The sequence below is a fragment of the Cyprinodon tularosa genome, unplaced genomic scaffold, assembly GCF_016077235.1.
Source record: "Cyprinodon tularosa strain WSP-4 unplaced genomic scaffold, ASM1607723v1 ctg1405, whole genome shotgun sequence".
NCBI lineage: Eukaryota > Metazoa > Chordata > Actinopteri > Cyprinodontiformes > Cyprinodontidae > Cyprinodon > Cyprinodon tularosa.
Genome location: NW_024038227.1, coordinates 1 through 64,836, shown reverse-complemented (window position 1 = coordinate 64,836; position 64,836 = coordinate 1). Strand labels below are relative to the sequence as shown.

Sequence of the window (64,836 nt, the reverse complement as noted above, 5' to 3'; positions counted from 1 at the left end):
GGAGGATAAGAAACAGTGGCAGCAGCAGAACGAGAAGGAGGGGGAGGATGAGAGAAGCAGCAGCAGGCATAGGCTGAAGAGCAGGAGCATAGGCTGGGAAGCAGCGTGGAGGTGGAGGTCGCTTGGTTCCCGCGATCGCAACATACCAGGTGGTGCAAGCTGCGAGGGCCGCTCAATGCCACTTGTTTAATAATGTTTTTCATCTGCATCTTTTGTGCCTTCGCCCTAATCACACATTATTGGTCTCACCTGTGATCCTGGCTTTATATACTGCCCTTTGGCTGACAAGCTTTGCCAGATTATTGAAAGCCCTTAGTGAATAAATGTCCAGCGTTGATCTCCTGCCTTTCTGAACTCAAACTTCTTTCTACCTCCTTAACTACCTTGTTCTGCCTTTCCCACGTTAGATATTAACCTATCCTCAGATCTCATGGACACTTTGCTTGTTTTTGCATCTTGATTTCCAACCCCTGCCTTTCCCCTGAATTTGTCAGCCGGAATCCTCCTCCCTGTGCTTTATATTGTTTGTGGGCGCAGACTATCAATTCAAGCCTGTTGCTGTCACTTGTTTCTGATTCCAATGCTTGAACCAAGTTTCTGTTGACCACAGAGTTCTGCCCTTTCTGCTGGGCAGAACTCTTTTTCAGGAGTTAACTGAAAATTGATTCCTGTAGGAGATGCTTCTGAAGCTTCTGAATAAAACTGCCTCTTTGAATCAAGGGGTTCCTTAAAACCTGTCTCAGTGACACAATTCTTAGAGGGTTAGTACCTTTTTTTTATCACACTTATCCTTCCTGCCTGGCCACAAACCTGACTCTCTCGCCAGAGGTTCCTAACTCTGGTGCTCCAAATTAAATCCTAAATACTACCTGCCTCTCAGTATTGACCCTGAACTAAACCCAATATAACAGCAGCTTCTGTCTTCTGGTTCTGGTTTAGAACTGAATGTATTTGGTGCTGCTTCCAGCCTGACATCACTACACATATATGTCTGCTTCTGATCGCCTCCATTAGCAGCACACTGGCAGCAGCAATCAACGTTAAAACTTCTAGTCCCTATGGAAACAAACACATTTACATTATTATTATTATCTCACTGTGATTAAAACTTCATCACCACTCTCTAAAACAAGAATTGAAAATTCATTTAACTGTCCCAGTCTTAATGTCCCTGAAGTAATTACTTCAGGGCTCACTTTATCGTTCCAGAGGCAGAAAAATTCAATTTTCTTAGTCATTCTGTTTCTTTAGAGATGAAGCTATTGTAGGGATAACAATTTCCATCCTGGTCTCCAGTATGACTGGGATAAAGAGCCCAATTAACAACTTCCTAGGTGTAAAGAAAATTTGATGAAACACTTCAGTGAATCAAACACGACTGACACTACAGATATATATTTTTAGTACTGTTGGTGACAGGCTATATTTACTGCTGAGAAGAGGCTGTCATTTTGCAAATGAGAAGATGTTTCTACACATAAAAGGCAGAGAGAATATATGAACCTGTTCATTAAGCTTGAAGGACATTTTATTACATTAAGAAGGGAATTTTAAAGGAAAAGTCCGGTCAGCAAGGAATAAGTCAGAAAAAAACTAAAATAAAAACAAGAGTTTTCGTCACGATCACCTAATCCGGGAGCGGCCATTTTTGCCCAAATATAGTAACGCGAGAACGCTGGGACCCTTTTTCCACCTGGATCCCCGCTCTAAAAAAACACGTCATTAATCCATTACTCTCTGCCTCACATAGTGCACTGGTCGTCACCATCATGGATAATAGCATATTGTGACAAACACCAGATACAGCATTGAGACTTGCTCAAAAGTCGATACCGCACCGTGACGTCACAAACCGGTAGGTGGCAGTAGTGTTCTTTGACAAATATGGATGTCTCCAGTAAAGCACATTCAAATGAAATTACTCTTAATTAAAAACACTGATCATTTATTGAAAATTATGTAATAATTTTATACGTAAAGTACTTTCAGAAGTTTCTATTCTGAAAGTACCTGGACTTTTCCCTTAAAAAAGAAAATCTTTGGCAGCAATGATTTTGTATTTTATGGGTTTGAACCACATCATCCTAAGTCTAAGAACAAACCTCCAATGTGTCTGGTTACATTGCAGGTACATCGCAGTGGTGGTGCCCCTGAGATATAACCGAAACCAGTTCAGTGTTCGACAACTGGCCCTGATCACTGCAACCTGGGTGCTGTCCCTGGGTGTGGCGAGTCCTGTCATCTTTGGTCTGAACCAGGTGCCAAACCGGGACCCAACGGTGTGCAAACTGGAGGATGATCGCTTTGTGGTGTACTCATCCATCTGCTCGTTCTTCGTGCCTTGTCCTGTCATGCTCTTCCTCTATTACTGGATGTTCCGCGGTCTGCGGCGTTGGAGCAGTCGTAGCCGGCTGCGGTCTCACCGGGTTGGTCGAAGAGGTCTCTCTTTGCATCTAGGCTCAGCTCTGCGTAGAGCAAAAGATGCAAGTACTGACAGCGGAGGGAAGGTTGTATTCACAGTGTCACCTTTAAGCCCCACCTCTCCGTCCACATTCCCCACGACAGCACCTGGTGCAGCCCCCCTTACAGAGCGAAACCAGGACGGGACAGCAATGGCAGCTGATAGCGACCCAATGACCACTCAGATGGACAGCGCCTCGAATGGCGAGAACACAGGGGCCAGGGAGGGAAGCAGCCGTAGAGAGAACGGCCGGAAAAGGAGCACCATTAAGAGGGGACGAAGGACTAGCAAGACCAGCAGGGTCAGTGGGAGGGAACGCAAGGCCATGAGGGTCCTACCAGTCGTTGTTGGTGAGTATCAGAACAAGAACAGGGCTACCTCTGACACTCGATGAGACATAATTAACCCTAACCCCGATCACCGTTCGTCTATTTCCTTTTATTGGTTATAATTAACTTCTCTTTAGCTAGAAAAGTCACCACTGACGTGAACAGTCTCTTTTTAATTTGCGGAGAGGAAGGCCTTTGACGTTTTCAACAGAATAGATTTCTTTGCATCTGCATCAATCTAAAATAATCTTGGTTTCAAGCAAATCAGTCAAGTTAAAGTTTGATCAGATAAGTTGAGGTTTAATCAGATAAATTAAGGTTTTATCAGTCGCTCTCTGCAGGAAGTTTCTTCTCTTCACAAAATGTCCTTCAGGTTTTCCTCTAGCTCAGTCACGCTGTGGCTTCATTAAAAATAGAAACTGCTTCTCCATGGAAGCTGCTTCAATTCCTCAGTAACAGTTTCACACCAAGGAGAATAAAAAAAATCACACCTAATCCTCCTAAAACAGACTGGTGGTCTACAAAGAATCGTGATTACAGGCATTTTTCTTCCTTTCTGTTGCTTGTTTGTCCTTCTAAAACTGACACCAGTCTGCCTTTCAGGTGTCTTCCTGGCCTGCTGGACGCCCTTCTTCACAGTCCACGTCACCAAGGTGTTGTGCCGCTCCTGTGACATTGGTCCCACCCTCATTTCTGTGGTCACATGGCTGGGTTATGTAAACAGCGCCGTTAACCCCATCATCTACACAGTCTTCAACACGGAGTTCAGGAACGTCTTTCACAAGCTGCTCTGCTGCCGGACATGACCCTGGAAAGCTCCGGAAGTCTTCTTCATCAAGTCTTACTCCTCTATACTCAGACTGTCTCTCATTTTAGCGCATTAGTATGTTTCTTAGAGCAGAGGCATCAAATACCTGACAGATGTTTAATGATATCTGATTAGATTAGAGGTAAAGTGCTTACATGTCAGTGTAGATGTGTTTGGTTCTTCTCACTTTGGTTAATGTTCTTGAGACACAAATGAGGAAAACAGATCAGACAGAAATTGGAATGTTTAACAAAGCTGCTGAGATTTGTAGCTTTCAAATCTGTGAATCATGAAATCTAGCTGGATGCAGACAAATAAAACAATAGGAGAGAAGGATGAAACTGGCTTATGGCTCCTTGTCCGCTGGGTCTCAGGAGGCGGCCCTGTTGGTAACGAGAAAACTAACGCACAAGCTCCAATACCAGAGTCTCACATGGAGATATACATTGGTCCTCATGAGGTTAGAGAGAAGATGAGCAAAAACTCCAATACTTTCAACTGTCTTGTGCTGGTGAAGATTCTCAGTCATCCAGGTCATAGTCATTCCAAAAAAGCTAAAAAAATAATCTACTGGACTTTGTTTCCAAGTTTGAAGGCATGTCGCTTCCCATTCAGGCAGCTTTTTCAATTTAAAATGTCAGAAATAGCGTTGAGTTCAAGGCTTTATAGAGTGGACCAAAGTAAAGCGTTTATTTTGGCTTAGAAATATGCAAACTGAACCTGACGAATGGGTCCGTTCCTTTGGAATGGGTTTTTTTTTTGTCTCTTTCTTAGCCTGTAATACCCAAAACCTGTCTATGTCTCTGAAAGGGGGGTAGTTAAAGGGAATTGTTGACCTGGCCTGTTCCTTTTCAGAGATATAGAAATGTTTCGGGTATCACCGGCTAACAAATAAAAAAAACAACCCCCATTCCAAAGGGGTGGACCCATTCGTCAGGTTCAATTTGCATGTTTCTAAGCCAAAACAATGCGTTGCTTTGGTCCACTCAAAAAAGACTTGAACTCAAAGCTATTTTTGACATTTCGAATTGAAAAAGCGAAACATCTTTAAACTTGGAAACAAAGACCCGTGGATTGATGTTTTTTACTTTTTTTGGAATGACTTTAAATTGTCTTAACCGAGGAGCCGTATTTTGTACCAAAATACTTGGTCTCAGTCCAGGTGGTGAAAGGAGATGTAAATGTTGTTCACCCACTCCACCATCTGTATGCAGACAAGAGCATGTTAAGTCCTCCAGGTGTCCACTCTTACCTACGTCAGGATGAGCTTGCTATTGGAGCCCCACGGTGTCAGAAAGATATGAGACTAAGCTTCACCACCATGCTTGTTTTGTGTGAAGATGAAAGGACTGAAAACACAGCCCTGTGGTGTCCCAGTCCTGACAACATAGGGGCAGACGGCATGTTTTTTCTTCCACGTACGAATTAACGGACCAGGATTACTCAGGGATGAATAGATTAAACCAGGAACGAAGGAAGAAAGTCAGAAATATAGAGGAATAAAGGCCCAGAGTAAAGAATGAGCAAGAACCGACTGAACTTCTGGACCTACAGAAGCAAGGGGGGCTGAAAATATGTTTGCTTTTCTTCTCTTTCAAAGTTTCTGCAGAACGTTCTCAGACTGTGTTCCTCGGTGAAATAACAGATCATGAGGAAGATCTTGGTCCCGATCCGTAAGCAGCAGAACAAAGCGACTGAAACAGACGTCTGCAGAATCTGAGGCTCCGTCCTCAGAGGAGGACTAAAGGTCAGAGCGCTGAACAAAGACTGAGCTCATACAGCGAAATGTCATCTGGACAAATTAACCTTTAAGTATCAGTAGACGAGACGACCGACGGGAGGAGGGTGGAGGAGTCGGCTCTGTTGGACATTACAGGCCAAGGTGAGACAGAGGAGACGGGTTCATCACAGGATTCACACCTGAGAGGGTCCAGCAGGTAGTTTCCGCTCCAATGATGACTCCGCTTTACAAGACAGGTTTTACTCAACGTTTGCATCTACGGCTGAAATGCAGAAAATAACATCTGAATTTAACCCTTTATAGGGCACTTAGTGAAGTTCTTTGTAATCAAGATTTCAAGCCAGTAATGTTACTGGAATATAGGACCTTTGTAACATTCAAAAAATATGAATAAAGAAAATCATCAAACAGTAGAGGTCCGGAGACATTTTTAATTATAATCTGTTACTTAAAAGAGAATTTATCACTGAAAGAAAATCAGGTTTTTATGTATCCATGTTATACATAGAATTAAAAAATATATATAACATTTTTCCCATTTTAAAATCTAAAGTGTTTTTTGAAGTAGAGAACAACAATTGTTCAGTTTTGCATATCGACAATTTCATGATCACATATTTTATAACACCTGAACTGACCATTTGTTATTTTCTTTCTTTTTTCTGTCTTAATGTTGGCAGTGGGCTTTATGCTGCCCTGCAAGGCTTTAAACCTGGGTTTGAATGGAGACTAAGCCATTCTAAAGCACATACACTATATTGCCAAAAGTATTTGCTCACCCATCCAAATTATTGGAATCAGGTGTTCCAATCACTTCCATGGCCACAGGTGTATAAATTCAAGCACCTAGGCATGCAGACTGTTTTTACAAACATTTGTGAAAGAATGGGTCGCTCTCAGGAGCTCAGTGAATTCCAGCGTGGAACTGTGATAGGATGCCACCTGTGCAACAAATCCAGTCGTGAAATTTCCTCGCTCCTAAATATTCCACAGTCAACTGTCAGCTGTATTATAAGAAAATGGAAGTGTTTGGGAACGACAGCAACTCAGCCACGAAGTGGTAGGCCACGTAAACTGACGGAGCGGGGTCAGCGGATGCTGACGCGCATAGTGCGAAGAGGTCGCCAACTTTCTGCAGAGTCAATCACTACAGACCTCCAAACTTCATGTGGCCTTCAGATTAGCTCAAGAACAGTGCGCAGAGAGCTTCATGGAATGGGTTTCCATGGTCGAGCAGCTGCATCCAAGCCATACATCACCAAGTGCAATGCAAAGCGTCGGATGCGGTGGTGTAAAGCACGCCGCCACTGGACTCTAGAGCAGTGGAGACGCGTTCTCTGGAGTGACGAATCGCGCTTCTCCATCTGGCAATCTGATGGACGGGTCTGGGTTTGGCGGTTGCCAGGAGAACGGTACTTGTCTGACTGCATTGTGCCAAGTGTAAAGTTTGGTGGAGGGGGGATTATGGTGTGGGGTTGTTTTTCAGGAGCTGGGCTTGGCCCCTTAGTTCCAGTGAAAGGAACTCTGAATGCTTCAGCATACCAAGACATTTTGGACAATTCCATGCTCCCAACTTTGTGGGAACAGTTTGGAGCTGGCCCCTTCCTCTTCCAACATGACTGTGCACCAGTGCACAAAGCAAGGTCCATAAAGACATGGATGACAGAGTCTGGTGTGGATGAACTTGACTGGCCTGCACAGAGTCCTGACCTCAACCCGATAGAACACCTTTGGGATGAATTAGAGCGGAGACTGAGAGCCAGGCCTTCTCGTCCAACATCAGTGTGCGACCTCACAAATGCGCTTCTGGAAGAATGGTCAAAAATTCCCATAAACACACTCCTAAACCTTGTGGACAGCCTTCCCAGAAGAGTTGAAGCTGTTCTAGCTGCAAAGGGTGGACCGACGTCATATTGAACCCTATGGATTAGGAACGGGATGTCACTTAAGCTCATATGTGAGTCAAGGCAGGTGAGCAAATACTTTTGGCAATATAGTGTATCAAGGAGCTCATTTTGAGCCTGGATCCATATTTATTTTTGATTCTGTTCATGGTGGAGAACCCTGCTTCACAGCAGCAGGTTGAGCCAAACATCCTCTAAATGTTCAGGGTCATCTTTTAGCACCATTTCACTTTTCTTTCACCAATTCACCACAGTTCTTCCAGCAGTCCACACTTTCTCTGCTCTCTTTTTCTCATCATCTTCTCCTTCTTTTCCATCGTCCGGCTTAAAGTAGCAGCAGCAGCAACCCAGACTGACAGCAGCTCATTGGATCATTTGGATCATGTGCAGCCATGGTGCCGGACGCTCCAGAGGGCTTTACCATATTAACAGGAGAAGCAGCGCAAGTGATATTTAGACACTGTCGTCGGACAACAGGCGGTAATTTATAAATGTTTTAAATCAGGTAGGGCCCGGATTAGCCAGCAGGTGGCTCCGGATCTGGTCCCCGATCCACTAATCCGTGACCTCTGCCTTAGAGGCACTTATATTTTTTATTTTATAAATCTAAATATAATTGTTAAATACGCTAATTAACGTTTTAACTTTACTTTTTACCTTTTCTTTCTTGAGTTAACGTATTTTTTCGACTTAATTTACATTAGGTAATATAGAATTCAAAGGTTAATCTAATTGGTCAAATGCCAAAATAAGATGTACAGCCATGTAGCAGTGGGGAATGCATTTCTAAGGGGTATGCAAGTGATCAAAAACGGTAACTTGCCCTGTAAAGGTTTAAGCAAGCTGCTCCAAACAGAACCGTCTCAGACTGAGGCTCAGTCTGAAGTTCTCTAGTTATTATTTGGGAGGTTGTTTTTCCTGCGTTTTTTCAAACCACGTCAATGCTTTTTCCATGAAATCCAACCAGCTATGTAGGTCCAGATGTTTTTAGCACCAGTGCTTTGGTTCCAAAGATAGACAAGGATCTAAAATGTCCTACAGGACTCCGCAGCATGCAGAAAATCATGCTGCTCTAAACCTGTCTGAAGCTACGTGATCAGAACCAGACAAACCCACTACTCAGTCACAGGGTCAGAGTTTGGTTCTGAAAGAAGTCAGATGTGCTTCTTTCAATGCAGCAGTTTGTAAAAAGGTATACAGACATGAAGCTGCGGCACTTTTTGAGAAGAGCCACAGATCAGTGCCATTTAGAACACCTGAGCAAATTGGCTCCTCTGAGTTACGTAGATGTCATGATGATGCATTTTGAAATCAAACATTCAGATGGAATCGTGTTCCAGCTGATTGTGGACCTGCTGTTTTAAAGTCGTCACGAAGTTATATTAAAATGTCAAATCATTCTGGCTTAAACATGTATATAAATGTACTCTTTATCAGACGATATTGTCACAAAATAAAAAAAAAATAAAAAATCTATCTTAATCTATCTTATACGTCAGTCTGAACACCTAAATTCGGCCAATCATATATCAGTGGTCATCTGTCAATCTAATTTTTTGGGTCATAGCATCTTGATTCATATGTCGCAGCAAAGGTTGAAATAAGAAATAAGGAATAATTTCCTTTCCCATTGAGTTCCGTCCCAGTGTTCATGGGGATGGACGTCTGTGTCTTCAGCAGGCGTAGAGCTAACAGAACTGGCAGCGTTGAGAGGCAAGGGCTCAAACATGTACGGCTGGAAGCCTTCTACACCAAACCAAGCTTCTGCCGCCCTGGCGTCCTCTTCCACAACATCTTCGTCCCGTTTTCCTCCTCTAAATAAGAAATTGATGACGGAGGAGACTCATCCATGACCTCCGACACTAAACTCTCCTCCTCTTGCATGTTTCCTCTGTCCATAGCGTTCCTTGACAGTGTCGTTTCTAAGTCACCAATTTAGTGCTACTTGGTCCCAATGGAATTTCCCATTGGGAACTTGCTAGCACTAAGTTGCTAACTGGTTGGCAAGATGCTTCCAACAAACCGGCCACAACCAAAATTTTTGCAAACCTTCGACCACAACAACCCCGCCCCTTGATAAACAACCAATCATATTCACTTTATTCTCTCATGTAAAGTCGGGCACCACTCGGGGGAATTCGTAAAAACGGTTGGAACAGCAGCTTCCCTACAACTTCAAATGTTTTCTTTTTCATTCTTCTGTAGTGGAGGAAAATTCAGAAGCAGTTTCAGAACGAGATAAAAACAAACAACAAAAAGAGTCTGTTACCATGGTGATATGCTCAGAGTTAGAGCCAATACTCCCTATGGAGCAGGAATGTTTTCCTAGATTCAACAAATGTAGAGTGTCCACAAACCCCCCATCCTGGAGGACCGCAGCACCAGTCTCCACAATCCTCCCCTAATACTTCACTTCCAGGACGTGTTTAATGACAGCATGAAGGAGTCGGCGCTGAGCTGGTAATCAGCTGCTAGTTGCAGCAGCAGGTGGAGCCAAGGCTCCTGCTGGCCTACTTATCTGGCTCATTAATGCTACCTAAGCTCTCTAAAGCTGCCTCACTCACTCTGTGGACGCGGGTGGTTTCTTCTGCATTGGAAACACGGAGACACAAACCTGTGGATGAAGCCAGCGAGGCTCAGAGACACCTGCCACCTGTAGCCCAGCAGGAGACAGAGGGAGAGGTGAGCAGTGTCCTCTGTGTTCTTCAGCAGGATGGAATATTGCAGTAATTATTAACGTGTTTAATATTTTGTTAACTGGTTATTTTAACCTGATAAAGACAAGCCTTTTAACGCCTCATTCATTCAACGTTAAAATTAATAGTTGATGTTTAGATTAAATGTATCTGAAGCAGTTTTCTTATCAATGCATCATCTGTAAGTTTAATGAAGACTTTCCCTAGTCCAGGATCTCCTCTCTGATTGGCTAAAACTTGGTCTGTGTTTTGTTGGAATAAAATGTAACTTTGATTATACCTGGTGAGAGGATAAATAAGGGTGAGGTTTTTGACATCACCATGACAACACCATCTACATCCGGTTCCCTGTAAAAGGCTGTAAAAGGTCTTCCCTGCCCAACTCTCATTAATGTAAACAGCTGGAAGATTTTGACGTATTAGAGGCTTTTGGTGACAGAATCACCAAGTGGATCTACTGTGAAACCAAGGTATGGTGGAGGAAGGGTGATGCTGTGGGCTGATCCCTATAAGACCATGTTTCATCATGAAATATTTAAAATGCCATAACCTTCAGAATAAAGGTTCTTTAGCCAAAAAATGGAACATATGTCCTCAGATGTTTAGCCATACTTCCCCCACAGTGAGGTCATTCCTCACCACTAAACCCAGGAGAAAACCTGTGGCTGGGTTAAAAAGAACAGGAACAGGTAAAGTGGTTCCTAACAGGGGTGGTACCACCCTGTCTGGGGGCCATTTAGTGGATCATAGGGGTGCCGGCAGCAAAATTTACACAACACTGAAAAGATGCACAGTAAACAGTTTAAAGCAGCACTGTGTCACTTTTAGCCAAACCTGTATCTTCCAGGTTTAGCTCCCCTGAAGGCCGCTGGCAGGACTGCAGCATCTCCCCCAGTGATCTGGTTCTGCTAGCAGACTAGTTTGGATCAACAGAATGAGGAGTCATTGGGTTCGAGGTGGAGACAAAGAAACATTCAATACAGTTATAGTCGTAGGGAAGTCATATTTAAATGTCAAATCATACATGTATATGAATGTTATCCTATCAGATGATATTGTGCCAAAATTTAGAACATTTCTATAAAAAAAAAAATCCTGTCTTAAAATCTGTGGGGGTTTTTTGGGCCAGTTAGTTATACGTCTGCCTGAACACCTAAATACGGCCAATCATATATCAACAGTCATCTGTCAATCAAATGTTTTCGGTCATAGAATCTTGATTCATATGTCGCAGCTAATATACACGACATAAGAATCATTTCCTTTCCCATTGAGTTCCATCTCAGTGTTCACAGGGATGGACGCCTGTGTCTTCAGCAGGCGTAGAGCTAACAGAACTGGCAGCGTTGAGAGGCAAGGGCTCAAACATGTACGTCTTTCCTCCTCTAAATAAAACAATGAATGATAAAGGAGACTCATCCATGACCTCCGACACTAAACTCTCCTCCTCTTGCATGTTTCCTCTGTCCATAGCGTTCCTTCACAGTGTCGTTTCTAAGTCACCAATTTAGTGCTACTTGGTCCCAATGGAATTTCCCATTGGAACCTATTAGCACTAAGTTGCTAACTGGTTAGCAAGATGCTTCCGACAAACCGGCCACAACCAAACTTACTTTTGAACTAAATTCCAAAATTTTGAATTTCGAATTTTTAAAAGTGTTTTGTTTATTTTTATTTTTTATGTAAATTTGTTTTCTGAAATGTCCATTTATTTTGGAACTTGTAAAAATGTCTTAGATTTTGTACTGTTGGTTTGCACCTCCCGGCCACCATAGACAATGGATGAAAGATCAGCAACATGTTGCTGCTTGAAGCTCCTCCAACAGTCAGACCTTCATGTCTGACTGTTGGAGGAGTCAGACATGAAGATGTTTGGGTCTGAATTCATCAGATTAGTTCCAACGTTAACATTTTTAGCTCTATGATAGAGATAGAGAGTGGATGAAGGGATGGCAGACGTGGTCTGGAGGTGAATAGTAGAGGTTTGTGTGTGAATTAAAAGGTTTAGCAGAAATTTGTTGGTTGATTGATGGTGAACTGATATTAATCATTTACATCAGATGTTGCATCATGTACCCAACCAATAGTTTCCATTGACTGGGTTCAGATCAAGATTTTTTTTTATTATCATTTCATTTTTACTTCTGTACCAGTCCAACCACATCATCAGTTCTTTGATTGATTTCCTTGCTTTGCTTTTCTTGGTCCTTTATTTCTGCTCTTCAGCTCTCAGTCAGCAGAACCTCCGTCCCCAAACTTTTTCTTCTTTGTCTTCAAAGCCATTTCTGTGAATGAACAAGCTGGGGAAGTCGTGGCCTTATAGGGAATCATCAGGGGGCAATAATGCAGATTGGAAATTCTCATTAATAAAGGTGGACTGCATTAGGATAATTTATGATCATTTACTGAAGCTAATATTTAGCTTATATTTAGAGGAATTTATGACAATAATGTGAAAATGATGCATGATACCCAATTGGAGCAGCTACTCTAAGGTAAAAACATTTGAAACTGAAACTGGATCATAAACATCATCAGAAGAAATCAGATTTTTTCTGTTTCCTGCAGGAGAACAGAAATAAGTTCTTTCCTAATCGCAGAGTGGAATCAGAGAATCGGATTCTGTACGGACCTTTTGGGCTTTTGGTTTCTGGAATGTGACGCAGCTTCTGCAGGAAGGATTTATTGGAGTAAAATCCCTTCAAACAAAGGCTTTATGTGAAAGCTACAGAATGTTAAGGGGAGTTTCCATGCAGCGTTGTTCAGCTGCAGCAGCTGGACCCGAGCGGCAAAGGTTCTGACCTACGGCCATAAGCCTCCTCTGGAGTCAACACTAAACCCGGAGAGCGGACAGTCAGAACTGTTAGGGGTCTAACTGGGTTTGGACCAAACCTGAAGGGGTCAAACAGAACCGAGCTCAACCTCCTGATCAGACGGTGACGTAGGAAATTATGCTTTAGTCTAACCCTTAAGGCCGCCTTGTTTCCAGTTCACTCACGTTCTCATGAACATTCATGACTCAGATTTGACCTCCAACTGCACCCCCCCAAGGGTAAAGTTGTTACCTGTCAGATAGTTTCATGTTTCATCTCTCCAACCTGCACAGAACTAGGCCCTATAAGAGAGGAGAGCAGAACCAGGGTCCAGGTGAGGCTGGGCCTTTGACTAGGCCATTGCTTCTGTCCAGGAGAGATTGGCCCAGACATCTTGTCCTTCATCCAGAAGCAGATTTGTTTTTTTTTTATTATTATTATTTTTTCTTGTTTCTAAAGAGGAGAGATTTTCCTTTACCCTGTTACCAGATGCAGTTCTGTAGAGTCCCACAGTCTGAGGTTTCTGTTCATTTCTCTGAGCCTCCCGCTCTGACCTTGGACTGGACTGAGACGTTCCCCTCAATCACAGGACGATGAATCTTCTGCTGGTTTGATGATTGCTCTCTCGTAGGAGGGCAATGTGGTGATTATATGATTATCTTTTTTTTTTAACTCTAGATAAAACAGAAGAGAGTTAATTCCTGTTTGCCCCAGAGCTCCAAGCTGACATCCATCCTTCTCTGGAGGTTCTGACTTGTTCTTCCCTGTTTAATGAGGTGCAGCTTTATGTGCTCGGATCCAGATGTTCTTTCCATCTTTCCATTCCCAGGTGGGGGGGGAGATGTCACGGCCCTTCTGTCTGCTGTTGTGGCAGGTGGTTCTCAGAGTATCCTGCCATGCTGGAACAGGTGAGAACATTTTCTGAATAATCAGCCAGTTGTTGTTTCTGGTACGCTCCACGGGGTGCTGGTTCTGTTTTTTCCTCAGTCAGTCTGTGTGTGGGCGGCTCCAACATCTTTGCGTCGGTAAGAGAGAACAGCCCTGCTGGTCACTTCATCTCCAACATCAGCATCAGAGCCGAACCAGGAGCCAGCGCCGTCCGTCTGTGCCTGACCGGACCAAACGCCATCTGGTTCTACCTGGAGGGGCGGACCATCAGACTCAACTCGTCTGCTTCCAGAGTTCTGGACCGAGAGGTAGAGCTCAGACAAAGCTAGAACACAGTCCAACCTGTTTGATTAACTCCAGACGTGCATGATCCTCAGGTTCTGGGGCCGTTTCTGATCGCTGAGCTCACCTGTTATGAGGGCAACATCAAACAAGTAAGTCCACAGAACACGGTCCTCAGCAGAGAACAGGGTCACCGGTCAGTCCAGTAAAGCAACGTCACCTTGTTCCAGAGCCAATACAGAATTCTGGTGGAGATTCTGAATGAAAACGACAACAAACCAAAGTTCTTGGAGGCAACCATCCAACCGTTTACCGTCAGCGAGGTGAATCATCACATGGAGCAGATTCTAGAGGAATCTGCTTTGTCCAGCTGATGGTTCTGTACTGAGAATACCTTTTATTTTATTTTTTTCTGCAGGTTGCAGCAGTGAACTCTGTGGTTTTCACCGTGAAGGCTGAGGACTCTGATGGAGACATGATCACCTACATCATTGACCAGTCCTCAGTAGGTTCTCTGCCATCTTTTGGCCCATTTCAAGATCCATTTGCAAAACAAAAAAGCTGTTTCACCAGATTTCTGGTACCTGCAGGAAGATGCACGGTTTTTCAGGATCGACCTGCCTAACAGTGGGAAAGTGGTGCTGAACAAACCTCTAGACTATGAGAGTAGAACACGCCTGCAGATCCTTTTGTGGGCCCAGGTAAAGGTGAGATGTAAGCCGGTCAAAACAGGTCCAAAGCTGGAGGTATTACCCCATCGGTCATTCTGTCCACAGGAGTCCAACACTGTGGAGAAGTTCAAAGTCTCCACAGTACTCACCGTCAACGTCGAGGATGTGGATGACCACTATCCTCACTTCCTGCCCTGCACACCTGTGTCTCCAGGGGTTCCAGTTTGCATGAACCCAACCTACACCGCTAACATTACGTGGAAGAACCAGGTAAACAGGAGCAACCAGAGCAGCCACAACACTGACCTCTGGGAAAATAAAGACTCTAAGAGCTTTCATCTCAGGTCACTTTACAGACAATCCAATCAGATCATTCAGTCAGATTAGTTCAAAGGAAACCAGCTGATTGCATCCAGTTATTGACTTTGCGGAATTCAGACTGCAGATATTCCCTTGCATTGTGCTGTTGACTGTACGGCAGTCCCTCACAGAGCATGCATGCAGTGACAGTGGAGAGGAAAACTCACTTTGAACAGGAAGAAACCTCCAGCAGAACCAGTCTCAGCCCCTTCTGCTGGGGCTGATTGGGGTTCAAGGAGACAGAAACAGACATACAAAGGGAATATAGAAGCATTAATCTATGAATACTTTCTATGTTGGAAAAGCTAAGGGCAAACTAGCTCCAAAGGTGGCGGAAAGAATTAAACAGACAAGATCTTAGACAGTTTTCATGTCAAAGGAAGAACGAGAGAGCTCCAGTTAGTCACAGTAAATGCTGAGCCCATAGCTATGAATAAGAGAAAAACAGAACTGAACACTGAAAAACAACTCTTTCAACTTTAATCTAAGCCTTGATGGCAGCACCCCAGCACATATTTCTCTCAGGATGGAGTCACAACAGGAACAGACCATATGAAGCTACTATGGTGACAATGAGCAGAAAGAGCATCAAGTTAAAGGTTGAACAAACAAATACTGCAGAATGGCTGAAGAGATAGAATGAAACAGAATGATGAAAAGGGGTCCCTATGTCCTCCAGCAGTCTAAACTTATAGCAGCATAACTATGAAGATAACTCAGGATAACCTTAGCCACTCTAACGATAATCCAAAAGGAAAGTTTTTAATTTATTGTGCTTCTATGTAAACAAAATCACAGAAAAAAATAAGACATGGACTGATAGACGGCTGGACGGACATGGATAGATTGATAGACATTAGCTCATCTTTGAGCTCACTCTGAGTCTGAAGAGGAGAACTTGGATAAAGGGTCCATACCAACATCCTTATTGTTGTTAAGCTGTTAACTGAACCTCAGCCTCCAGGTGTGTTTGTTTTCCCTTTCAGGATACGGTTCTGGAGTTTTCTCCTGGTCCAATCAGAGCGAGGGATGGAGATTTGGGGATCAACGCTCCTCTCCTATATACAATCCTGTCAGGTCAGCAGTGGTCTAAGAAGATCAATTCAACATAACAGTGAGTAGGTGTGACCAGATGTGCATTCGACCCCCAGGTGACGATCACGGCAGGTTTATTATAGACAACAGGACAGGTGAGATCAGGTTAACCAGAGCTGTAGATGACCGGCGACCAGCAGTGAACTTCACCCTCACCATCATGGTAGCAACATGGCTTCCTTCGTCCTGTTCCATTGTCCTCAACGTTTTTCTGATGAGTGTGCTCTTGCTTCTGTCCAGGTGTCCCAGGTAGAGGATGAGTTAAAGTACAGCGTGGCCACGGCTTTTGTCAGAGTCCTCAGTCCGAACTCCTTCCCGCCTCTCTTTAACACAACCACCTTCAAAGGGTTCATCATTCAGAGCTCAAGCCCTGCCTCAATCGTCTCGACTTATGGGAACCAGGTGTTACAGGTCCAGGTTATGGACTGGGACTTCCCTGACGTAAGAACATAAACTCCCTGCCCCGCCCCAACCATACAGAGTCCCACCTGTTGACTTAACACTACTCTCAAAAAGCAGGGACGGAATCCAAACATCCGCTTCTACCTTCATCCCCCGTCTCAACTGTACCAAGTCACCCAGGAGGGGGTTCTAATCGCCAGAACGGACCAGCTGCGACACTTTGACAGACACCTCCTGCAGGTGAGTTGGTTTAAACAGACTAATACAGAGTTGTGATGTTTGGACGCCTCAGATGTGTTGGCAGGCTGTTTCCTGGAGATCAGGTGGAAGCTGAGTGTCAGACAGCAGAACCAGCAGGAGCCAAAAATAAAGACTAAAAGCTTCACAGTGTGAATCCACTTCAGCTCCACCCTTCAGTAAACTCAGCAAGCTTTTATCTCTAAAGACAAGACAGAACAAAATGGCAAACGTGTTGGTTGTAGGTTGGATTCACTCTCAGAACTCTGCAAGGTCTCCTCTCCATCACCCAGGCCATCCGCAGCTTCTTCGTGACCTTACAGATAATTTTAATCACAATTTTAATGGCATTAAGGTGCAAAGTTCTGTCTGCAGGGATAATGAACCCCTGTGGAGAAAAAAAACAAAGCTTTGGAACATTTCCAGCGAAAGTCTCCATGTCTATAATCTGGAGTCAGTCAGAACAAAGCAATTATATAATCTGATATTATTAATTCAACACAAATTAAAGCCACAAATGGCATCGGACGGCCCTCACAGCTCTATTGTTGACAGCATCTAAGATTAATTATGGATCTTTGCCAGAAACAGCTCACAACCAAGGAACTAGAAGTTGATTTGTGTGAAAAGCAGTCTCCATCTCCGAAGCTCCTGAAATGTTTTGGTTCTGAACTGAACAGGTCCAGATCTAGTTTGATAAACAGGGATTACTTTGTGTTATTTGGTTATATTACATCTAGACAAATTAAAATGAAACATAGAGTTCCTCAGTTCTTAGGTCAGTCTTGTTTCATATGTTTTTGATCCCTATATGCTGATGATATTCTACTTTATATCTCTTTATCACTGCATTTTTCTCATCCTCTATACTTATGGCTCAATTTCTCCTTCCTATTAATGGACAAATAGATCAGAACCTTCTCCTTCTAAGGCAAGCAATCCAAAATTGTGGACCTAATGTGAGAAGAGATCAGCTCCCTACCTTTCTAAAACTTCAAAATTCTGTTTGGGTCCATAAAGCACACGTAGACCTCTCAGCTTTTCAGAGACCCATTTAGTTTCCCAGAACCAGAACTTGATGCTATGATTCTCAGATCTGGAACAAACTGCCTGAAAACCTGGGATGTTTACAAACTATTGGTTCCAATAAACAAAGAAGCCGACTAATGAACTGTTTCTAATATTTGTTTCTGCAATATTGTATTATTCTATTTTGTTTGATGCCCTTCAAAAAACCTTTTGAATGAGTGGCGGTGTATAAAATAAGAGAGAAACTCTCTTTGCCTTGCCCTGCCGAGGGCTTACAATTTCTGCTAATCAGAGATCAAACATGTTGAATCAATGTCAGGACAATTCTTAGATTGTTGTCTCTGCAGGTTATTGCCAGGGATGAAGAATCAGGAGAGGAAGCTTCAGCCTCAGTGGACATTGAAGTCCTGCAGCGAGGACAGGCAGGTGAGGACGAAGCGTGGGTGTCCCAAAGTGTACGTGTCCACAAGCACACACAGATACGGTGGTGCATTCATTGACTTTAGCTCGTTCTGTTAGTGCCTTGGTGTAATAAGGTCAGAACATTTTAGAGAGAAAAAATGTGTTCTTTGATAGGGTAAAGGAGGAAAGATTAGGTAAATTCAGGCACTGAAATATTGGACAGAACTGGACATAATGATGGAGTGGCAAGGAGCAGATCCGTGGAGAAACCAGGGAGAAACCAACGTCCGTAAGGCCAAATCCCAAACCACCCCTAAACATTTACCCTTAACTATCAAGTGTTACTGCATTTAATTCACATTCAGCTCTAGAAGGCCCCTGCATTGTATGTAGGGGGTATAAACGAGAATGGGAGAGTCTCTTCTCTCCAACGGAAAGGGAAGCAGTTGTTCGTATGACAACACAGTGAAATTCCATGTGCTTGCTTTCTGGTGCCGGTTAACATAACATTAAACATTTTCCATTTTCTAAAAAATAAATCTATTTAGTCAAATAAAACCATTTTAAACAGGACCTTCCATTTAGGGATTAATAACATATTTTTCTTTTTCCTAACTTGCGATTTTCTATCAGTGCGATGAAAAGGCAGCAAACCAGCGAAACTGAAATTTGAAATCATGTGTTTTCCTCCGCCAGTAGTTTGCTGTTACATCCGCTGCCAAATTCCAGCGAGCCTGCATTGATGCAAACTCGCTAGTTAAGGGCTGAAGGTCCACTGGCTCTACCCACTACATGGTTTGGGACAGCCCTTAATGTGGAGGACCCTCTACAGGAACATGCAAATGTGCTCAGGTTTAGTGTTCAGGGGCCGGTTAGGGATTCACCTTTAGTCACAATGGCTGCTTCTGAATAGTGCAAATCAGTAACGACTCTTTGGCCAAAGCATCAAGTTAGTGTTTTTCTATTGCGTAATGACGTCTGTAAGGCTAACACTGTTCCTGTGTTAAAGGAAAAGTCTTGTCAGCAAGGACTAATAAATAGATCATTATCAATGCCTAAAACTAATACGTTCCCCGGTGATTTAATGTATTTGGTGTTAATCAGTAAAAAAAATAAAAAAAATATTACTTGTCTGGGAGCGGCCATTTTTGCCCAAATATAGTAACAACTCACTCCTGATATCTTCTGGCAGTGACGTCACGGTGCGGTAAGCCTAGCACCATTCTCCCCGCTTTACAAGCTAAATCAATGGGAACTACTAGACACATCTGCAATCAACAACAATTATTGAAGATTTCCAGAGGACTTCACCATTGAAATTCACCAGAGCTATAGTGAAACTGACAATGCCCACGTGCATGGCAGCTGGATGTTGGAATACATCGGGGAAAAGTGAAAAAAAAAAAGAAAGAGTTTTCGATTCCTGATCCTCCACTGACGGGTTCGTCGTTGGATTGCCAACTTCAAAAGGGAGGATTTGCCATCGACATTCTGGACAGAGAAAAAAACACAACATTAATCTGTTACTCTGCTTCACGTGGTGCACTTGTCGTCGGCATCATGGATAAAAGCACGTTGTGACAAACACCAGATACAGCAGTGGGACTTGATCAACAGCTGATACAGCACAGTTATGTCACAAACCAGCAGAGATGGCAAAAGTACTCACTTTCCGTACTTGAGTAAAAGTACAGATACTTGTGTTAAAAAATACTCTGGTAAAAGTGAAAGTACTGATTCAACTTCTTTACTCAAGTAAAAGTAACAAAGTACATGCTTGTAAATTTACTTAAAGTATAAAAGTAAAAGTAGAAACCACTTTTTTCATGCCGTTGCCTACATTTTAAATGGATGTCTGCCAATAGGACTAGATCTCCGTTGTGTTCATTTTCAATAATCTCATCATCCATACTACTATGCTAACGCCATCGCCACCAAGCTGCAATGATTTGCCGCGAATGAATACCGCCGAATCTGTCGATTCATCTTGTAGTGGTGCGTCAAATGCAACGTAGATTCCCATCCAATTAGATTGAATTTGGTATTGATGACGTGAAAAATAATAACGGTAACTCCATTGAAATGATTCAAAACTAAAGTAACGAGCCAATTTTTAAAAATGTAAGGAGTAGAAAGTACAGATATTTGTGTAAAAATGTAAGGAGTAGAATTAAAAAGTCGCCATAAAAATAAGTAGTAAAGTAAACTAAAAATATCAGAGAAATCTACTTGAGTACAGTAACGAAGTATTTGTACTTCGTTACTTCCCATCTCTGCAAACCAGTAGGTGGCAGTAGGGGTGTAAATCACATCCATCATGGCGATTCGATTCAGTATCGATTTCCTGTCGATTATTTTTGATACTCAAAAATACACCACGATACGTTTCGATTCGATTAATTGGTTCTTTCTTTTTTTTCACCTCACAGGCTAGACAATGTTTCAAATTTGAAATAAATCAATGAAAGCTGTAATATCGTCATGCATTTTTTCAAAGTTGCACTCAACCTATTCCTATTAAAACAACAATGAAAAATACTGCACAAAATCAGTGCCATGAGTGCAATGCAATACCTCGGCTCCAGATGTCCCCGCCCCCTCCACAGATGCTCCGCTGCACCTCTCCCAAACTGTAGCTGACCGCAAACAGTGCCGCAGACAGGAGGCCAGCTTGTTTTGTTTCTATCACCAAAATTGCAGAAAACGACTCGTGAAGTTTGACCTGCTAAAAGAGCGAGGTGCGCGAGAACGCTGGGACCCTTTTCCCACCTGGATCTCCGCTCTTTTTGGCCCTCATGTCCCTCAGTTGTCAGACTAAACTCGCCCCCACTTCCTCTCCACCTCGGCTGTATCTAGACCCACAGTGTGTAGCGCAGACCACGCTTCAATATTGAGCATAAATCGAAAATTACTGTGTCAAGCTCACTGCAAGGCACTGCTATAAGAGTAAAACCAGGAAGCACGATAGGAGGGCAAAAAAGGTTTAGCGCCACCGCAGCACGGGAGGGAGAATTACGCCCAGGAGCAAATGGATAGAAATAGACCAGAGGAAAAAAAAACATGAATCAATACTCTTGCCGACGTATCGATGCATTGGATCATCGCCTGTTGGATCCATGCATCGATACAAAACGATTATTATTTACACCCCTAGGTGGCAGTAGTATTTTTTGACAAACATGGATGCCTCCGGTAAAGTACATTCAAATGAAAATTACCCTAATTAAAAACACTGATCATTTATTGAACATTATGTAATAATTTCATATCTAAAGTACTTTCAGAAGTCTGTATTCTGAATGTGACTGGATTTTCCTTTAAAATCCATCTTCATTCGGTTCGTCGTCATGCATTGACTGACATGATCTTTGTTTCTTTGTTTCAGTTCCTCATGGTGCGTTCAAGGAGCAGCAGTTGTTTGGAGACATGGACAGCAGGCTGGCAGGTGGAATCGCAGCACTGATCTTGCTGACGTTTCTGTCAGCCTTTCTTTTTCTCCTGCTTCGATTTGTCAGGAGGAGACGGCCGCAGGAAGCTAACATCCTCCCCAGCCTCGCGGTTGGAAAGCATCCAAAGGTTTTTACTGCTGTCATTACTCAGATAAGAATCGTTTATTTTGGCATGCTTTGACTATGGCTTTGTTAACCTGGGAGCAAAGAGCAGCTGAGTTTGGGATGAAAAACTGGGAAGGATCAGCTGCATTTTCAGAGAGCAGATAAAAATATCTGCCCCCTGCTGACAGACTAAGCTTTAACTGTACATCGGCTTTATGTTTAACACATAACCTTTCATTATGTGGGAACCTTCATCTTCTCTAAAGTTCTTTACGCAGCGGCACATGTGCTTTACTCATCCTCCTTTATCTTTACAAATTTAGAGGAAAATACATGCCAGTGCAACAGATCTGGAATTGAACTTACTGGATCTGTAGAACATCTACAACGGCTTCCAGAGGGCAGTTTGCCAGATTGCCCTCTCAACCTCCTCCTGTTGGCATTAGAAGGGGTTGAAAAGGTGAATCAAATCTGAAGTACGTGAGTTGTTCTCACAACGTAAGTTGTGAGAACGATTTAACTTTGAGGAGAGCCGCAATGCTCCACTAGTGAAAGTAAATCTGTAGGGACCTCAGACAGCAGTTCTTAGAGTTACAAGAGTTAGGGGGTAGAGTTGGTCTAGTGGTTAGAGCAGGGGTGTCAAACTGGTTTCAGAAAGGGCCGTGTGGCTGCAGGTTTTCTTTCCAACCAAGCAATAGCACACTAGACTCCATCCATCTCATCAAGTGAGTCCAATCTTAACATGATGACTTGATGAGATGGATGGAGTCTAGTGTGCTATTGCTTGGTTGGAAAGAAAACCTGCAGCCACACGGCCCTTTCTGAAACCAGTTTGACACCCCTGGGTTAGAGCATTGTGATTGTGCTATGAGAAGGTTGCAAGTATCGGTTCGATCCCCACAACCTCCATCTTGGGTCCCTGAGGAAGACCCATAACCCCATACTGCACAGCGGGCGCCGAACAATGGCAGCACACTGCTCCCTAAGAGGATGGGTTTAATGCAGAGATGAGAATTTCCTGACCAGCTTGTTTTGTTTGTATGACCACCATAGCGGAAAACGACTCATGAAGTTGGACCAGCTAGAAAAGTGAGGTGTGCGAGAACGCTGGGACCCTTTGTCCACCTGGATCTCCGCTCTTTTTCGCCCTCATGTCGCAAAAACTTGCCCCCACTTCCTCACCGCCTCGGCCGTATCTAGACTAGTGTTGCACCGATACCGATACCAGTATCGGAGGGGGCCCTGATACTGCCCTAAAATGGTGGTATCGGTATCGGCGAGTACCAACAAATAGGGCACCGATACCATTTTGAGAGCCATAAGTTTATTCAACTATTGTCACCCATTCCAGGTAGGCAATAAAAAGTTCTACTGGATTCACTTTGTATTAGATTTTGTCCTGCTTCACAAAGGTAGGCAGCAGCTTGACAAAGCCATGATGGCAATTATTTTACATTATTATGGTATCGGTATCGGCCCATACTGCACAGCCAGGTATCGGGTATCGGTATCGGGGCCAAAAAATGGCATCGGCGCAACACTAATCTAGACCCACAGCTAGTTCCTGATTGGCCCTCTTGGCATGGAATAACATAGCACAGACCACGCTTCAAAATGGGACATAAATCAAAAACATTTGCGACAATCTCACTGCGACACACTGCTGCAGGAGGATGACCGCCCTTGTTCTTGACAATTGGATTGTTTTTTTTACTTTTTTAGACTGGTCACAGGCTGGGTTTGGGCTCTGTGTTTGTGCTTGAGCCAGAACAGTGGACAACATGGTACCATAGAAGGTTAAAACTGATGATCATCTGTATTTGGTTCCTTCAGACTGATTCTCTGGTTCTTCTTTAGGTGAGATCTGGGTCTCCTGTGTTCATGGATGAATCTCTCGGTCATCAGGTTCCCTCGCAGTCCGGCAGCTTCCACGGCAGACAGGGCCTGTACACTCGGAGGCAGTCTCTTCCTCCTCCAGCTCCCTCCTCCTCCTCCTCAGCAGCAGACAGCAGGTCCAGACCTCACCTACCCACATCATCCTCAGACGTCTCTCTCGGTGACCCAGCCAGGCGCTGCCGCTTCCAGAAGGATCTGTTTGTTGTCATTGAGAAACCTGAAGGTGGAATTTACAGCTGGGAGAGGTCACCTGATGTCACAGTGGGTCTGCCGTCGACAGGTCAATCCACGGAGATCCACAGTGGAACACCAGACAGCGATGAGGAAATTCAGACTGACCTATCACGGGAAACCTAAAGATTATTCCAGCCAATCCCAGATTAAGACTAAACAGCAGCTACTGAAGGATCCATCATATTATTGGTTAACAGATTTAAAGTCATTATTACTCTATTTTAGTAATTTCAATTTAAAAATGCCTTTCAAAGATGATTTACTAATAAAAATATTTTTGAGTTCAGCTAAAAAGAAAAACTCCTTTTGCGAACCAAGAACAGGAATATTTTTTACACTTTGACCTCCAGTAGTGAGTAGATCAACCACCAGGGGGTCCTGTTGAACTCCCGTTGTGACCTTCAAACTGATGTTACCAGCCTGAGGGAGAAACCAGATAAGCTTGGTTGTGCCACTGATCTCTATTCATTCAATGGATTGCTGATTGCCCGTTGGTAGTACTGGGTGGAGTGAAGCCACCGGCCGCCATATTGGTACTCCCTAGTTAGACCGGTCTATAGCGCCAATTAACAATGCATGTCATCTCAAGACACTTTACAGTTCAGCAGATCATCAAGTAGAATTGATTCAAAGTTTTCTATCTAAGGAAAACCAGTTGATTGCATTGACACATTGACTCAAATGCAATCCCTGAGACTAAGCATGCTTGTAGCGACAGTGGAGAGGAAAAACTCCCTTTTAACAGGAAGAAATCTCCAGCAGAACCAGGCTCAGTGTGAGCGGCCATCTGCTGAGGCCGACTGGGGTTCAAGGAGACAGAAGCAGAGATAGAAAAGGGCACCTGTAAAAGGCGGCCTCATCCAGGAAACACACAGCCAGGCAGACAAGATCCGAGCAGTTCCCATGTCAGAGGATGGAGAAAGAACATCCAGTTAGTCACAGTCAGAGAAACAGGACTACACTGAAAAACAGGCTTATCTCCAACATCTATTAACAAAGGTGTTGATGGCAGCAGCACAGCTGATATTTCTCTCCAGGATGGAGTCACAGGCAAACAGGAACAGACCAGATGAAGCTACTATGAGAAAAAGTAGAGAGAGCAGAACGTTAGAGATTGAACTAACAGATTCTGCAGAGTGGGAGAATAGAGATAGAATGAAGCAGAATGATGAAAAAGGGGTCCCTATGTCCTCCAGCAGTCTAAGCCTATGGCAGACTAACTATAGAGATAGCTCAGAATAACCTGAGCCACTCTAACTATAAGCTTTATCTAAAAGGAAAGCTTTAAGCCTAGCCTTAAAAGTAGACAGGGTGTCTGCCTCACGGACTAAAACTGGTAGTTGGTTCCACAGGAGAGGAGCCTGATAACTAAAAGATCTGCCTCCCATTCTACTTTTAGAAATTCTAGGAACCACTAGTAAACCTGCAGATTGAGAGCGAAGTGCTCTGTTAGGAACATAAGGAACAATCAGATCTCTGATATCAGATGGAGCTTGGCCATTTAAGGCTTTATATGGCTTAAATGGCCAGGAGGAGGATTTTAAATTCTATTTGGGATTGGATAGATATGATCTTTCTTTTTCATTTTAATCAGAACTTGAGAAGCGCACATATTGATGTTCATCAGAACTACAGCATCGAACAACGATAAAGCTCTTATTTTCAGGGGGACTTAAGACTATTTACTTTCTATTTTCTAATGTTAGACACAATGTTGATGGCTAACTCAGTCAATATCTTCGAGTCAGTCAGAGATAGTCAGACTAATGTTACACTACATACTGTACTATAGGACATATCGGTGTACAGGTGCTGGTCATAAAATTAGAATATCATGAAAAAGTAGATTGATTTCAGTAATTCCATTTAAAAAGTGAAACTTGTATATTATATTCATACATTACATACAAACTCATATATTTCAGATGTTTATTTTGTTTAATTTTGATGATTACAAATGACAACAAATGAAAATCTCAAATTCATCATATCAGAAAATTAGAATATTGTGAAAAGGTTCAAAATTGATGGCCCCTGGTGCCACACTCTAATCAGCTAATTAACTCAAACCACCTGCAAAAGCCTTTAAATGGTCTTTCAGTCTAGTTCTATAGGCTACACAATCATGGGGAAGACTGCTGACTTGACAGTTGTCCAAAAGACGACCATCGACACCTTGCACAAGGAGGGCAAGACACAAAAGGTCATCGCTAAAGAGGCTGGCTGTTCACAGAGCTCAGTGTCCAAGCACATTAATAGAGAGGCGAAGGGAAGGAAAAGATGTGGTCGAAAAAAGTGTACAAGCAAGAGAGATAACCGCACCCTGGAGAGGATTGTGAAACAAAACCCCTTCAAAAATGTGGGGGAGATTCACAAAGAGTGGACTGCAGCTGGAGTGAGTGCTTCAAGAACCACCACACACAGACGTATGAAAGACATGGGTTTCTGCTGTCGCATTCCTTGTGTCAAGCCACTCTTGAACCACAGACAGCGTCAGAAGCGTCTTGCCTGGGCTAAAGAGAAACAGGACTGGACTGCTGGTGAGTGGTCCAAAGTCATGTTCTCTGATGAAAGTAAATTTTGCATTTCCTTTGGAAATCAAGGTCCCAGAGTCTGGAGGAAAAGAAGAGAGGCACTTCATCCACGTTGCTTGAAGTCCAGTGTAAAGTTTCCACAGTCAGTGATGGTTTGGGGTGCCATGTCATCTGCTGGTGTTGGTCCATTGTGTTTTCTGAGGTCCAGGGTCAACGCAGCCACATACCAGGAAGTTTTAGAGCACTTCATGCTTCCTGCAGCTGACCAACTTTTTGGAGATGCAGATTTCATTTTCCAACAGGACTTGGCACCTGCACACAGTGCCAAAGCTACCAGTACCTGGTTGAAGGACCATGGTATCCCTGTTCTTAATTGGCCAGCAAACTCTCCTGACCTTAACCCCATAGAAAATCTATGGGGTATTGTGAAGAAGAAGATGCAATACACCAGACCCAACAATTCAGAAGAGCTAAAAGCCACTATTAGAGCAACCTGGGCTATCATAACACCTGAGCAGTGCCACAGACTGATCGACTCCATGCCACGCCGCATTGCTGCAGTAATACAGGCCAAAGGAGGCCCAACTAAATACTGAGTGCTGTACATGCTCATACTTTTCATGTTCATACTTTTCAGTTGGCCAACATTTCTATAAATCCTTTGTTTTTATTGGTCTTCAGTAATATTCTAATTTTCTGATATGATGAATTTGAGATTTTCATTTGTTGTCATTTGTAATCATCAAAATTAAACAAAATAAACATCTGAAATATATGAGTTTGTATGTAATGTATGAATATAATATACAAGTTTCACTTTTTAAATGGAATTACTGAAATCAATCTACTTTTTCATGATATTCTAATTTTATGACCAGCACCTGTATATGTGGATTTTCTTGGTTAGTTAATCCACTGACTGTCTTCCCACAGCCGACAACCTGCTTGTTTTGCAGCCAAATGCTACACAGGTAGGCATTTTTGCTGTGCGTCTCTGTGGGAGTGAGGAGTACCAATATGGCGGCCGGTGGCTTCACTTTTTTTGGGCAATCAGCATCCAGTGAATAAATAGAGATTAGTGGGTTGAGCCGTGAGCAGAAGAACCGGGGCTGGTGAGGGAGATACAAAAATGATTAAACAGAGAAACATTTAAATAAAAACTTATTTCTGGACTAAATCTCGCCATCTTTCAGAGAAATAGAATTTTTTTCTCTCTCTTTTCTCTGCATTAGATCATGGTTCTGTAAATAAACATAACCATCAATTAAAAGAAAAACTTCTTGTTTAATTACCTCTAGGAATAACTAAGAAAACTGGACTGGTCCTGGTACCACTCCAGTGTTCATCTATAAGAAGTTGAAGGGGTCCTTTGGTTTGTTCTGATTCCTGGATCCTCTGCAGGATTCATTTCAGCAGATGGATGACTCTCTCTCACTCCAGAAACCAGAATCTGCTCTTCATCATTTCATCACCATCATCATGACGCTGGATCCAAAGTTCTAACCCTAATTTTAGGTAGGACTAAATAAACACCTGGAGCTCTGCTTTCCTGTCATTTGAACAGGTAGGAGCTTTGTTGACCTTCCCTGTGATGCTTTCAGGATTTCTATCAGCAACACACATTGAATATGAAAAAAACACATTAAAAGAAATTAAACAAAACATTAGAACCAAAAAGATAAACAAGAACTAAGTGGAGTTTAAGCATTTGATCATAAAAAACAGATTAAATCAAAAGTTATATCAACATTGTAATCTTGTTTTCAAATAAAAATTACATACAGTTGAATGAAAATAGCTGCAAATTTGTCAAAGAAGCAGAAACAAAAATAAGGTGAATTTATAAACCAGAATGGAGAACCCCAAACAAAAAGAGCTGTCTGAATAAACTTTAAAGTTAATTGTCATTGGGGTTTTTTGTTGTTTTTTTTTTCAATAAAAGAGTATTTTCATTTCAAAATACTAATTTAAATTAGTTTACGGAATCAACCCTTCCAATGGTTCAGATGCTCTCCTGGCCTTGCTTCCAAACCCTAATGTATTGTAATTTGCTGCCACCTACTGGCTGAATGTGGGAACTACTACTTCCTCTTAAACGGGAAACCGGAAACTGTCTCAGAAATATGTCAATCAAGACATCTTTCTGAGCAAATGTGAAATACTTCTTATAGTCATTAATCCAAATTTAACAAGCGTTTAACCTCGAACTCAAAACTAATTCTGACATTTTAAATTGAAAAAGTTTCTTGGATGGGAAGCAAAACGTCTTCAAACATATTAGAATACTATTGAAAAACTACGTAAAAACAACAACAAATCAACTAGATAAACAAATTACTTAACCATTTTAATCTACATGTAGAAAACCTCCAAGTATTTTAATAATATTGTTTTGTTTTCGCATTTGTTTCCTATATCTTTTTCACTGGAAGTCATACAACTGAGCTTTAACTTAGGTTTTTTGATCCTGATGTCCTTTTAAAACTGTCAAAGCAAAAAGAAAAAAAAGTAAAGAAATATGTGAAATTGCCTAGTAACCATGGTTTTCTCTAGAACCTCCTCAGAACCAAGCCTTTGTTGCCTGAGAGCAAAGCTTGGGGTCATTGTCTTCTATGAAGGTTTCGGTTTCCAGAGACTTCCTTAAAAAATCCACGACCTTCTGGTCCCAGAGGACATCAAGCAGCCCACAGCATCACTGTGTCACCACCGTGCATTTATGGGCTGCTTTGCTCTTCCTGTAGTTTCGCTCTCACAAACCAAAACATTTCGAAATAAAAGCCCCAGGGAATTTTGGTGAAATGTGCCACAGGTTTAAGTCACAAGATCCGCATCAGTCCACAAGAGGAACGAGCTGGAGATTCATCTCAATCGTTCTTTTCATTATTGAGCCGCTTTGGCGCACCTGCTCTACACGGGAGCTCTTATTTTGAAAGGCTGGTGGAGATGAGCCGGAAGCTGCTTTGATGTCGTGTCGCTTTACTTGAGCTGAACGGATCTGTGGAACTTTGTGACGGGCGGCACCGATTTCAGCTCCAGTTTGTTTGTTGGTAGTTAGTTTGGGAAGTGAGCGCGTGACTGTTTTATACTGAGAGCGCGGAACCGGAACCAGGAACCGAGATCAGGTGAGTCCATCCGACTACGAACCGCCGAACCGGTTCTCCAGCTGCGCTGGTCTCTGTCAAACCATCTGCTGCAGGACTTTCAGCTCAGTTCCGGAGCCGGTCCTAAACTTGAATCTGGTTCCCTCCTCCAGCCTGCCCGGCCGACCATGAGCATCCATCCCCGCAGGATCCGCCTGAAGCCCTGGCTGCTGGCCCAGGTGAACAGCGGCAGGTATGCGGGTCTCCAGTGGCTCAGCCCGGAGCACCGGCTCTTCCAGATCCCCTGGAAACACGCCACGCGCCACACGCCCGTGTCAGAGGAGGAGAACACCATCTTCAAGGTTTGAGTCCCGATGAAAAGCAGAACCCTGCGCTGCGCTGCTGCGGACCGCAGCTGACAGTCCAGAATGGGGAACTGGGCAGTGAGGCGCGAGGACCGGAAACGTGTCCAGTGCTTTGGTTCTGATGTCTCACTCTGCTTCAGCCGTTTGGACTTCCTTCTGCTGAGAGGTTTCATTTCCCTGCTTTCTCTGGTGAAGCAAAGCATGAGCTGCTCTTCCTCTTCTCAGCTTCCTCTTTTCTGTCAGACTGAGGAAAATCCCAGGGGCGGATTTAGGAAATTTGGGGCCCTGGGCAAAGACAGGCAGGGGGCCCTCTGATTTGAGAAGACAAAAACACCCATTATACAAACAGTGTTGCCAAAAGTTCATACATCTGTTTCTTAAGTAGAAGAATAGATACTGCAATTTAAAAACACTCTGGTAAAAGTTGAAGTATCAACTTGACCTCTTTACTCAAGTAAAAGTGAAAAAGTATGTGCTCCAAAAACTACTTAAAGTATAAAAGTATTTATACTTTATATAAAAGTATTTTGGATGGAGCACATGACGGGAAATAAATATTTATAAACATTAAACCGAAGCCAAAAGTAACGAGTAACGTTTGCTTTAAAAATGTAAGGAATAGAAAGTACAGATACTTGTTTAAAATGATATGAGTAGAAGTCAGAAGTAGGAAGACAAATAAATAATGGAGCAAAGTATAGATAGCTAAAAAGTGTACTTAAGTACAGTAACGAAGTATTTGTACTTTGTTACTTGACACCTCTGTATGCAGACAGAGAAATTGTAATAGAATAGACATCCATTATCTGTTCTAGGTTGTGTCCCTCTCTTCTTGTCCCTTTTCTTCTTGTTTTCCTCTCTATGTTTTGTACTCAGCTGACTTTTCATGCTGTCTCTAAAGGAATGAAAGATTTTTTCCAATCACTTTGGCTACGTTCACTCCGCGACTTTCATGCTCAATTCTGATTTTTTTGTGAAATCCGATTTTTTTGCGTTGCCGTTCACATTCCCAAATGTACAGGTGCTGGTCATAAAATTAGAATATCATGAAAAAGTAGATTGATTTCAGTAATTCCATTTAAAAAGTGAAACTTGTATATTATATTCATACATTACATACAAACTCATATATTTCAGATGTTTATTTTGTTTAATTTTGATGATTACAAATGACAACAAATGAAAATCTCAAATTCATCATATCAGAAAATTAGAATATTGTGAAAAGGTTCAAAATTGATGGCCCCTGGTGCCACACTCTAATCAGCTAATTAACTCAAACCACCTGCAAAAGCCTTTAAATGGTCTTTCAGTCTAGTTCTATAGGCTACACAATCATGGGGAAGACTGCTGACTTGACAGTTGTCCAAAAGACGACCATCGACACCTTGCACAAGGAGGGCAAGACACAAAAGGTCATCGCTAAAGAGGCTGGCTGTTCACAGAGCTCAGTGTCCAAGCACATTAATAGAGAGGCGAAGGGAAGGAAAAGATGTGGTCGAAAAAAGTGTACAAGCAAGAGAGATAACCGCACCCTGGAGAGGATTGTGAAACAAAACCCATTCAAAAATGTGGGGGAGATTCACAAAGAGTGGACTGCAGCTGGAGTGAGTGCTTCAAGAACCACCACACACAGACGTATGAAAGACATGGGTTTCTGCTGTCGCATTCCTTGTGTCAAGCCACTCTTGAACCACAGACAGCGTCAGAAGCGTCTTGCCTGGGCTAAAGAGAAACAGGACTGGACTGCTGGTGAGTGGTCCAAAGTCATGTTCTCTGATGAAAGTAAATTTTGCATTTCCTTTGGAAATCAAGGTCCCAGAGTCTGGAGGAAAAGAAGAGAGGCACTTCATCCACGTTGCTTGAAGTCCAGTGTAAAGTTTCCACAGTCAGTGATGGTTTGGGGTGCCATGTCATCTGCTGGTGTTGGTCCATTGTGTTTTCTGAGGTCCAGGGTCAACGCAGCCACATACCAGGAAGTTTTAGAGCACTTCATGCTTCCTGCAGCTGACCAACTTTTTGGAGATGCAGATTTCATTTTCCAACAGGACTTGGCACCTGCACACAGTGCCAAAGCTACCAGTACCTGGTTGAAGGACCATGGTATCCCTGTTCTTAATTGGCCAGCAAACTCTCCTGACCTTAACCCCATAGAAAATCTATGGGGTATTGTGAAGAAGAAGATGCAATACACCAGACCCAACAATTCAGAAGAGCTAAAAGCCACTATTAGAGCAACCTGGGCTATCATAACACCTGAGCAGTGCCACAGACTGATCGACTCCATGCCACGCCGCATTGCTGCAGTAATACAGGCCAAAGGAGGCCCAACTAAATACTGAGTGCTGTACATGCTCATAGTTTTCATGTTCATACTTTTCAGTTGGCCAACATTTCTATAAATCCTTTGTTTTTATTGGTCTTCAGTAATATTTTAATTTTCTGATATGATGAATTTGAGATTTTCATTTGTTGTCATTTGTAATCATCAAAATTAAACAAAATAAACATCTGAAATATATGAGTTTGTATGTAATGTATGAATATAATATACAAGTTTCACTTTTTAAATGGAATTACTGAAATCAATCTACTTTTTCATGATATTCTAATTTTATGACCAGCACCTGTATGTGACTTGTATGTGATCTCCTGTCTGAACTGCAGTCATACAACCCAAGTGTCCTGCATGTGCAGTAGAGGATGCGATGACATCACAGGCCAGCCTGCTCTGTGTTTAGAGAAATAAACATGGATGGTAGTGCTGGAGTGCATCTAGTTCTTTCCCAACCATAAAAACACGATCTTTTCAATATGGTTAAACATAAATACTGCCCTCCGCATCATTGTCCGCCATGGTTGTTGTTTTTTTTCTGCTTTTGCGTAGTAAGACCCAGAATAGTGACCTATGTCGGGTATTAATGGCGTTCAGGTCGGATGAATGCGACCTGGCCGTTCAAACACAGGTCGCATTTGAAACGATCAGATTCGTGTCGGATCCAGGACCACATAGCCAAGTGGCCTGGGTCAGATTGGAAGAAATCGGATCTGTGTTGGTCAGACTGCCATGAAAAGATCAGATCCAGGTTGAATATGGGCCAAAAAATGGGATTTGAATCACTTCAGGCTGCTTTGTGAACGTAGCCTAAGCTCACTTAGCTGATTGCTCCTTCCTGTGTTTCCAAAAACTAAATAACCCAGTCCTTCTTTTCACTGTAGACAAGCCATGATCTGCTTCTTTGTTCTCCATTTTTCATTTGGATGAAATAATAGCTGCATGAGTCATGACAGCAGACAAGATAGAGGAGAGCAGGAGGCGGGGTTACCAATCTACTTGCTCTGGAGAGCAGAGTTCGCTGCTTTTAGATGTTGTCTCCGAATTCTCCAGTAGCAGAAAAAAGTCACTAGATATGGCGCTTTTAAGAAACAAAAGTGCTAGAGGGGTCTGAAAAGTCGCTAAATACAGCAGCAAACGGGATAAGTTTGCAACACTGCTCTTTTCATTGTTTGTTTTCAAATGGTTTGCTGCTGTCTGTTTGGACCTTTCTGAACATGTGCAGCAAATGGACTGATCCAATATGGTGGACACTGAAGGGGGGGGCTGAGACAGACTTAATATATGTGTTCTGATGGTGTTTTAGCGGAAATATTTTTTTAGTTTTTTATCAAAAACATATTTAATGTGCACAAATAAAGAATAGCTGTATTAATTCCAAAAAAGTTTAAAAAAATAGTCCACTGGTCTTTATTTTGAAGTCTAAAAACATCTCGCTTCCCATCCAGGAAGCTTTTTCAATTCAAATGAAATCCTTTCAGTTGATCTTGAATTGATAAAGCTTCCTGGATGAGATGAGAAACGTCTTCAAACTTGGAAAAGTCCAGTGGATTGTTTTTTCCAACATTTTTTGGAATGACTATAACCTGGATGACAGAGAATCTTCACCAGCATAGCTATAGTGAACATGTAAAAGGAGTTTTATGGGGCCCCCAGGAACTTGGGGCCCCCAGGAACTTGGGGCCCCAGGCAACTGTTCAGCCATTAGGAGCGGAACCGGTTCTGTGAACAGGAAGTTCTGATCCACTGGGACCCATGAATATGGCAGCTGTAAATGTTTCCTCCTCCGCTGCGTCTTGCAGGCGTGGGCTGTGGAGACGGGGAAGTACCAGGAGGGAGTGGACGAACCGGACCCGGCCAAGTGGAAGGCCAACCTGCGCTGCGCCCTCAACAAGAGCCGGGAGTTCCAGCTGAAGTACGACGGAACCAAGGAGACGCCGCTCAAGCCCTTTAAAATCTACGAGGTGTGCGACGTGCCTGGGAACGCAGGTGAGCCGCACCTGGACCAGCTTCTGTTTGGGGTTTAACCCAGAATCTGATTCCTGATTGTTCTGTTTCAGACGGAGCCGAGGAAGAGGATGAGGAGGTGAGGAAACGATAAGGCTGAACAGTCAGTAAGTCTCCATTTTCCCACCGAATAAACTGAAAACGTGTGAATCTTTTCAGATGCCGAACCTGATGGACCTCAGCATCAGTGAGTGATGGGTGTTTATTGGCGTTTCCTTGGTAACCGATGTACCGTTGACCCAGTTTGACCTTTTGTCTCTAAAGACCCTCGGATCAACGAGCCTACGACCTTCCCCCCCTTCGGCCTGTCCTCCAGCGGGTCGTTTGGATCTCCCCAGGTGATCCCCTTGCCGCTCCTACCCATGACCTCTGACCTGCAGCCCCGCGGTACCATGGTGGATCCGGGGAGCTTCGGCCCGCCTGGAGGACTTCCTAATGGACTCCAGGACCTGAACTCGCTGTCCGCTGCAGTTTCTGGTATCCAGCCCGAATCCATGGAAGCAAGCAACATGGGGTCCATCCAAACCCAGCCGGACCCGCAGAACCACCAACCCTGCAAGTACGACCTGCTGAGCAGCGTCCCATGTGAGTCTGAGGTCCAAAAGGTTCAGAGTAGCTGACTGATTCCGTCAGAGGTCAATATCTCAACAACGGGTCCAAACTAACCGGTACTGGTTAAGAAATGTTCCGTCTTACTTCCCAAACCATGAGGTTCTGTTTTGGCTCAGGTTAAATGCCTCCGATTTTTTTGTAGTCCAACTGGTTTCATCAATCTGCAGAATAGAACCCAGTAGAACCCATAATACTAAATAGAAACAGAACCATCAGCAGTGGTTCTGGACTTAGGACGGTACGGCAGCAGTTGGTTTGACCCTGCTGGCTGAACCAGATCTGCTTAGTTAAAAGTCCAACCTGGACGTGACAGCTCTTTGGGTTACTGGGTTCTAAGATGTTCTGGTAGAACAGACGGTACCGTTAACCAAAGTGTTCTCTCTCTTGGCGCAGTAACAGATCTGGACCTGAAGTTCTTGTACCGGGGCCGAGCCATGGGCTCTCTAACCGTCAGTAACCCTCAGGGCTGCCGGCTCTACTACGGACACCTGGAACCTTCCCCAGATCAGGTGGACCTGTTTGGACCCGTCACTCTGCAGCAGGTTCTGTTCCCAGGGACTACTGAAATCCAGAACCAGAAGCAGCGGTTCTACACAGATGCTCTCCTGGACGTGATGGACAGAGGCCTGATCCTGGAGATCGAGCAGCAGGACATTTACGCCATCCGCCTCTGCCAGTGTAAGGTGTTCTGGTCTGGGCCGGGAATGCCAGAACAGGGACCTCCAAACCCCATGGAGAGGGAGAGGAGGATCAAAGTGTTCAGTCTCAACGAGTTCTTGCAAGGTTTGTTCTCCAGCTCTGCCGTTTGGTTTCATGTGAGCAGCGCCGTTTCAGGAAGGTTCTTCTGCTCCTCAGGGCTGATCCTGTTCCAGAGGGGAGAGGCTCAGAACCCGCCACCGTTCGAGGTCAACCTCTGCTTTGGAGAAGACTGGCCAGACAAGAAACCGAAGGAGAAGAAGCTCATCATGGTCCAGGTGAGTCGGACCGACGTGTCCCTTTCCTACAGGCTCGCTGGTGTGGGTTCTAAAGGTTCTGCTGGTTTCAGGTGGTTCCTGTGGTGGCGCGGATCCTGACGGAGATGTTCTCTGGAGAACTGAACTGGTCCACCGACAGCATCCGGCTGCAGATTTCCAACCCGGACGTGAAGGACCAGACGGTGGAACAGTTTAAAGAACTTCAAAGGCTCCTTCAGAACCAGCTGGGGGTCCAGGGGCCCTGGGCCCCAACCGGTTCCCTGGAAGCCTCCATGAACAACGGACCCAGTGGATTCTCAATGGGGACCAGCTGAACAGCCGGATCCAGAACCACCTGGGTTGACTTCAGGACCCTTAATGCCAGGGTCGGGTCGAAGCTGATCCGATTCTGCAGAACCTCAATATTTCATGAACATTGGATCAGAACCAGGAGTTCAAGGGTCCGATGATGCATGATCCGACCCGACAGCCCGGATGTTTCAGTGCTGTAGAACCAGCACCTACCTCGTTCCGATTTGGATGGGTTCACATTTCCTTAAGACTATTAACCCAAACGTCAAGGTCCAGAACTTTCTAGAATTCTGTTTTTTCCTGTTGTACTTTAGCTGCGTTTTACTTCTGGTCCGGACCGTTTTCATTCCAGGCTTTATGTTTGAGCTGCAATGCTGCCAGTCCAGGTCGTTGGGAACCAGTAACAGGTTCTGGTTGGTTTGGTTCTGAGATCAGACGCAGCATTTCAGCTCCAACAAGGCGACTGAAAAGTTCTGGCTCTGGTCTTTCAGAACCACTTCTGGCAGTGTTTTTTTTTTTTTGGCCGTTCTGGTTTCTTTAACGCCGTCATAAAAGAACTGTTAGAACCTGGGTGATCTCTACAGATTGAAGGTACTGGAAGCATGGCATGTCAGAACCACATCTAAACCCACCCAGAACCTTACAGGACCGGGCCGAAGGTGAGAGAAGAGCAGCTGAAGTCCGGAGGAGAAACATGGATCGTTGGGTTCCGGCAGACATTCGGTCAGACGGTTCTGCTCCGGTCCATCAGAACTACAGACTGCCAAATATTCTGTATTAAAGCTGGTTGTATTTTTCAATGTTCTTTGTAATTTTAACCATAAAATTATTTTTTCTACTTTGATTAAATAAAGGGCGATTCCCAACATTTTTCTCCCCAGAGGACAAACCCGACGTCTGAGTGTTGATTTCTGGAACCAGTGTTCCAGGTGACAACAAACAGAAACCAGTTTAACCAGAACTCCCAGCAGGTGTAGAGCTAATGACATCATCTTTCCTGTTATGGTGTCGGGTTACTGAGGCACCTGGGCTCAGGTACGCCTGCAGTCTCCCCGACGGTTAAACTGGACCAAGTTTACGTTTCGCTTTAGGAAAAAAAATGGAAACACGGCTTCATTTCAGCTGTTTTTATTATCAGCAAGGCTACATCACCACTGATGTCATGGTGCCAGTCTGCCTCATTACCCACAGTCCTCTCCATTTCCATATATGGAAAAAAACTAAAATAAACCAAAAGATAAAAGGTCAAAGGTGACGCCAAATCCTCCAGCGTTACGCCACTCAGCCCACAGCATCATGGGAATTTTTTTGGCTCTGTTTTTTGGCACAGACAAAAACATCTTGACCAAAGTCCCAAAAATAAATCTCTTAAAAACAGTTTAGCAGGCACGTCCTGATTAATCGCCACTGAGGATCCAGCAGGAACCGATGGGCACCCTTCCTCGAGACCTGACCCCGCCCACCCAGAACCGCCTGCTGTGGGTGAGGCTGGCTCAGGTGAGCTGGGGGTGGGCTCCGTCTGTCTCATCAGTCCGTACTCCGTCAGGTTACAGAGTCCTGTTTCACATTCAAAGTCTCTCCGTCTTCCTCATGGTCTGCAGTCGCAGCTTTTTGCCGTCACCTCTGAATGTTGGTCAACTAAAGATTTAACCTGAAGAGAAAAAAAATAAATAAAGATTTAGTCCAGGTGAGCAGCTGCCCATTTCTACCTGTGCTACAAGCCATTCAACTTCCATCCAGCAACACAGCTGGATTTCTCTGCTTTAAACCTCTGAACTACTGAGAACAGAAAAGCTGGATTCCTGCCTTCAAAATTAATTCCTCCAACATAAAGGGATGAAATACCAGATCACTGGGAATAAACCTTTATGATCCTACTGAGGTCTGTATCAGACCAGTGAAAACTAAAGGGAAGAAAGGGTTACTGCCTCCTCCCAATGGCCTGTAGAAAGGGTAACTGCTGCCACCTTAAGGGCTGTAGAAAGGGTTACCTCCGCTGCCTAAAGGCCCGTAGGAAGGGTTACCGCCGCCGCCTAAAGGGCCGTAGAAAGGGTTACCGCCGCCGCCTAAAGGCCCGTAGGAAGGGTTACCGCCGCCGCCTAAAGGCCCGTAGGAAGGGTTACCTCCGCCGCCTAAAGGCCCGTAGGAAGGGTTACCGCCGCCGCCTAAAGGCCCGTAGGAAGGGTTACCGCCGCCGCCTAAAGGCCCGTAGGAAGGGTTACCGCCGCCGCCTAAAGGCCCGTAGGAAGGGTTACCGCCGCCGCCTAAAGGCCCGTAGGAAGGGTTACCGCCGCCGCCTAAAGGCCCGTAGGAAGGGTTACCTCCGCTGCCTAAAGGCCCGTAGGAAGGGTTACCTCCGCCGCCTAAAGGCCCGTAGGAAGGGTTACCTCCGCCGCCTAAAGGCCCGTAGGAAGGGTTACCTCCGCTGCCTAAAGACCCGTAGGAAGGGTTAGCGCCGCCGCCTAAAGGCCTGTAGGAAGGGTTACCTCCGCTGCCTAAAGGCCCGTAGGAAGGGTTACCTCCGCCGCCTAAAGGCCCGTAGGAAGGGTTAGCGCCGCTGCCTAAAGGCCCGTAGGAAGGGTTAGCGCCGCCGCCTAAAGGCCCGTAGGAAGGGTTACCTCCGCTGCCTAAAGGCCCGTAGGAAGGGTTACCTCCGCTGCCTAAAGGCCCGTAGGAAGGGTTAGCGCCGCCGCCTAAAGGCCCGTAGGAAGGGTTACCTCCGCTGCCTAAAGGCCCGTAGGAAGGGTTACCTCCGCTGCCTAAAGGCTCGTAGGAAGGGTTACCTCCGCTGCCTAAAGGCCCGTAGGAAGGGTTACCTCCGCTGCCTAAAGGACTGTAGGAAGGGTTACCTCCGCTGCCTAAAGGCCTGTAGGAAGGGTTAGCGCCGCCGCCTAAAGGCTCGTAGGAAGGGTTACCTCCGCTGCCTAAAGACCCGTAGGAAGGGTTACCTCCGCTGCCTAAAGGACTGTAGGAAGGGTTACCTCCGCTGCCTAAAGGACTGTAGGAAGGGTTAGCGCCGCCGCCTAAAGGCTCGTAGGAAGGGTTAGCGCCGCCGCCTAAAGGACTGTAGGAAGGGTTGCCTCCGCTGCCTAAAGGCCCGTAGGAAGGGTTGCCTCCGCCGCCTAAAGGCCCGTAGGAAGGGTTAGCGCCGCCGCCTAAAGGCCGGTAGGAAGGGTTGCCTCCGCTGCCTAAAGGCCCGTAGGAAGGGTTGCCTCCGCCGCCTAAAGGCCCGTAGGAAGGGTTAGCGCCGCCGCCTAAAGGCCGGTAGGAAGGGTTGCCTCCGCCGCCTAAAGGCCCGTAGGAAGGGTTAGCGCCGCCGCCTAAAGGCCGGTAGGAAGGGTTACCTCCGCCGCCTAAAGGCCCGTAGGAAGGGTTAGCGCCGCCGCCTAAAGGCCCGTAGGAAGGGTTACCTCCGCTGCCTAAAGGCCCGTAGGAAGGGTTAGCGCCGCCGCCTAAAGACCCGTAGGAAGGGTTAGCGCCGCCGCCTAAAGGCCCGTAGGAAGTCTCCTCTCAACGGCATGTAGAAAGGTTTACCTGCATCGCCTAACTGTCTCTAGAAAGGGATACTGCCGCCGCCTAAAGGCCTGTAGAAAGGGCTACCGCCTCCTCCCAACGGCCTGTAAAAACGGCTACCGCCTCCTCCCAACGGCCTGTAGAAAGGGTTACCACCGCCACCTAAAGACCTGTAGACAGGGTTACCGCTGCCGCCTAAAGGCTTGTATAAAGGGGTTTCCGCTTCCTAACGATCTACAGAAAGGGCTACTGCCTCCTCTCAATGCCATCTAGAAAGGGTTACCAACGCCGCCTAATGGTCTGTAGAAAGGGTCTCCGCTTCTAACAGTCTGTAGAAAGTAAACCTGGGTTCCAGTTTTCTAAGCCAAGGCTTAAAGCTGCAGCTTAGACAAGTTTCCGGTGTGGAAGGTTACCTGGTGTCATGAGAAGGTCGCAGCTATCGGTACAGTCTGGTGAACTCTCGGATGGCCCAGCACACCTGTTTGCACTCCTCGGCACTGAAAGAGAAGCAGAGCGGCCCTTCAGGTTCCTGCAGGATGAGTGGGTTTTATCAAGTGAATGAGTCAGGTGTTTCCTGCTGCAGCTCTGCTACCAGGACGGGTCTGGACTCGCCGCCTCTGAGCTTCAGTCTTTCAGCCGCCCACCTTCGGAAAGACGAGTCTCAACTAGAAAAGTGAAGCTTCAGGCTTTGACAGTCCCTGAACGCCTCATTGATTAGTCACTGCTGAGCTCCTCTGTTTGGATCAGAACCAGCAGGATCTCTTCTAAGCTGGGAGATCCAACCGGTCCAGCACTCATTTTGAACCAATAGTGAATTGTTCACTAATGGCTTCAGCAGCTCACTGTGTCGACATGGCAACCACAGAAGCGACAGGAAGTGGCAGCAGCTGTTGGTGTGTGACCGATGAGGACCTGAGGCTGTCTGATCTCAGAGATGTGTGGGTTCTGTGCCGCGCTCTTAGAACTCACCTGGTCACCTGTTTGTGGAAGTCCGTCAGCTGTTTGTGGGTGACGGTCACGGCTCCTCCCGCCGTCTCCTTCGGTAAGCCTTTCAGAGCATTTTCCAGCCAGCGGCAGAACATCTGCAACGGAAAGGAGCAGAGATGAAGGGCTGGCTCCAGAACCGACGGAGCGGACCCTGACTCGGCCTGCGGGGGGACTCACGGGTCGGTCGAACAGCATGATCTCCCACAGAACCTCGGCCACATCCGGCAGCGTGTACGGCGGCAGGCAGAAACAGCAGGAGTGTAGCAGCTGGTTAATGAGCTGCTGGCCGTTCTGCTCCATGGCCTGACCAATCAGACGCTTCCTCAACTCAAAGTCCTCCTCGTGCTGCACACACCCCCCCATACACACACGGGGTTAAATCAAAACACCTAGAGTCTGCCTTTGAACCAGATTAAACCGGTTCCAGTCCATCACCAACATCTATGTTGCATGTCAAAATGAACCGGCGGGGGGGACTCACATCGTTGCCGACTCCGGTGTGGACCAGGTCTCGGATGAACTTCATCACGCTGCAGTTGGCGTCCCGGTGGTCGAGGGACGCGGCGGCGATGGCGCACTGGATGATGTGGACGATGATGGTGCTGCCTAGCAGCGTGACGGGACTCCTCTGGACAAATCTGGACGCAAAGACACCAGAAGAATATTTGAGGCAGAAATATGGAGGGAATTTTGCTCCACAGTTGTTTTTAAAGAACATGATTTGTAAATGCAAGAATGCAACCTGGGAGTGAAATCCATTTATTATTATTTTTCTTTTTTTAATCAATTTTATTTTATGTTTTCCCAAATTCCTCTTTTTCAGATTGTTTCACAAATTGCATTTTTTGCGACCAGATCATCTTTATTTCAAGTACAACCTGAAACAGAAATGTGCAAAAATAAAATAAATCTGAGAAAACAGCAAAGTTACTCTCAAAAGCTGTTTTTATTAAGAACTTTTTCAAAGTTTCAGTTGTAGATTTAGCTTTTTTTTTATACTTATTTTTTATCTAAATTTCCATTCATGAAAAGCATTCTTTGCAACAATAATGGAGTAAAATGCTCTCCATACGGGACCTGCTGTCCAGCAGGAAGCTCTGCTCACCTGGTGGCTAGTCTGAACAGGTCGTCCACGGTGTCGGGGTGGTTCCTCAGGCTGTTGGGCTGCTCCAGCAGTTGGAAGGTGGGCATGCAGAGAGCCTGCGGGATAAAGAGTAGCTAGGTGAGCTGATGGGGTCTGCTGGGCGTGGTCTCAGGTGTGGACAGGTGGGCGTTTACCTGCAGCATGTCCAGCAGCCCCTGCCTGCAGCCCTCCTCCATGCCGTACTCGTCCACCAGGATGCTGCCCAGGTACAGGAAGCAGGAGTGGGGATACACCTGGTACACGCTCACCATCTGATGGAGACAAAAAAAAAAGTCAGTGTTTCCCTGGTAACGGCTGTCGCCAGATCAAAGCCATTTCCCAGATCACAAGCATGCGACTTTTGTTCTCATCAAGTATGTTCTCAAGAAAAACACAGGGAAGTGTGAACTCTGGAGGAACGGGAGCACGCAGCATAAATATGGGTCCATTGGAACAGAAGTACTGATGACATCACCACATGCTCGGCTCGTATTGAGCTGCATTTTACCCCCTGTTAATAACCCATTTAGGCCGGGAAAGCATTACCGCATTTCTACCATTCAAGCCGGGGGCGCTGTTGCGTAATTCTACCATTGACGCCGGGAGAGCATATAAGTCAAGCAAGAAGAAAGAAGTTCTTTTCAAGCAAACATGGAGGAGTTTGACAGAGAAGAGTTGTCGGAAGGCAGTGATTTTGAGGAGTGTGTCGGCTTTGATGACGGTATAGATGAAAATGATGACTTTGAACGCGCTGAACCAATCGAACTACCACCGCAATGCACGGAGTGTTTTCAACCGCACACCTGGAGTGAAAGTTGATTTGCCTGCAGACGCCACACCGCTGCAGGCATTTGAGCATATTTTTAATGAAGAACTTTGGATGCATCTTGTTACCGAGACGAATAGGTACAGTGACCAAACAAACCAAACTCCAACAAGAGCAAAGATGGCAAAGTGGTCACCCGTGACTGTGACGGAGATGAAGACATTTATTGGGCTGTGTATGGGCATGGGACTTCTTGTGTTGCCAGTACGAAGAGATTATTGGCGACAGAGTAAACCTCTCTTCCGGACGCAGTTCCCCCAAAATATGTCCCGGGACAGATTTGTGGCCATCTGGAGGTAAGTGTATGCAATTTATAACACAGACATATGCATTATTATGCATAATAATACTGTTAATAAGTAATCATCAGATAGTTATTTATGTAATGTTTGTTCTTTATTTTAAAAACGTTTTATATTGCACATTCTCAATGAAGACATGATCACATATGGAAAAAATAAAAGGTTGAATTTTTTTTTTTTTTTTTTGATTACTGCTTTTCACTTTTTTTTTTTTTTGGAAGAATTTCAAAGATAAAATATATTTTGAGTTCTATCTGCTACAGAAGCTGAGATATCAATAATTTACTAGGCGTTGACACAGTTGCTGAATTTACAGAAAAACTTCAGGTTTTAGGGGTATTTTTTAAAATCGGCCATAGGTTTTTAAGGTGTTTTTTCCAGGCGTTTTAGGCCTAAATGGGTTAATAGTCTCTAGATAATAATAAATTATTACTTTTTCCATTTAGTGGGGGGAAAATAGTTAACAGTCAGATAAACACAAATCAAATGAACATTTAGCCAAATAAAACAAAAAAAACACGTGTATGCAGAGAGAGGGCTTCTGCAGACCGGCTAACGTTAGCCCTGGCTGCCGTTAGCCTCGGAGGTCCGCTGGTTCCCACGTACCTCTCAACTTCGGAAATGTTTTTTTTAAATTACGCACTAAATCAATAAATAGGCCATTTAGTGATGCTTTAAAGTATAATATTCTCGCCTCAAATGACCTTAAAACGTACTTTTATTGAACAACAGCAACAGAAAAGAGTAAAAAAAACCTTTTACTTTATACTCTGCGCTCTGTGAGCGCTCCATCGAAAGCTGCTGCTGCAGTGCATGCTGGGACAGCTGTCAATCTCAAGAACAGACAAGTCTGCTCTGATGCATGCTGGGTAAAAGGGGAGGGGCAAGAAAAACATCCAGAGACTGTCCTTTCTCTGCTGTTCTTGTAAATTGCAACAGTACTAGGGCTGAGGCTGATGGCGTTTCATGAGTACACGAGAACGCACAAGTACACAGATTGAGCAACGGCTCAAGATACCGGAGGCGGACATTACCTGAGTGACAAGCGGCTGCAGCAGGGAGGCGGAGCCTTTCCCGACGCAGCGCACGGCGAAGCGGAGGCAGCGGCAGCAGCGCTCCACGATCCGGTTGTCCGCCTGGTGAGCGTTAAGCGTCTCCGACAAAACCGGCCAGATCTGCAGAGGCGGGGCCAGTCGTTAAGATTTAAAGCTGCTTTTCCTGGAAAGCTCAGGTGAGTTCAGGGGATTTACCTCCTGGATGACTTTCTGACACGGATGGGTCTGTCCGTTCTCCACGATGGGGTTGGTGTGTCTGAGGAGGGAGCAGCACAATGCGTTCACTGTCTGCAGCCGCAGTGGTAAAACTTCCCAGCAGCTAAACTCACCTGAAGATGACGGCCAGCCTGTCCAGCCACACCGTGGGATCCGCAGACTTCCCGTTCGTAGATTGTTCCGCCAGAAGCTGGAAGGACAGAGTTCGGTCAGAACGGTTCCCACAGCTCCCACCCACAGAGACCTAAACACACGCTCACCTTCTTCAGTGCCAGAACCTGAACAGCACACAGGTCGCTGAGACATTCTGCTATCTTCTCCAGAGGCAGCCGGGCCAGGACCAGCGCCGTACCTGCAGAGGGGACCCAGCGGCCAATCAGAAGGAAGGACAGAGATGCTTCAGACCTGAACAACCAACCAAAGCCTCCGCAGCGCAGATGGCAGACGCCCCCTACCTTTGAGGAGTCCGACCGCAGCCTCGGTGGACAGTGCGAAGGAGTCCAGAGAGCGAGCGATCTCCAGCAGACCCTGGAAGTGCTGAGCCATGTGATCCCGGCACACGGAGCAGATGTTGTGGATGGCCTTGGCCGCCGCTGATGCCAGAGGCTTCTCTCTGAGCCCCTTCATCAGGTAGTTCAGCACCGGGTCTGCAGCGGGAGGAAGACAGTGGGATTAGCTTCAGGGGGAGGTCCGCCGGGTTTCCACACATCGACCGGGAGGACCGCCCTACCCAGGAATCTGGGGTTCCGGTCCACCACCTCGCTCATCTCTCCAACCAGCTCGATGCTGGTGTAGCGCACAGCTATGTGGACGTTCTCCGGAAGCAGGACCACCTGCTGCAGAACCTCGGACACCGTCGGGTTGTTCTCTCTGGAAAAAAAACAGTTATCGGATCAGCTCAGAACTTCTCACCTGAAACTAGTTCTACGCCACTGGCATGGAGAGAAACTCACGGGTCAACGCTCTTCGCGATGGAAGCCATGATGAAGAGGACGGCTTCCGTCACCTCCCACGGAGGACTGCCATCTTTTAGTGTAGAATACAACTGATAGAGGAGACACACAGAACATTACCTGGGCTGCAGCACAGTGCTGAGCAGAACTTTGCTGAGGTTCTGGAGCTACCTGAGAAAAGCATTCCATGGATCCCACCAGGAAAATAACATCCTTAACGAGGTCCGAAACCCTCATCCTGAATTCCCCAAAATCATCCGTTTCCTCTGGAATTCCCTCCTGTGGATTGGGAGCAACTTTAGACTGAAGAGCAGGAATAGAAGCGGGTCAGCTAGAGAGGGTTCTGTTGCCTTACGTGGTCCGGATCGAGCTGGCAGTGCCGCGCCAAACAGTGCAGGAGTCTCTGGATGTAGGGTCGGAAGATGTTGTGAAGATTTACATCGTTTATTTTGTAGAGATGTTCTCCCAGACGGTACCAGAAGTTGAAAGAAATTTCAACAACCTGCAAAGACACCAGAATCAGAACCGAGACCAAGCGGGCTTCAGGCAGAGCAGCGTGTGGATCACTGAGGAAGTTATATCGGACCCTAGAGATCATGATTCCCACATCGCCGTGACTGACAGCCAGGATAAGAAAGTTCTGGACCTCATAACCTGCTCAGAGGGCATCGCTCCTCCTTCAGCTGCAGCTTAAGAAGTTCTGCAGCCGCCTCCTGTTTGAAGAGAACTAAAACCCAGATGCAGTTTCAGCTTCCTGTCCTCTCTGAGCGTGGCCCGGCAGCGTCCCACAGGAAGGACGACTCCTGCCCACAGCCAGCCTCACAGATTCACAGTCATGTTCCCCTGGTGTCTCATTGCAGACCGACAGTTTTTAAAGTCGTAGGGAAGCGGATATTTCAACCGCTACAGTTCCAAATTCTCCCGAGTGGTGCACGACTTTACGCGAGTGAATAAAGGGAATCTGATTGGATGTTTATCGAGAGGGTGGGGTTGTTGTGGCGGAAGGTTTGCAAGCTCTTTGGTTGAGACCAGTTTATCAGAAGCATCTTGCTAACCAGTTAGCAACTTAGTGCTAGTAGGTTCCCAATGGGAAATTCCATTGGGACCAAGTAGCACTAAATTGGTGACTTAGAAACGACACTGTCAAGGAACGCTATGGACAGAGGAAACATGCAAGAGGAGGAGAGTTTAGTGTCGGAGGTCATGGATGAGTCTCCTCCGTCATACATTTTTTATTTAGAGGAGGAAAGTGGGGATGAAGATGTTGTGGAAGAGGACGCCAGGGCGGCAGAAGCTTGGTTTGGTGTAGAAGGCTTCCAGCCGTACATGTTTGAGCCCTTGCCTCGCAACGCTGCCAGTTCTGTTAGCTCTACGCCTGCTGAAGACACAGACGTCCATCCCCGTGAACACTGGGACGGAACTCAATGGGAAAGGATTCTGATTTCAATCGTTGCGTATATTAGCTGCGACATATGAATCAAGATGCTATGAGTGAAAAAATTTGATTGACGGATGACCGTTGATATATAATTGGACGAATTTAGGTGTTCAGGCTGACGTATAACTAACTGGCCGGCATAAGATAATGAAAAAAAAGACAACGAGAAAAAAAAGACAGATTTTAAGACAGGATTTTTTTTTTATAGAAATTTTCTAACTTTTGGGACAATATCATCTGATAAAGAGTACATTTATATACATGTTTAAGCCAGAATGATTTCACATTTAAATATGATTTCTTGATGACTTTAAAAAATATGCCAGTTATTGTCTATGTTTCAACTTTACCACAGGCGAGACGAGGATTGCATATTGTGTGATTAAAAAGTGGGATAAAATATCCTAAAACCATTCACTAACTATACTTAAAGCTACAGTGTGTAATTTTTAGCGACATCTAACGTCCAGACTGCAGACCGCAGCAAAATGAACATCTCCCCCCACCGCTTCTCCCCCCCAACAGTACGGCGAGCGTTACGGGACAAAATGTCTTCCACGACGTCCGCATCACCTACCTTCTCAAGTGATGAGATTTGTTTACATAGATAATTTTACAGATAGTATTCTCAGGCATTATACTGCCATCTATTGTTCAGTACCGTCTCAGTTTATCTCTCTCAACTTGCAGTAGTTACTTTCGAGCGTAATGGGCGATCTCGCAATCGCTAGTTTGTTGGCTCTGCGCTGCCGTAGCGCAAAGATGTCTGCCTCCATGGCTGCGAGACCCGCTCCTATGTAATTATAAATAACGAATTCTAAGGCAACTCAAATATTAAGGTTAAGAGGCTGAGCTCGTAGATGATGATAAATAACATAGTTATGTATAATATATTACATTTCTGACTGTATATCCCTGTAATTATTACACACTGTAGCTTTAACAATACAGAGTGGGTTTACATAAAGTGATCGTTGTGGGAAAAGCCTGTTTTTGAAAATGAATCGCATATATGCATTATACACCATTATCTCATTACCAATGAGATGGGAAGAGACCTTTTTAATGTAGACTAGTAAAATAAATTAATTAAATTGGAAACGCGGGGCAACATGAATGAAGCGAGATGTTACGTTCACAGCTAAGAAACAGTGGGATAATTTAGCAGCCAGTTAAATAAGACAATATACATCTATCGGTTTGATCATTAAATCAAACGCCGTGTGTCACAGAAGCTTGGCATAATTACATGAAGGAAAAATATCAGAAAATGCCTTCTCCTGAAACTTTGAGTGAGCGTGGAATGACAGCAGGAAAATTAAGCTGAGCGCGGAGCGGATTTTGAGCGGAGCGTCCTGGAGCAACTTTGAGGGGCGGAGCAAATGAGCCAACATCTTCCTGAGGCGGAATAGTATCAATACTTCAGCACTGTTACAGCCCTAACGTTTAAGCCTTAATTGCTGATGATTCTCTGCATTTTGTTCCACATTCAACAAACTGAAGATTGTTTTTAATTACAGAATTCAATCATATTTGTAGTGATGATAGTCTAAAGCTTCAATACATGCTTCAAAAACGTAGCACAGAATCCCAGAATCCCTGTCCAAATCAGCAACTGATTTTCCTCCTGAATCCAATGTATGTAAACCCCAAACTCTCCTCAGTAACATAAAAGTCATCTACCTTAATGCGCAAATACACCATGATACGCTGTATGTGCAACAGCATATTTTCTAAATGAGTGTTAAATGCTACGTTTATTTTGCACCAAAGGGGACTTCAACCTCTGTAATCTACACCAGACAAATAAGCAACTACTTGCACTGAGGAATCGCTGACTCAGCAGGATTGTACATCACATATGGATGAATGATTGTCCCTCTATCCCTGACAATCCTGCAGTTCCACACTTTTCCAAGAGGGCTTACTCTAAATGAAGCTTCGAAAAAATGAATCCATTTGCCAAACATTTTGCTGCAGTGGTTCAATGCTTAAAAACAACTTTATTTGCTCATCAACTCTATTTGCCTGTTGAAGCTTGGAGGTATGGAGGACCAGCTCTGCCATATTTAAAAATACTGAAATAAATAAATGCGCAATAAATAAGCATACAGTTAAACGCCCCCAAAAATACAAGAAACAAATAAATGTACGTAGAAATTAAATTATACAGTGAGACAAATGTATGAATCTCTTTTAATTAGCTTCTTTATTTTTTCTCCTTTGTAATAATTACCCTATTTATTTATTATCCGCTATAATCTTCAATTTTATTACTTAATTTTTTAAGTATTTATTTATGTGCCTGTTATAACATTTTTGTCTGTTTTATGCTTTCTTTGTATTTATTTTTACCCTCTTTATTTCTTCAATTCAATTTATTTCTGCCAGTCGTTTTTACATTTCTGTCTGCATTTATGGAAATGAGGAAGGAGGGGGTGTGTCTTAGAGGGTGAACTTCTGCCCATTGGTTGGTTAGCATTTTACTGCATCAGTCCAATCTACAGGAGGAGAGGAGAGTCTAAAGTCTTTGGTCGTTTATCAACTCATAAGAACGGGAGTACGGACTCGTGTCCTCGTTCTAGAGAAGAACCCAGGAAAGTCTGGACTCTGGGAGAACGGAAGCACGCAGCATGAATCTGGGTCAATTGGAACAGAAGCGTACTGATGACATCACCACACGCTCGGCTCGTCTGATGCTGCCTTTCTCCTCCTGTTATTAATAGTCTCAAGATAATAATAAATTCTTACCTTTTTAATTTAGTGGGGGAATAATAATGAACAGTCAGAAAAACACAAATCAAATTAACATTTTGTCAAATAAAAAAAATTATAAATCGCCATCATGGCCAGCGGTCCTTCACACATGGTTCATGCAGAGAGAGGGCTACTGCAGACGGACTAGGCAAGGCTGCCGTAACCCTCGGAGCTCCGCTGGTTGCCGCGGCCCTCTCAACTTTTCAAAATGCAGTAAAATGCAAATCAACCAATGGGCAGAAGTTGACCCTCTAAGACACCCCCCCTCCTCATTTGCTTAATGAGGCAGAAAGGCAGACAGAAATGTAAAACTGACAGGTAGAAATAAATAGGGTAAAAAAATACAAAGGAAGAAGAAAACAGAGAAAATATTATAACATGCGCATAAATAAATAAGGTAATTATTACAAAGGTGAATAAATAAAGAAGCTAATTTAGATATATATATATATATATACACAATTATGTCGCATTGCAGAACTTAATTTCGACTAGTGTTGCACCGATACCAGTACCAGTATCAGCTGGGGCCCCGATCCAGCACTAAAATGATGGTATCGGCGGTATCTATTGGCGAGTACCAACAAATAGGGCACTGATACCATTTTTAGAGCCAAAAGTTTATTCAACTATTGTCACCCACTCCAGGTAGGCAATAAAAAGTTCTACTGCAGGGGTGTCAAACTGGTTCCAGAAAGGGCCATTTGGCTGCAGGTTTTCTTTCCAACCAAGCAATAGCACACCAGACTCCAGTCATCTTATCAAGGGAGTCCAATCTGAACATGACGACTTGATGATATGAATGGAGTCTGTAGTGTTATTGTTTGGTTGGAAAGAAAACCTGCAGCCACACGGCCCTTTCTGGAACCAGTTTGATACCTGTGTTCTACTGGATTCACTTTGTATTAGTCTTTTTCCTGCTTCACAAAGGCAGGCAGCAGCTTGACAAAGCCATGATGGCAATTATTTTACATCCAAGTAGTATGCAGTTCTTCATATATACACACACATCAATATCAAACAGATGGTATCAGTATCGGCCAATACTGCACAGCCAGGTATCGGCACAACACTAGTTTCTACCTTAATTTATTGTTTACTGCATTTTTGGGGGCAATTAATTGTATGCTTATTTATTTCATGAGCATTTATTTACGGTAATATGGCAGAGCTGGTCCTCCATATGGAGGCGTCTCATCACTACAACTTTTCTACTCATTTTGGACTATGGCAATAATATTTCTATGGAAGCATCTGTTGGATTCTGTGTATCAGAGAGGATTACGTTTTAGACACTGGGCCCTTACTGATCAGTGTCATCTGGATTCACGTTTGATGGATTTCCACCTGATTTTATTCACAAAGCCATTTTGGGTTTAATTCCTCTCTGTGCTTGGATGAGTTTGTTTTACTGAATGTACGTCAGGTTTATGCTGAAAGTCTTCCCAGTTTGCAGCTCAGACTTTGATTCGCTACAAATGTAATGAATTTTAATGCCAATTAAGGCCTTAATTTAAAAAATGATAATCTAATGACCCGTGGAAACTCTGCCTTCTCTCCAAACACAAAGTTTCATTTATTTATGTTTTGACTGTTTACACGTCTCTCCGCTGAATGGAGCCGTAAAACTTCAGCACTGAACCACAATCTGTCTGGCAACCTGAGCAAGAAACAAGAGGAGGAGGAACAGACTTTCCTAAGACCCGCCCCCTTGTTCTTCTGATTGGCTAATACCGTTAGTTTGGAGCGCTGCTTTGCTACAATTGGCTGACTAACACAAGGGGGATTTTGATTGTCTTTTATTTTATCTATTTACCGCCAATTTATTTTCAAGTGATTTTTTTTTTTACCCACAGGCAATCGCTGGAATTAAGTCCGGAACACTTTAATCCCTGTGTTTCCTGTTCTGAATCAGAACCACTGACCAAGCCAGGGGGGTTATTTCCGTACCTCGTACTGCGGGTGTCCTGCACAGATCAGCAGCAGCTCTAGCGTCCTCAGGTCTCCCATCCCCTGACCCGGAGTTCTGACAGTGGTTTCTAAGAACGTCTCACAGAGCTCGGTGAAGATCCTGCAGTAGTTCAGCACCCTGGAGACAGAAACCGGCTTTTATTGTGACTGAGGCAGCAGAGAACCTGCTTTCAGAACCCGGGAACTGCTCCTTACTTGTCCAGGTCCTCTCGGGCCACGGCCATGTGATAGGCCGTTTCCAACGTCAGGACGCCCTGGAAGAGCTGCAGAGCCAGAGGCATGTTTGTGTCGACGTTTTCTATGGCGTAGAGGGCCGAGCAGACGCAGTCGGACGCTGCTTCGTGCAGGTTTGTAGACGTTTCATCCCTTTGCTGAAAGAGAGAACAGAGCCAATCAGACTCGGACTACCGGATCCAGACTACTGTCTGACCAGGAAAGGAGCTCACCAGGATTTGGAAGAGAACCATGAGCAGCTGATTGCTGGCCATGAAGTTGCTGTCCAGGACTCCGAGGTTGAACCAACTGCCCAGACAGCGGAACACCTTGATAAGCATCTTCTCATCGTTTCCCGTCTTCTCCACACATGTTGTCTGAGCAAGAGGGACAAAACAGAGATGTTAATAAACGAGGGTTAGACTAAAGAGACAGCCTGGACAGACGGAGGGACAAACTGACCAGCAGGGACACCACTGTGTTGGAGTAATAAGCCAAATCCTCGATGATTTCCGTCCTGCGGTTGGCTCCGATCCTCAAAGAGCGGCTGTGAACCTCCTCCGGCAGCACCGTCAGGATCTCGATGAGGAACGGCATTGAACTGATGTCATCGTTGTATCTGAGGGGGTGTGGCCACAAATTTAGTGATCAAAAAGCATCTAAATAGCAGAGACATTGAGTACATGATCAGTGAGGGTTTCCTACTTCTCTATGAGCGTGTGAACGCAGCCTTTCCAAGAGGCCATTTGCAGGGCGAGGTCGGCGATGGCCAGAGCCAGCTGCAACGACAGAAACGATCAGAACATTAACTGCTCTACCGGCCCAACAAGAGGAAAAGGAAAAAAGGAAAAGCATGGGATTAATTTCCACTGTTATGCTGATTATACCCAGCTATATCTGTCTATAATCCAGATGAAGCTAACCCATTACATAGATTACAGGCATGTCTTGAAGACATAAAAACCTGGAAGACTCTTAACTTTCTGCTTCTGAATGCAGACAAAACAGAAGTTATAGTCTTTGGACCAGAGTCTTTGAAAAAGAATCTGATTAGTCAGTCACTTCATTTGGATGGGATTAAACTGATTTCAGATAATAAAGTAAAAAATCTTGGTGTTTTTTTTTTATCAGGACCTGTCATTTAAATCCCGTATCAAAGAGGTTTCTAGAATTTCCTTCTTTCATCTGAGGAACATTGCAAAAATTAGAAATCTCCTGTCCAGGGGTGATGCTGAGAAACTAGTCCATGCATTTGTTACTTCAAGGCTGGACTATTGTAATTCTTTACTATCAGGAAGTCCACAAACTGTAGTTAAAAGCCTTCAGCTGATCCAAAATGCTGCAGCCAGAGTTCTGATGAAAAGGAAAAAGCGAGATCATATCTCTCCTATCCTGGCTTCTCTTCATTGGCTTCCTGTTAAATCCAGAATAGAATTTAAAATCCTCCTTCTCACATATAAAGCCTTAAATGGCCAAGCTCCATCTTATATCAGAGATCTGATTGTTCCTTATGTTCCTAACAGAGCACTTCGCTCTCAATCTGCAGGTTTACTAGTGGTTCCTAGAATTTCTAAAAGTAGAATGGGAGGCAGATCTTTTAGTTATCAGGCTCCTCTCCTGTGGAACCAACTACCAGTTTTAGTCCGTGAGGCAGACACCCTGTCTACTTTTAAGGCTAGACTTAAAACTTTCATTTTTGATAATGCTTATAGTTAGAGTGGCTCAGGTTATCCTGAGCTATCTCTATAGTTATGCTGCTATAGACTTAGGCTGCTGGAGGACATAGGGACCCCATTTCATCATTCTGCTTGATTTTACCTCAATTCTCCTTTAGCATAAAGGCCATAAAGACCTAACCTTTAGATTTTACCCCCAAAAAAGCAAATGCAAAAAAACTGCACTCCATTATACTCAGATGTTATTATTTTAGTGTCTCTAATTCCAACAACCATTAAAAACCAGGAGAGGTTAGGTAAAGCATGTTCAACATTTCAATACCATAACCTTAAGAGTTTAATATAAAAAAATTAAAATTAAATTAAAATGGTAAACAAGAGAGGTTACTTCCTGGCATACGTACATGTTGTTTTCATGCTGCATGTTTTAACAAAAGGTTGGATTTACCCATTTTGTTAATTTTATAATTACTATTTAAAAAAAATTTTTAATTATGTATTAGTGTATATAGAGCAGGATTTTATCTAGGAATATTCCAAAGGGTGTACACCTTGGTATATCACATCTATAGGCTTTTTGCGGCGTCATTGCACAGCATAAGGGGGTTTAGCCTCTCTGAAAAGCTATTTCCTGCCTTTTAAAGTGGAATGTTTATCCTGATTATGGGAAGTATGTGTGCTTGACTAAAGGTGGAAATTTCATAAGGGAAACGAGATCATGTTGAGGTATGATATTATGTGTCATAGGATCATTCAATCAGAAAGCCTAATGCTACTTTCACACCGCATCGCTTTCAGCATAAAAAAAAATAAAATTTTCCAACTCCAGGATCTGCTTTTTGTGATATTTTTAACAATTGAGCAAAGTTTCCAGGGAAAATTAGAGCGTACCAAAGCCATACTTTACAAATCCTGTAATTTTTGTCCTCATAGAAGATACATCAGAAACAAGGTTTCTGGGGGCGACTTTTACCTGAGTGACGATGATGGGGGACAAGTCTTTGAGGTTCTGGATGTGGGTCAGCAGCGAGTCCCGCAGTGCGTTGTGGGTCTCTGGAGGAAGCTCATAGAAGGAAGTTTGGATCTTCATCTTCATGGTCTGAGCGGCGAAGTAACATGATTCTACGTCTTGCTTAAGCTGCAGCAGCTGGTCGGAGATCTCCCAGGCAAACATCTGCAGACGGTAGGAGAAGAGATGTCACCAAACAAGGAAGCAGATCAGGGGGTGGAGCCTGCATTTCTGTCTTAAGATTCCACTTAAAGCCTGATTTCTTCTAGCAGTAGATAAGGATCTGAACCTCAACATAGGTCCAGGGTGTTAGGAAACTACCACTTCCAACTGGATCTGAAAGGATTCAGATCCAGTGAAAAAAAAAAAAAACTTTTTTCTAGGGAAAAAAGTTTCCCTAAGGCTTCCTTCCTTAATCCCAGTTCCGTTCTGATTTCCACTAAAATCAACATGATTATTGAAACTCAAGGATTCAGTCAATTTACCAAATGTACTTCCCTTCATCGAAGCCAGAGCAGATTAACTAGTCCTCGATTACGATCAGTTAATTCATTTTCAATGCAGTGGATGTCCCAGGACTATCTCAGGCTCCAAATAACTTCTAGGATATAAGGTGGCCTTCTAACAGAAAATTAAACATATTTTTTGGACATAAATAATTATTTTTTTTAAATGTTGACATACCCGAAAGGTTTTTTACAGAGTACTCCAGCTGTTTGCTGTAAAATCTTTCCTGTCAGAAAGTGATTTTCTCCTGTTCCGGGTCTAAAGGACAAAAAATACTTACTCCTTGAAACTTATAGTCAGGGTTTATTTAGAGCTGCTGTAAAAAGGCCGAAATGTTGAAGTGGTCTGACACCTCCCCCCCACCCCCTTCAATCATCTGGATCTGGTCTATGACCTGCAAGTGATCCGAATCCTCACCCAGGTAAATCTAGTGATTTTCATCCAGAGTCTGGTTCAGCTGTCAGTCAGCCATGCTGACAGCGGAACAGGGCCTGTTAGGAATAAACATTCTCTTCCAAAATAAAATCACATGTTTTAATACTTAAACTGATGATTAGTTGCGTGTTCAGTTGATTTGATTTATGTTTACTTGATTAAATGTGGGATACAGTGAATAAAGTACAGGATGTGTTTCTGTTTTGATCCATTCATTCCGTTAGCTTAGCTACAATGCTAACCGGAACCAGAGGCTCCTCCGGGACGGCGCAGGTCGCTTCACCTGTCGGCTCCCTCCCTAAAGTGACACGTTAAACCCATAAGGAACCCCACACGGACCCACTCCCCAGGGCTCTCACCGATCTCTGAAGCTCCCCGAGCCACAGCGAGGCTCGCTCCTTCCCGGCCGGGTCCGGGTCGTGGTACAAGACCTGGACCGCCTGGTAGACCAGCGTCAGGCTCGGTTTGCCCCCCTCCATAGCGGCCTGGAAGTAAGCTCCCGTAAGGCAGACGGTTCGTTTCGGGCGAGGAGCTAAAAAAAAACAGAAGAAAACTACCAAACGGTCCGAAAACCGACCGCCATCTCACACGGTCTCTTCCGGGGACAACCTGGATCCTGTTCCGGCCGGAAACACTCCTGGAATATTGGTTCCACTCTGGAAGAAAGAGCCCGGACGGCTAAACGAGTTCATTAACATGAAACTAATCAACCATTTAAGTTAGTGTGTTTAATATGTAGTATTTAAAAATTTTTATGCAGTTTGTGAGCCTGAGCTGGTTTAATTTTAAGAATTCAATTATCTGTTGAAATATTTCAGTCTGGGAAATAAAACAGGTAAACAACTCTTTGAGAAACTGAAACTTAAGTTTTAATTAATTTTCTTACATGTCATTTTAAGCATACTTTATGGAGAGGGTAGCTTACACATGCCAGGGCAGTTTAGTACCACAAAAGTATATCCTAAGATATATATATATAAGAAATAGAGACTTTTTCTTGGTTCAAATTTGAATACATTGGTTGAATAGGTACCAATATTTATATGACCTTTCAAGTATTTGTGTTGTTTTATCAGCTGTTTCTGTCATTGTTTCTGTGTTTAGATGTGCTTAACTAAATGTATACATTTCCTTTGTCCAGGGGTGGATTTAGGAAATTTGGGGCTCTAGGCAAAAACAGGAATGGGGCCCTCTGCATTGAGAAGACGACTTCTCCCGTCTTACATGCATTGTTGCCAGGTTGGGATGCTTCCCAATCTCGCAGTTTAGGATGAACGTCTATGGGTAAAAAATGTTTTTCTTTAGATTTATGGCCTAAGAGATCAATAGACTTTGGTTCAATTTGGGCGAGATTTCGTAGATCCAGACGGTTTATGAAAATTTTTTGGGCTAAAAAACAAGAGTCAGTGACATAGACCTAGTATGTTTGAGTAGGTGTCTGGCTGGCTTCGTGTAAGTGGGCCAGTGTAGATAGAAAAATGCCTGAAAATCGTTCCCAGTTCGAGCTGGTCTAATGTTAGGATGTATTATCACCACGTACTATGCTGGAGTGTGGACCAGATCATCTCCCTTTAATCTAAATTCTAATAAATAAATCCAGTTTCCTTCAAAAATTTTATAACTTCTTTATTTGTTTTATGTTTAACTAATATTTTGTTACCTTTTAATGTCTCTATGTCATATTTCCTAATTTCTTATTTTAGCTTCTCTCTACTCAATGTATATTTTTCCACAATGAATTATTTCACGTTCTACTGTTTCCATATCCCACACTCACAACTACCGGTTGGATGTTTACCTATGAAATGTAAAGTTTTATTTAATCCAGTATGTCCAAGACGTAATCTTGTCATTACTACTTCTTCTTTTTTATTTTTTTCCTATTATTTCCATATTCCCCACTTTCTTTTGCATATGAAATAAATGATGACATTTTGTTCTTTCTTCCCACAATTGTTGCCATTCAGAATGAATTTTGCACCTAATGAGTGAATTTATTTCAGATTTACAATATGCTATTTCCATAATTCTACTCTGTTTTAAAGACGCCTTAGTCAAATGATCTGCTATATCATTCCTTAATATATTTTTATGAGCAGGTATCCACATATCCTAATCTCTATTTGAATTTGGGTCATTCTAAATCTAACTCCATAAATTTCTTATAGTAACTCGATATGGCTTTCAGATGAAACATTTTAAATAGACATTATTGATAATAATGAATCTGAACATATAAGAATTTTTCATTTTAATTTTTTTCTACCCACTGTAAGGCCATTAGTATGGCTAACATTTCCACTGTATACACAGCTAAACACACCAAGTTCAGGAATAGCATAAGCAAATCCTGTTTTATTTAAAACTGAATCTGTTGAGCCATCTGTTAATATACTGTGAAGGATTTATAGCTACTCTTAATTCTGTCATTTACTAAATTTACCAAGTTATTATCTTTATTAATCTGCATTTCTTTATAAACCTCTAGATCTGCATTTGCATGTGGAAACAACCAAAAGGGTGTAAATGGATAAGGCCCTGCAGCACAGCATCTCTTTCCCTGTATTTCTATTTCCCTAACAAATGTATCTGCTGCCCATGCAAAACAGTCTATTTTTAGCCTGATAAACCAGACTAAATTTTAGGTTAAATCTGAAGGCAAAAATGATTTTAGCTGCTGGCGGGTGGGGCTAGTTTACCTTTACACAGAATTTAACAAAATATGCATAATAATACCTGCTGCTCTGCTGCATCTAATACAAAGCACATTCTCTCAGTCAAATATACAGAGAGTCTTGCCAGAACTTAAACGTAAGCAACTGTCTATTAGAGATTAAAAAAAATGTAACAATCAGTTTATAGGGACAACCTTTAAATGTAAAACCTTTTATAATTTTACTGGAATGACAAAAAATTGAATAATTAATGATTCAGGTAACATAGAAAAATATTTTAAATATTTAAAATGGCCAATTCCACCAAAAGTAAAAGAAATACAATATAGAATTATTAACAGTTATTATCTAACAGCAGAAACTCTTAAAAAAAAGATTTGGATTTGAGGTGGATGCCTCCGTATTTCGGCTTAAAGAACCAGAAACTATTGAACATCTCTTCTATTCGGGTCTCAGGTTGCTTTTGGCAAAACCTGCATATTTGGTTAAGTAACAAAATAGATATTATAAAACCTTTTGAGAAAAATCAAATATTCCCTTAGCAAAAAGTAGTTTATTCCAGTATACTAAAAGTGCACTAATTTTATACTTAAAATCAGGCAGTGCAGTTAGAGTTTAGTTATTCTAAACAATGTTTCATATACCTAACAATAGTATAGTCAAGTGTACTTGACTATACTATTGTTTACTTTAATATTTACTAGAGTATACTTTAGTAAACTTAAAAATGTCCAAATTTAGTTTGAAGAAGTATTACTTTAGTAATACTTCAAGTACACTAAAAGTACATTGTTCGGTATACTTTCTAAACTTATACTTAAGTATTCTTAATAGAATTTACTTCAAGTATACTACTTTTTGCTAACATACAAGAATGAAATTGCGCAGGACTTATCTGACATGGTCAATATTGTAATGAGTATGAAAATTCATACATGCATGGAAATGGAAAAATCTAAAACCTTCATTAATAAGTTTTAAAAACAAACTCAAAATCTTCTTTTAATGTTTATTTCTTTTAGCCAATAATTATGGACATAAACAGAAACTATGTAAGGACATGTCACAATTTCTGGTTTTATAACTCAACAAAGTGCTAAAGTTAAAATGATGCAAGGAACTGTCTTGTTGCAGAATGAGTCTCTTTTACTTTCATGTAATTCTTTTTTATTTTTTGTATGTTTCCATAGGTTGTAATATTACTGCCTGTTTATTTATGTATTTCTGTTGCCTTGCACAAGTTAAGTTGATCTCCTGTATACAGGTGCTGGTCATAAAATTAGAATATCATGAAAAAGTAGATTGATTTCAGTAATTCCATTTAAAAAGTGAAACTTGTATATTATATTCATACATTACATACAAACTCATATATTTCAGATGTTTATTTTGTTTAATTTTGATGATTACAAATGACAACAAATGAAAATCTCAAATTCATCATATCAGAAAATTAGAATATTACTGAAGACCAATAAAAACAAAGGATTTATAGAAATGTTGGCCAACTGAAAAGTATGAACATGAAAAGTATGAGCATGTACAGCACTCAGTATTTAGTTGGGCCTCCTTTGGCCTGTATTACTGCAGCAATGCGGCGTGGCATGGAGTCGATCAGTCTGTGGCACTGCTCAGGTGTTATGATAGCCCAGGTTGCTCTAATAGTGGCTTTTAGCTCTTCTGAATTGTTGGGTCTGGTGTATTGCATCTTCTTCTTCACAATACCCCATAGATTTTCTATGGGGTTAAGGTCAGGAGAGTTTGCTGGCCAATTAAGAACAGGGATACCATGGTCCTTCAACCAGGTACTGGTAGCTTTGGCACTGTGTGCAGGTGCCAAGTCCTGTTGGAAAATGAAATCTGCATCTCCAAAAAGTTGGTCAGCTGCAGGAAGCATGAAGTGCTCTAAAACTTCCTGGTATGTGGCTGCGTTGACCCTGGACCTCAGAAAACACAATGGACCAACACCAGCAGATGACATGGCACCCCAAACCATCACTGACTGTGGAAACTTTACACTGGACTTCAAGCAACGTGGATGAAGTGCCTCTCTTCTTTTCCTCCAGACTCTGGGACCTTGATTTCCAAAGGAAATGCAAAATTTACTTTCATCAGAGAACATGACTTTGGACCACTCACCAGCAGTCCAGTCCTGTTTCTCTTTAGCCCAGGCAAGACGCTTCTGACGCTGTCTGTGGTTCAAGAGTGGCTTGACACAAGGAATGCGACAGCAGAAACCCATGTCTTTCATACGTCTGTGTGTGGTGGTTCTTGAAGCACTCACTCCAGCTGCAGTCCACTCTTTGTGAATCTCCCCCACATTTTTGAATGGGTTTTGTTTCACAATCCTCTCCAGGGTGCGGTTATCTCTCTTGCTTGTACACTTTTTTCGACCACATCTTTTCCTTCCCTTCGCCTCTCTATTAATGTGCTTGGACACTGAGCTCTGTGAACAGCCAGCCTCTTTAGCGATGACCTTTTGTGTCTTGCCCTCCTTGTGCAAGGTGTCGATGGTCGTCTTTTGGACAACTGTCAAGTCAGCAGTCTTCCCCATGATTGTGTAGCCTATAGAACTAGACTGAAAGACCATTTAAAGGCTTTTGCAGGTGGTTTGAGTTAATTAGCTGATTAGAGTGTGGCACCAGGGGCCATCAATTTTGAACCTTTTCACAATATTCTAATTTTCTGATATGATGAATTTGAGATTTTCATTTGTTGTCATTTGTAATCATCAAAATTAAACAAAATAAACATCTGAAATATATGAGTTTGTATGTAATGTATGAATATAATATACAAGTTTCACTTTTTAAATGGAATTACTGAAATCAATCTACTTTTTCATGATATTCTAATTTTATGACCAGCACCTGTATATATATATATATATATATATATATATATATATATATATATATATATATATATATATATATATATATATATATATATATATATATATATATATATATATATATATATAAAAATAAGGTTTTTGTTCAATAAACAAAAAGGGTGGTGCTAGTTTACTATTTTAGCTTCTCCTCTTCTTCTTCTTTCGTTTGATTCTTCTTCTTTTTGTGTGGTTTATGGCGGTTGACAAACTATTAAAAGCGCATTACTGCCACCAACTGGTAATGAGTTAAACAAGGAAACAGGAAACAAGACTCGACTCACCCTCATAAAAAAAATCAGTGGTGTCAAAAGTACACACATTTGTTACTTAATTAGAAGTATAGATACTGCAGTTTAAACACTCTGGTAAAAGTTGAAGTATCAACTTGACCTCTTTACTCAAGTAAAAGTGAAAAAGTATGTGCTCCAAAAACTACTGAAAGTATAAAAGTATAAAACAACCTTTAAAAAAAACAGCCAGATGCCGCTATATGAATTGAAAGCTCAATTTTTCGACCATTTCTAAAAAATCTTTGAGATAGGGCCAAGGATGAGGGAGGTCTCATTGGTCTCCGTCTCCCGATACGCTCTCGCCTGTGTCCGACCTTTCAGACATTTCAACATCTTTTTCTGAATCCGACATTGTAGCATGGCAGAGACAATTCACGTTAGCAGTTTGAAGAACACCTGCTTGCTTCTGATGGTTTCCTTTAGCTAACCAATGAGTGTTTGCATTATATGACTCATCCAATTCCACTAGTTTTCATTAGATGTGGATGGAGCCAATGATCTGAATTGGATGGAGCACATGACGTGAAGTAAATATTTATAAAAATTTAACCGAAGCCAAGAGTAACGAGTAACGTTTGTTTTAAAAATTTAAGGAATAGAAAGTACAGATATTTGTTTGAAAATGTAATGAATAGAAGTCAGAAGTAGGAAGAAAAATAAGTGATGGGGTAAAGTATAGATAATTAAAAAGTGTACTTAAGTACAGTAATGAAGTATTTCTACTTCGTTACTTCACACCTCTGAAAAAAATGATATTAAAAAAATTATATTTTTCTGAACTGTTTCACTTAACCCAACATAATAATCACGTCTAATTTCTAATTTATCTTTAAGTCATCATCACTCTACCAGTTTCTGATGGTCCTGTTGGTTTTCCCATCATGCTTTTCACCATTTCCCAGTTTAAATCTCTAACTTCAACACATTTCTGCAGCTTTCACTATTATTTTGATTTTTTTTTTTTTTTTTTCTTTTTCTCTGAGCACTACAACTGATCACTTCTACCATGAAAAGAACAAAATCTTTCTTTTTTCTTTTTTTTTTTTTAAATCAATGAATCTTCTGCAATTTTGGGACGCTGCTCCAGAGGCTTTAAACTTAACTGTGGGTTTGGGTCTTTCAGACTGAGATGGGATCCTGCTTGCAGCTTCAGCATAACTTCAGCATTGCTCTAATTTCACTTTTCTGATCTCTTCAGATCTTTTGCTCACTTCAAACCTGCAATATGCAGCAGTATGTCTAATCTAACCTTTACTTCTTTCCCACATTTTCCACATTCGTTCTTTCCATCACACCTTCCACGATGTTGCTTTCCTTTAGATACTGCTGCTATATCATCGAATTTTTGGCATTTAAAGCACCTCAGAGGTGAATGATTGTACATTTTTACATTGTAGCTCATGTAACCAATGAAAACCTTTCTGGATAATTTCTCTTCTTCAGATTTGATCAACACAGATAGGCTTTTACAATGATGGATGTTTGAAAATAGCAGAGATGTTCAAAATAACAGCAGCATGTTATTTAACTGACTGAGGTTTATATCATTACATTTGCTTTTATTTGTTCATGCTCCCGGTGGTTGGGACATTTATTCCACTCTGGATTCTCATGAGTAGAGTCTTTGTTTACTTTACAATAAAAAAAAGAAAGAAAAAAAAACTAAAAAGAAACAATTTAGAAAAGTTTGGTATTCATTGTTTTCCTGATTTGTCTGTCAACTGTTACGGTTGCTAAGCGACAGAGCATACTGCCACTGTCTGCAGTCACCTAGGTCCCTCTCAAAATATTAGCATATTGTCATAAAGTTCATTAATTTTCATAATTTAATGATCAAACTTGAACATTCATATATTTTAGATTCATTGTACACTAACTGAAATATTTCAGGTCTTTTATTGTCTTAATAAGGATGATTTTGGCAAACAGCTCATGGAAACCCAATATTCCTATCTCACAAAATTAGCATATCAGGAAAAAGGTCTCTTAAGGAGCTATGCACCTAATCATCTGAACCAACAAATTAACTCTAAACACCTGCAAAATCATCACTCAAAACCCCGATCATGGGTAGGGCTGGGTATTTTCGCTATAGTCCTGAATCGATTCAATTTTGATTCATAGAGTTCAAAATCGATTGATTTGAATTCAATCTGTTTTTCACAATAATGAAGGTGGTTCAACTGTGTTTCAAAATACTCCTGTATTTTATTTTTTCCAAAGTGCAAACTTGTTAATCAGACAGTTTAAACTTCAGATGTGAACAGAACTGTCTCAAAAGTACAAACTTGTTTGTGAAAAATCTAAAAGTGAAGCCTCGCTTGAGCAAGCAGACGTGACACAGCAGACATGCATGAGCTGCATTAGCTCCACTGCACAAACCATATTTGCAGCGTTGTCTGTAACTACAGGGTGTTTGCTGCCCATTTGTTCATGTCTTCAGTCAACCTATTGGCTATATTTGCAGCTGTCTGGCGTCAAGTCATCCTGAGTGCATCTTTCCTGCTCATTTGAATTTGGTCGTCACGCTCGTCACTATAAAACTAATCAATCTCATTCCCTAGGCATAGATTTTGCAAAAATGTAAAATAAGGATTTCTTTTACCCAGCCCCAATCATGGGTCAGACTGCCAACCTGACTGCTGTCAAGAAGGCCATCATTGACACCCTCAAGCAAGAGGGTATGACACAGAGAGATATTTCTGAACGAATGTGAGAGTGCTGTATCAAGGTATCTCAGTGGGACGTCTGTGGGAAGGAAAAAGTGGCAGAAAACGCTGCACAACGAGAAAAGGTGACTGGACCCTGAGGAAGATTGTGGAGAAGGACCGATTTCAGACCTTGGGGGAGCTGCAGAAGCAGCGGACTGAGTCTGGAGTAGAAACATTCAGAGCCACCGTGCACAGGCGTGTGCAGGTGCCGCATTCCCCAGGTCAGGCCACATTTGAACCAGAAACAGCAGCAGAGGCGCCTGACCTGGGTTCCAGAGAAGCAGGACTGGACTGTTGCTCGGTCTTGCATGTTATTTGGAAATCAAAGTGCTATAGTACAGTGGAAGACTGGAGCGAAGGAAATGCCAGAAGTCCAGTGTCAAGTAGCCACAGTTAGTGAAGGTCTGCGGTGCCATGTCAGCTGCTGGTGTTGGTCCACTGTGTTTTATCCAGGGCAGGGTCAATGCAGCTAGCTATCAGGAGACTTTGGGGCACTTCATGCTTCCATCTGCTGAAAAGGTTTATGAAGATGGAGATTTCATTTTTCAGCACAACCTGGTAAAAATTACCGGATAATGGTTTAATGACCATGGTATCACTGGGCTCAATCGGCCTGCCAACTTTCCTGACCGGAACTTCATAGAGATACTGTGAAGAGGAAGTTGAGAGACACAAGACCCAACACTGTGGATGAGCTAAAGGCCGCTATGGAAACATCCTGGGCCTCCATGACACCTCAGCAGTGGCACAGGCTGATTGCTTCCATGCCACACCGCATTGAAGCAGTCATTTCTGCTAAAGGATTCCCCACCAACTATTGACTGCTTAACTGTAGCTACATAATTATTTGAAGGTTGACTTTTTTTGTATTAAGAACACTTTTGTTTTGATGAAATATGCACATTTTTTAGATAGAAATATTGGGTTTTCATGATCTTTATGCTAAAATCATCCATATTAAGACAATAAAAGACCTGAAATATTTCAGTTAGTGTGCAATGAATCTAAAACATATGAATGTTCAAGTTTTATCATTACATTATGGAAAATAATCAACTTTATCACAATATGCTAATATTTTGAGGACCTGTATTTTGGAGAGGTGCAAATTTGCATTCACTGCAACACAGCCAGCCTGGTTTCTGAGTATAAATCAGTGCAATAAATAGTTTAACTCATGCTGCTCATCACAGCCTCCATTAATGTGAGCTGATAGAACAGGCCATGTTCTAAGGTAAAGGAAAAATATCTAGCTTCATAATCAGTATCTTCAAGGCTCTTCA

The 64,836-nt window shown here is 43.2% G+C and overlaps 5 protein-coding genes across 6 annotated transcripts; 3 read left to right on the top strand and 2 right to left on the bottom strand.

The window, feature by feature from the left end:
* Positions 1-2,128: 2,128 nt before the first annotated feature.
* Positions 2,129-4,196, top strand: drd4-rs (dopamine receptor D4 related sequence; the record flags this gene model as incomplete). Its single annotated transcript, XM_038278416.1, has 2 exons — positions 2,129-2,811; positions 3,394-4,196. Coding segments are annotated over 2 exons (886 nt in total), but the record flags the coding sequence as incomplete, so codon positions are not given.
* A 5,550-nt stretch (positions 4,197-9,746) lies between these two features.
* Positions 9,747-24,083, top strand: LOC119778958 (cadherin-related family member 5). The gene is made up of 15 exons (XM_038278417.1): positions 9,747-9,925; positions 13,582-13,660; positions 13,740-13,948; positions 14,018-14,074; positions 14,153-14,245; positions 14,341-14,427; positions 14,513-14,629; positions 14,699-14,863; positions 15,940-16,030; positions 16,105-16,211; positions 16,289-16,489; positions 16,568-16,690; positions 18,064-18,142; positions 21,504-21,694; positions 23,530-24,083. Exons 1-15 carry the CDS (start codon positions 9,773-9,775, stop codon positions 23,923-23,925), a joined length of 2,148 nt encoding a protein of 715 aa, XP_038134345.1. The 5' UTR covers positions 9,747-9,772; the 3' UTR covers positions 23,926-24,083.
* A 5,204-nt stretch (positions 24,084-29,287) lies between these two features.
* On the top strand, positions 29,288-36,894 carry irf5 (interferon regulatory factor 5). Of its 2 annotated transcripts, none has more exons than XM_038278414.1 (9): positions 29,288-29,458; positions 29,590-29,778; positions 33,919-34,105; positions 34,177-34,202; positions 34,283-34,310; positions 34,388-34,708; positions 35,135-35,518; positions 35,591-35,709; positions 35,781-36,894. In XM_038278414.1, exons 2-9 carry the CDS (start codon positions 29,605-29,607, stop codon positions 36,021-36,023), a joined length of 1,482 nt encoding a protein of 493 aa, XP_038134342.1. In that variant the 5' UTR covers positions 29,288-29,458; positions 29,590-29,604; the 3' UTR covers positions 36,024-36,894. The 2 variants fall into 2 exon arrangements, with proteins under 2 accessions (XP_038134342.1, XP_038134341.1); XM_038278413.1 differs by having other exon boundaries at positions 29,290-29,458; positions 35,129-35,518.
* Positions 36,895-37,112: 218 nt separating this feature from the next.
* tnpo3 (transportin 3) lies at positions 37,113-55,600 on the bottom strand. The gene is made up of 23 exons (XM_038278412.1): positions 55,341-55,600; positions 54,004-54,204; positions 52,060-52,133; positions 51,817-51,973; positions 51,588-51,731; positions 51,337-51,512; positions 51,121-51,259; positions 45,331-45,477; positions 45,147-45,254; positions 44,976-45,067; positions 44,753-44,892; positions 44,478-44,669; positions 44,283-44,374; positions 44,136-44,212; positions 44,002-44,062; positions 43,786-43,926; positions 41,779-41,895; positions 41,606-41,700; positions 40,982-41,138; positions 40,678-40,845; positions 40,483-40,595; positions 39,927-40,010; positions 37,113-37,651 (listed from the first exon to the last, which is right to left on the bottom strand). The coding sequence occupies exons 1-22, from the start codon at positions 55,458-55,460 to the stop codon at positions 39,950-39,952; spliced, it is 2,772 nt and encodes a 923-aa protein (XP_038134340.1). The 5' UTR covers positions 55,461-55,600; the 3' UTR covers positions 37,113-37,651; positions 39,927-39,949.
* Positions 37,969-39,936, bottom strand: LOC119778956 (loricrin-like). Its single transcript, XM_038278415.1, has 2 exons — positions 39,927-39,936; positions 37,969-39,485 (listed from the first exon to the last, which is right to left on the bottom strand). Exons 1-2 carry the CDS (start codon positions 39,934-39,936, stop codon positions 37,969-37,971), a joined length of 1,527 nt encoding a protein of 508 aa, XP_038134343.1.
* Positions 55,601-64,836: the final 9,236 nt, after the last annotated feature.

Coding starts and splice junctions, on each gene's coding strand:
- tnpo3 (XM_038278412.1), bottom strand. CDS start 55,460: ATGGAGGGGGGCAAACCGAGCCTGACGCTGGTCTACCAGGCGGTCCAG. Junction 44,375..44,477: donor TGCGGTCGGACTCCTCAAAG/GTAGGGGGCGTC, acceptor TCCCCTCTGCAG/GTACGGCGCTGGTCCTGGCC. Junction 41,896..43,785: donor TGCAGCCGCTTGTCACTCAG/GTAATGTCCGCC, acceptor TGTCTCCATCAG/ATGGTGAGCGTGTACCAGGT.
- LOC119778958 (XM_038278417.1), top strand. CDS start 9,773: ATGCTACCTAAGCTCTCTAAAGCTGCCTCACTCACTCTGTGGACGCGG. Junction 16,691..18,063: donor TTGACAGACACCTCCTGCAG/GTGAGTTGGTTT, acceptor TTGTCTCTGCAG/GTTATTGCCAGGGATGAAGA. Junction 18,143..21,503: donor CCTGCAGCGAGGACAGGCAG/GTGAGGACGAAG, acceptor TCTTTGTTTCAG/TTCCTCATGGTGCGTTCAAG.
- irf5 (XM_038278413.1), top strand. CDS start 29,605: ATGAGCATCCATCCCCGCAGGATCCGCCTGAAGCCCTGGCTGCTGGCC. Junction 34,106..34,176: donor CGACGTGCCTGGGAACGCAG/GTGAGCCGCACC, acceptor GTTCTGTTTCAG/ACGGAGCCGAGGAAGAGGAT. Junction 34,203..34,282: donor CCGAGGAAGAGGATGAGGAG/GTGAGGAAACGA, acceptor GAATCTTTTCAG/ATGCCGAACCTGATGGACCT.